We start from the raw sequence: 60,523 nt of genomic DNA on the forward strand, positions 1-60,523 counted from the left end.
CAGGGTGCTGGACCACAACCTTGCCCATCCTCAGTGTCACAGCCCCACGGCTGAGGCCGGAGGCAGGTGGCCACGGGGGCATTTGGGTGAAATCATTTACACGAGGAAGGGAAAATTGTTCCAGGACAATTTCAAAGTATTTGGGACACGTTTAGTAGCTCAGGAGAGGATGGACCGACGTGGCAGGGAGGAGCAGGGGAAGCAGCCGCGTTAACTCCCCTGCGGCACAGCGGGGAAAGGTGATGGAGAGGAGCGTAAGCACACGCGTGCACACACGTCTGGGGGCACAAGAGCACACGCAGGTGTGTAAGCAGACACACGGCAGCCCCGGGGATGCTTTCCTGACCGTGGGCAGCGTTTCGGCAACAGTGCAAGTGGGCAAGTGAGGCACACCTGGAGCTGGCCACGGGGAATGCTGAGCTCTGCCCTGGGTTGGTAACTCCAGTGATTAGCAAACGCCCAGGAGAGAAGCTGTTCACACTAACGACTTGGCCGGTTTCCTCGCCTCAATTAGCATGCAGGAGCTCACGACGCTCGGAGAGCCTCCTGGAAAGCCAGGGCAGAGCAGGCTTGGGAGTTTTAATATTAATAATGCTGAAAGCTGGCCAGAAAAATCCCAAGCCTTAAAAACAGACCGAGAGTGATGTTTAATTCAGCATATTATAGGTGCTAGAAGGAGCCACAGCCTGGTAGTGCCAATGCCCTTGGAGGTCACCCTGCAGCCAGCCCCATGCCCGGGAGGAACCCCAGGCTACAGCCCTGCCCTCATCCTGCTGCCTCCCAGGAAAGGGCACAGGGTCCCTCTGGGTGCCCCCCCGAGCCCCCCAGCCTGGGGTCTCCATGAACTCTGGGGCTCAGAGACCTTCCTCTTCCCCTGTCATACACATAGGAGAGACTCTGATGCCACTTCACAATAGGGAAACTGAGGCACAGGAGGATCGCAGCATGGCTCTGCCTGTCCAAGGATGGCTTTGCATCTCCTCCTGCCAGTGCCCTGCTCCAAATTCCTCTGTCTAGGGCCCTCCTTCCCCCTCCATCCCTGCAAGGACCCACATCAGCCCATATCTGCCATTTCAGCCATGGGCCAGCACCCTCCAGGGGCAACCTGCATCAGGATCAGGCCACCAGGAAGGGCATCTCCCCCAGCCCCAAGGCAACTTGGCTGCTCAGCCCTCCTCTGGGCCCGGGAGGGGACCTGCCTTGTCACCGTGCACTTATGGGGCTGGCCCCGTCCCACAGCTTCTCCGCCCCCATCCCTGGAGGTCTGTCCCTGGGGAGGCAGGGACACCACGTCCCTCTGAAGGCAGTGGGCCATGGCGCATTCAGTCACGAACAGCCGCGTTGCGCTGCCTAAATTGGAGGCGCCGGTGCCTCCATACCCTGCTTCAGCGGCTGGCGCAGGGACTGGGGGGCAGGCCTGGCAGCAGGGGGGCTTCAAGCCCCCCACACCACCACTGCTCCCTCTCCCTGGGTGCCCAGGGGTAGTGCCTTCCCTCAGGAAGGGGGGCTTTGATTCATCCACCGTGTGGGATGGGCTGCAAGCCCAGGACCCTCATGAAAGCGTTGCTGGAGGAGGGGGCCCTGCTTTGGGTACCCCCCCCCCCCAGCAGTTGTCCCCAGGAGCAGGCAGTGGGGGACTCTGTACCCCCATGGCTCTGCAGCCGTTCTGCCAGAGGTAGGGGTTGGCTCAGCTCCTGGCACTAGGGCGGCACTTTGACGCAGCAGAGAGGGAGAGCCGGGCTGGAGCTGGGAGGAGGCTGTGCTGTGCCCACCACAGGCGGGCCCCCTCCCCGCTCCCGCCTGGGACATCACCCCTCGTCAGGAGGATGCACTGGGAAGGGGATCAATGGGCTGGGAAGAAGCTGAGCTGCACAAATGCACTTTATCGACCCACCGAGCCCACCTGCTGGGAAACAAACCCCCCCATTTACAGCCCAGAGCAGCAAAGCACTTTGGTGCGTCGCCAGCCGGGACACACGGGGAGGTGGGGGAGGCTGGCAGAGGGGGGGGCCTGCCGCAGTGCACCAGGCCTGTCTCCCCCTACCATCATGCTGGGGGGAAACTGAGGCGGAGCTGGCACTCCCGGTGGCAGCCTTGGGTCGTTTTGACCCACCCAGCTTCCTCCATGGAGCCAAAGAGAGGATGCTGTACCCTGGGACTCAGCCCTGTGCCTGGCACAGCGACTTCGGCCCCTGGCTCCAGCTGCTCACAAGTCCGAAGGGGGGGGGGGGGGGGGGCTGCTCCCATCCTGCCTTGGACCCCCCCCGCTGCCGGGGCCGGACCCGCAGCGATGCTCGGGGAGCCTCGGCACAGCAACGACGGGGGTGTGACAGCCGGGACACGCCTGCCACCTGGTGGCACGGCCCGGACGGCACAGCCGGCCCGGCGACACCAGAAGCGACCCTGTCCGTCCCCTCCACGGTCCCCCCGGCGCCGGTCCCCAGCCTGCAGCAGTCCCGTACGCAGGGATGGAGGGTTTTTTGAGGTTCACCCCCGGACAGGCACCCCCCAAAATAAGGAAGCAGCCAACCCCTGCCACAGGAGCCAGGGCAGATCTGGCAGACATCAAGGCGGGATCCACCCCACCCCATGAAAGGCAGCCCCAAGGAACTGGCCCCCCAGCCAGAAGCATGGGCAGAGGTGAGGGCTGAGCCCTTCTCTGCTCATCGTAGCTCCTGGGGGACAGAAGGGCAAGACCCGACATTAGCACAGGCAGAGGAAAGATGGGACAGAAACTGAACAGATGCAGAAGGAAAGCCCTGGGAGAGGAGGTGGTTCACCATCACCCAGTCTCCAGCAGCTCCATGGCACTGTGGCCAGAGGCAAGCTCAAGTGGAACACAAAAATCCCGTGCCAGGCTCAGATGTCCCCCCCTGAGGTGCCACACAAGCTGGCCACCCTCCCCTTCAGCCCACCACCCAACCAGAGAAGCTGCTGGTAACACCCAGGGACCTGCAAGCTGCAGAAGACATTTCTGCTGGTTCTCTCCTGCTCCCCTAGCTATGGCAGGAAGATCTGGTCCTCCACCAGCCACTGTCCACGCTGAAGCCACAAGGAAGACAATGGCCCAAGGCAGAGTGTTAGGGATGTAAGGAAGCAAGCGAGTGGAGCACTGCGTGGAGCAGAGACTCCAGGATAAAGTCTCAACAAGGAAGAATCAGAACCACAGAAAGGACAAGTAGCGTTGGCAACTTACTCTTCATTCAACCCACCGAGAAACAGAAATAGGATCATTTTTTGGATGTATTTCTTTTGGAAATGAGCCAAACTGGCAACTAGAATCAAAGTCTTCAAAAAGTCTATACAAAGATGTATCATACAAAATGTACAGGAAAATTCTCCAAAAAAAAAAAAAAATAACAAACCCAAAAAACAAACCAGACAGACAATACAACAAAAGGAGAGCAAAGACGGTGTGAAGCCACGGCTAACAGGTCCTGTCCCTGCTCAGGAGGGCAGAAGCGGCATCTGGACAACACGCTCCAAACACAAAATACATTACACTATGTACAAGACCATATAAAGATCAGCATCCCCTTTGGTCTAACCAGGAGCTCTCCAGCATGAAGGTGGGGCAGTTCAAACCATCTGCTCATGGAAGTGTTACATGCCGAAGAGGGGAAAAAAGTCCAAGGGAATGAAATGGTCAACTCTAAACCATAACGAGATTACAGCCAGGCCACCGAGGCTACGGAGTTTAACAGTCAGTTCTGGCTAACAAGTGCTTTGCGGGCCAGAGCACATTACTCCATCTCCGTGAAGCGAGCGAACATGGCTTTCCGCACTGCGTCTTTGTACGAATCTGCAGTGGAGACGCCGTAGGAGCTGCCCTTGGCTCCCAAACCAGCTCCTCTCATTCGTACTTGGGCCTGCAAGGGAAGAGAGACACGCTTCAGCTCTGCAGCCAGACACTACACCACCATACAGGACATCACAGCAAAAACCAGTGTCTCAAGCTGCCCTGGGGACCCCAAGCAGCCATGAACACTGACACCGGGAGATCAGACTGCACACAACACCCCGTGCTTGCCGACTTCACACCGCTGATCCCACCCCACCACCGGCCGAAATGACACTGCAGAGAACACAGTCCTAACAGCGCAACCCCGAGCTTGGACAAACCCAGGGAAGCCAACAGGAGCAGAGTTCTGACAGAAGGAAGCACAGCCCTGCCTGTCTGAGGAGTCCCAGCTCTGCCCCAGCACCCAACAGGATAGACAAGAGCAGGAGTCAATGTCACCAGAGGCAGCTTTGCTGTGGATGGCACAGTTTCTACCACAAGACACCCTTAGCAGTGAGTGCTTCTGGATTAAATAAAAGGCACCAAACCTCATGGAGGAAATATCCATCTCTACTTACCTCAATGGGTGCTGTGATGCCCTGACATTTCCTTCCCAGGCCTGAACCTTCCCTCCAGCCCATGGCCTGCAGCATCTTGTTGCCGATATTACTGTTGTCAAGGCCATCTTTGGTGGGCTGCTCATAATTGCTGCGGGAAGAAGAGAGGGGTTAACCCAACTGCTCACTGTGTACTGAAGCAATCGCTGAGGAGCTTTCGGATACATACACTGTGCCAGCGTCGTAGACCTTCTTGCGCTTCGGCTCAGGGGGCTCTGGGATGCCATACTTCTCCCGCCTCTCAGCTGCTCTGTCTCTGTATTTCATCTGCATGAGGTAACCAGATTTAGTACTGATTTAAGGACAATTTTGTTCATCTTGGAGCTATGGCAATAAGCTATACGCCTACTATTATATAAAGATGTCCACTGCAGCCTGCCAAAACGTGTCTTGACTAACACCACAGAGAGGAGAACCTCAAATGCAAGTCCCTGTAGCACATCAGAAGCTGCACTGGAGTAGGAAAAGCCTGGCCCCAACCCCTGCTGGATTAGCTGTTGATTACCACTCAAAAGGATTCTGGTCCCAGTCTGGCAGCCCTGCACTGGAGATAGAAGAACCCTTCCCTGCTAAGTAGGAGCTGTGGGATTTGGGACACTTCTCTCCATGTAACAGGACAGCTCTGAACCCTGACCCAAGAAGGGGTTGGCTTACAAGGATTATCTCAAGTGATGTGTCAGGATAAGGAGAGCTCAACATATCACCTGTGCAGGTTTTCCACTAGCTACTCATCTGCTCATCTCAACACTGACCTCTCTCTCACGCAGCTCCAAGGCTTCAAGTTCTTGCTCTGAAAGCTTTGACCTCCTATAAATATCCATGTTTTGCTGAAACAAGAAGAGATTCACATTAACAACACTGAATGCACAACAGCTCTTTTTTTGTAAGTAGTCGACTTCTGGGAGAGCAACAATCGACCTGCAACTGTTTATGTTTGAAGAGGAACAGTTTTCCCAAACAGAACATGCATGACCGGTTTGGTTTACACACTGAATTACAGCAACCAAGCCCCTTCCTAAGAGCACAGGGCAAGTACCTTGTGCAAGTCAGACAGCTGTTGGTGCCGAATCAGGGCATCTTTGTTTGGGAACTGCCTTCTACACAGCAGACAAGCCATCTTCTTCCAGTCGGTCAGCTTCTCTTCCTCATTCTCCATTCTTTCCAGTAAGTCCTCATCGTTATCGCTATCACCACTGTAGGCAGCCACAAGGCCACGCTAGAAAGGAAGGACACCGTTAAGAATCCAACAGTGTCACCACAGTTCAGGAAGAGCCCAGAAAGGGAAGACAGAGGCTGTAGATTTGTTTGTTGCACAGGAGAGGCATCAATCTATCATTACTAAGGATGAAATCCCACTCCAAAGAACCACACACTACAGAGGCTGCAAGACTTTGTTTCCACTAGCCAAACAGTAATTTGACTACAGTGTTTTTAAGAACCTCCAAACCTCAACTGAGCTCTTGTGGCTGGAAGAATCACAGTTTTTCTCAGTGTATCTCAGTCACCCAGCCTACTGACTGCACTTGCACTGGACCACTATAACCACCATGATCTTTTACAGATGATGCTGTGGAAACCCAGGTGGGAAAGCAAGTATCTGCTAGACCTCCTCTGAAGTGCTTTACCAGCAGCCTTTGGGAATACCTCTGTCAGGTACCTCATACTCACCTTCAGCGGATTTTCATCGTCCCCATTTTTCAACACCTCTGGCAAGATCTGCTGTCTCTCAGACAGAGCTCCCTGGATGAGACAAGAACACCATGAGCACCAGGCTCTCTGCCATACCACCCCCCGCTGCACACTATCTCCAGCACCTTCACCTTTTTCTCAAAGAGGGCAAAGCCTGCATCTGCAGCTGCTGACTCTTTCCGCTCTTCCTCCCTGGTACTCAGTGGCTGGAAGCTATTCTTGAAGTTCTCTTTCTGTTTGTTCAAACTCTTTGCCCAGCGCTCCATGTCTTTAGCAATCTGAAATGCAGAGTGGTTTGTTCAGACAGCTCCCCTCACAGCTATCAATCTCTTCTGACACAGATTCAATCTTCCATACAGTTTCCAGAACAAGTCAACCCACTACCTTTTATTTTTAAATCACAGGCCACTGGATGTAGTGCAGCTGTTTCCCTGTATACAGTGTTCAAAGATACCGCAGCTTGCTTGTTTCACTGTATGAACCCTTCTTATCAATTTAATCCTCTAAGTGACAGCTCAGTTATACTCCCACTGGTCCTGGCATGATTCCATATGCGTTCCTCCTATGCAGAGCTTATTTCTGCACTGAAGCCTTGCCAACTCCACCTCTCCTCAGCCCTCTACAATGTCTGCAAATTGCAGGCATGCATTCCACTGAATAACCTAGGATTTCCTTTGTCATGAAAAAGGAGAACTATTATCCCATTCCACAGAAGACTTTAGCCCAGTTACAATCCCATTTTGTCTTTTACCTGTTGAGCTGTTTTACTTTTAGGCTTTTCTTTCTTTTCCTTCACTTCTTTGGTGGTGGTTGTGGTAGCTGTTTGTTGGTAGGTGACACCTTCTGCAGCAGGCATGTAGGTCTCCTTTTCGCCATCCCAGTAAAGGTACTGCTGGGTTAAGGCATTGTAGTAATACTGCCAGAGGAAAAGAGTCAGGTAAACACCTCATACAAGCCAAGGGTCCACGGGAGCACCTGAGCAAGCTGCCCAATTCAGACTAGTGTCAAAGGGGAAGGCGTTTTTTAAGAGTCCAAACAAGTCTTGCAGGCTCCACAAAGGAGTTGGAAGGCATGAAGTGGCTGGAGCATCTGTCCCCAAACCCAGGTGTTATGCTCAAGAGCACTATGGAGAACCTTTCAGCTCTCCCAAGAGATACCACCAGAGACAGGTGCGCCTTTTTGGGCACTCTGCAACGAAACAACGCAATTACAGTGTCTGTGACAAGTGCTAGTCCTATAGGGTGCAAACTGGGAAGAAAATTAAGGAAAGGAGAGAAAAAATGAAGGGCTATATAAGAGGGAAGTCAAAGCTCAGCCCTACACACACTGCTGAGAGTTATCTGATACATTCAGTATTTTGTGCACCTCAGAAAGTTAATTTCACTCTCATGAGACAGGAAACTAATAAAGGACCTTAACAGCTAAGACAGGTGGGAAGAGCTTGCGTTTACCTGGGAATTAGGATCATAGTAGAGCCCTGTTACAGGATCATAATAATATCCTGAAGATTCATCATATTGGTAGGTGGAAGTGTCAGGGACAGCTGTAAAAAAATTAAAGTGTGGGACATGGTCGTTCCAGTCAAATTCAGACAGGTATCTTTCCACATTTCAGGTAAAATTTTGAGATTATTAAGCAGCCATGGTGCCAGATGTGTCTGATAAGGACTTTTATTCACCCGTGCAGAACATGCTCTCCATGGACTGCTTCACCACTGACGTATGGTGATAGAGCCAAGTCTCTCTCTTGCTACACAGTGACAGATACCTGTCCCCAAGAGCACCTCCCCATTGCTTACCATACTTGGTTCCAGGGACCACACCAGTCGGGGGAGCTGTTTGTGCCTGAGTGCTAGTGGTAGCTGGCGCTGATTGTGTCTGAAAAAAAAAAAAAAACCAACCCAAACCACAAATCTCAATTAGCAAATCTGTCACCAAGGCGTGAGAAAACTAGGAGAGTGAGCCAAGGCACGAGCAGCCCACACCATGCATACAACAGGCAGCTCTTCACCAGTACACTTTGCACTCATCCTCAACAAAGAACAAAGCTATCGCAGAGAAGAAATGGCAGATGACTTATGACCACAAGCACTGTGACTAACCCGTGGCCGCTCAGCAGCTTTGCTGTACCACCCGCTTTAAAGAGCAAAGGCCACAGCTAAGCCAGATATCCCACATAACCCTGGCATTGAAAGCAAGGAGTAATTAGGGCTGTAATTACCGGAGAGTCAGGTGAGTTTGTCTGTTGATTATACAACTGAGGACTCTGGGACACAACTGCAGCTGTAGTGGTAGTGACTGGAGCTCCTGCCAACAGACAGCAATAATGCATAAGCCAACTAATTTGTAAAACAGTACTTCACCCTAGCGCTAAGATTACTTTGTTTACAATTTCAGCTCCGAATTCGAGCTCCAGTAGCCAAACAAGGCAATAAACGTTCAAAAGGAGACAGATACACAGTGGGTATTTTCTACCCAGACAAGGAATAGTTTCCTTTTCAGGAGGAAATATTCTGCTCCCTAAGTCGTGATTCCTGGCCTCAACAGCTGCTCATACTGAGGATCTGTCTAGAGCTGCTCACACAGTTCTCACAGCCTCGAGTTCAAGGCTGTTGTCAATAGTCTGAAACAAAACCTGCTCTCATCTCGCAGACTAGAGGTCCCCACTTGAATGAATTTGTTACGGTTCTCTAGTATCACGTACTCATTCAGACAGCCCGAGAGCGAAATCAGTCAAGTCTCCCTTTACACAGCAACATAGAGGCTAAGGTAAAATACCCCTACTGCAAAATTATCATTGCAAGCAATAGCACCTCCCACATGTCAGAATTACTACCTGATATCGTAGCTGAATCCGAGTCCAACACTCCTCCTTGGTTTTGGTAGTACTGCTGATAATCCTGGGAGTACTGTGAAGGGAAATTAATAACAATGCAAGATGAACAGATACCCAAATTACAACAACCTACAGGTTAAAGCTACTAACCACCGCTACTAACCTGAGCGTACTGTGTGTAGCCATCCTGTCCTGACTGGAGGTAGCTGTAGTCAAGGGTGCTGCCTTCTCCAGTCTGTGGCTGAAATTCGAGAAGGCAGTCTTTGTCAGGGACAGAGAAGTTACTGCATTTAAGAATTTCAGTACTGCTTAGGCTCCAGCCTAACTGTCAGAGCAGATCTCTCTCACAGCTTTGGTCAGTTCAACCAAGCAAGCGGCCAGCAGTGAAATTATATACTCTACTTTTTTTATTTTCAGAAAAGCAGGACTATGAGCAACAGCCTCCAAATCATACCTGAGTGGACGACCACTGAGCTGCAGCAATGGCTGTACTTGCCACTGAGAAGGCGCTGACTCTGTTACCATCTGGGAGAAGCAAGTCTCTGTAACCACAAAAACCACACATCTGAGTAAACGATGCTTCTTTTCTGAAGTGTCTCCCTATGCAAAGAGGCAGAGTCTGCCCATACGCATGCATTTGTTGGCATTGTTGGCAGTTATAAAACATTCTAATTGTAATGAATAAGCCAAAGCACTGCTTGGCAGATAAAGAAACTTCAGGTTCATTATTGTACAGTTAATAACAAGTCACTAGGTCTCCAAGGAAACAAGCGTGCTGTGTACACAAGCAGTTATGGTGTTATCTTCAGAGGACTGGAAACAGGGGTGGTAGAAAACACTGCTTTCACTCTCCTCACACACAGTGACGAGCAGGATGCATGCAACACAAAACGCTTAAGGGAAGCAAAACTTTGCAGTGACAGTCATCTTAATAAAAGCCTGGGTAACAACAACAAATATCTAATATAAACAGAAGGGGAGAGGGATTAAAAAAAAAAAAAAATCAACTGCTATCACAACTCACTTTCTGGCACTCTTTGCAAAGTCAACACCAATTGTTTTGCCATCAATTTTTAATGGTGGCTGAAGACTTTGTAAAATCTGCAGCAGTTGAGAAGCGTCCTACAACAAGAAATACTCATTATTACGAAAGGCAGGTTAGTGAGGATTCAGAAGTTCCCAAAGCTCCACCGTTTCACATACAGCCACTGAAAGCAGCTTTAAGCTGTAAGAACACCTCCATCTCCTCATAATATACACACGCAGAAGAGCGCAATGGGACCAATCACAGCCCATGTGACAATAGCGTGGCATTTCCCTGGGTCACTGAATATTAAACATGTTCTAAAATCTTAGCTTTATAAAGCAATGTTTGCCCCAAATTACTCCAAACTGGGAGGCCAGCAGAGACTGAGATCAAGCACTCGTTTTCATCCAACAAGAGACTGTTCAACTCTGCCTAAAACAGGTCCAAACAGATCCCGTTGCTGACTGAGTTTGGCATATAGAATCACGTAATCATTTGGGTTGGAAAAGATCCTGAAGATCAAGTCCAACCGTAAACCTAACACTGCCAAGTCCACCACTATACCAGGTCTCTAAGGAGCACCATATCTACACATCTACACAATACCTTCAGGAATGGTTATTCTACCATACCCAGGGACCCTGTGCCAGTATCTGACCTCCCTCACAGATAAGAGGTTTTGTCGTCACACCTCACTGTGATTTCCCATGTTTCAATTCATAGCTGTTGCCTATTGTCCTATATCTGTGTAGCCTCAACTAGAATGTCTCTGCTGTCCCTACACCCTCCCAACGGATGCTGCAAAAAGCAGCAAGATTTCTCTCCTCCTCCTTCTCAAGGTGGAAGAAACCCAATTCCGTGCACCTTCTCCCACATTATATGCCCCAGACCTTAATTTTTGTCATTGAATATGATCCCAGACCATTATTTTTGTGATCCAAGCATGAAGCTAGCCTTCATTGCTCTGCTATGAAAATAGCTTTCCAGTGGGCTCACAACATCCCACCACCTTCTTTCCAAACTGCAGCTGATTATGAAAGGCTTTGACACGCTGAGTGTCAATTAACCCTCTGTGAACTGGGGTGGTCCTTCAGACAGCCCAAAGGCTCTCAGTGCTTCAGCTACAGAAGGATGTTAACAAGCTGTTTCTCTCCAACACATCAGTAAGGCCCTCACCATGGCAGAAGACAGCTGCACAAACGCAAAGCCTCTATTTTGCTGAGTCTGCTTGTCTTTGATAAGACGAATATTATTGACTGCCAGAGATGCATATGGAGACAAGGCAGTCATGATGGATTCCACTACTGTGTGAGGAGCAATGTTTCGGAGAATGATGGCTGAGGAGAAAAGAAAGTATGGCATTAGCTGTGCACGTAACGGCTTTCCAGAGTACTTCAAGTTCTTCAGTGGGCAGTCTTGAGGTATAGGAAGGATCTTAGTACCCATGTTTAGATTTCACATTATACAATAAGTCAAAGATAACTTACTGTCACAGTAATAATCCACAGACTGAACGGCTTCTGCTGCTCCAGGTGGTACCTCCTGTTCTGAATCTTCATAAGAGGAGGAAAATATTTTAGTCACAATATGGCTCATTCACTCAATCTCAGCATTTCACAAGCCAGCCTAGGACCTACAGTGAATTCCTACACAGGACAGAAAGTTTCCCACAAAATCAAACACAGCCAAAGAGATCAATGTAACGTACCAAATTTGTCCGCTCCACAGCGGAAGCATTTTAGCCTCCTCCTGAAGTTGTAAAGGCAGCACTGTAAGGAAGAACAAAAGCCTATTAAGAACTCGGGGAATTTTTTTTAAATTTTTAACATTTGCCATACAGTAACAAAAACTAGACGTTCACAATAAGTTACATAATGAAGCTAAATCCACCAGAGCAATTGAGAACAGAAAAAACCACCCGTGTCTGGATCACAGCTGCATTTCAGAACATCCCAGATACCTTTTCCCTAGTCCTCCTGAATTATGTAGTTATTTAACTGTGTGGTCTTCAACTCATAATTCCAGGCAAAGTAACTACTTTAAAAAGCACAGTATTAAATGAAACACAGGCTGGAAAACAAGTTCTCTTTATGGGGAAAAAAGTGTAGTTAAAGCCTGACAAAACAGCCTGGTCTTCATCTCACTAAATCATCTCCACTTATGGGGGGGTCAAACAAGGAGTGCACAGCAGTACATAGCAGACCAGCAGCAATTCTACACTTGATTAGCCGTCACCTAACGATTTCATACTCTAGTACAGCTCACTGCTCAAACTCTGCATCTTCTGGGGCAACACCTCATCACTCCATCTACTTTGCCACTAGACCTACAAACCTTTTCATTCCTGCGTCTTAGCATTCCTATGATGTCACATGGACCAGCAGTACAAGCAGGTCTGAATCACGTATGGCTTTGTGCAAACCACTAAGCTGGTGAAGACCACTGAAGCTTAGACAAACTTCAACAAAAACACACACTGTACCTTGTTGCAAAGCCAGTCCTCAAATTTAGGCCTGGGGTTGCTGTAGTGCATCGCAATCTGCTTCCCTTGAATCACCAGCTTTTTCTGCAAAAAAAGTAGTTTCAATCATTCCTGTATCAAGGTACACATGTCCATTTTCCCATGGCAGAGCACCCTTCGGAGGAATCAGTGCTCCTGAATTAAATGGACAACATATGGGGAGGATGTGGAGGACAACCACCGCCACCTACACCCTGCCCATCCAATCCTGCAGAGAGGAGGACGAGGGCAGTAAGAGAATGGGATGTGGAGCAAAGATAAACGGAATCAGGGAGTGTTGAAAAAGCTGCCAAACACTAAACGCTGACATGGAACCAGGAAGTGTCTCGAAGGAGACAAAGTCCTAACTGCTGCATTCAGGATTAACACATTTTTAGGAGTCTCTTTGCCCCCACATATCTATTCGCTTCTGGTATAGCACTGAGCAACTTTTAAAACATGTCCTTAGGTGACTGCTTCACTTCTTCCCCTAATCCAAATACCCCAGACTTTTAACAACCACATTTGGATTACTTTTGCAAGCACTTTCTTCAGGAGTGTCCCTTTGAAAATACAGTAATTCCTCCCAAAGGGACCCTGCTTAGACTTCTTGGAGGCTGGATGACAAGTGCCATCAACTGAAACGTAACACAGAGTGGTTTCCTTTGACTAATGCATCAGTTCAATTGGAAGCCTGCACGAGAGGTTTGTGTTCTTCATTCAGGCAGGAGCTCTCCAAAATGAGGAACTGGACTGCAAGTGAAGCTTCTCCAGAGGTAGGAAAAGTTCATAATGCTTTCAGCACGTCCCCTCTCTCTGACTTTAGAGGAGTTAGGAATTTGCATCTTTTTAAGAAGCCTTGATTCTCAGCCTCACACTTTGCCAAGTGCGGGTACGCAGAATGCCCTTTCAAAACATGGCCATCAACATACTTTAGTCAAACAGGTGGAAGTATGTCTGAGGAAGTGCGTGTTACAGGCCAAACCCCAGACATTTTAGTAGAAGAACTAATTTTATAGCAGGTTGGCTTACTGCATAGGTACCACAGAAGTGCCAGGACCGCTGGCTTTTCTGATAACAGGGTCTGACACAGATCTAGCACGTAGCATGAATAAGGCTCTCACATTCTGCACAACTAAATAGGGCAAAGCCATTTCTCCTACCGGCAGGAGGGAGGGTTGGAGGGCCCAGCACTCACTGGAAATGCACACATAGAAACAAAGCTGCTCGCATAGTTGCAATACATCATTCTTTCATCTAACAGGCAGCAACAGGGCTGCTGGGGAGATTCTACGTTTTCCCTACTACTAGGGTGGCTGGTTACTGGAGTGAATTTGAATGTTTCAATAAATTATGCATCAGTACAGCTTTGTATATATTAAAATTATCTCATCTCTGAAAATAGGCTCAGCATTAATTTCTTGACATAAATCTTTCTGCTGCATCCACCAACCCTACCGAGCAGCACGTCAGGAAAACAGAATTTTAATGCTGCTCTCTGGCTGGGGAAACTACCCATGGTATGGGACAGGTGAAACCCTATTCCAGTATAAGGCACACAGTAACTTCCATCTGCTGGAACTAAGTGCCTATGAATCCCATTACGGTGCCATTTCTTTATGCACTAACACCAGTAGAGCAGAACAGCATTCCTCATGCTGTGCAGGGACCTTCACAGCAAATACTTGGTTGTGAAATAAAAAATGGCTTGATATACTTTGCTCACTTTGAGAGCATTTTTATGAAGTTCTGTTCTTAAAACAGATTATGAATATTCAAAAAGGAGCAAAAGCAAGTGAAACTCAAGTGCAAGAGGAAAATCTCACTGGCAAAGGAACTAGGGGACTTAATGCATTTTGGCTCCTTATCAAGTCATCATACTCCCCAAAAGACAAAGTACACAGAGTAACATACACAAGAACTCTCTACCACATTTAGGTGGAATAAACATGCTTTTCCTCTAGAAGAGCCAGTTCTCCCCCCTTTAACTGAGGGAATGCACTACTACCATGAAGTGGTACTTCTCTTTCAAGGTTGGTATCAATGTAATACAGAGAGCTGGTGCTTTCTCTGCCAACAGAGAAAAAACCACCATGGCGAAGTTAAGATTTTTTTTTAAGAACTATTTGTTAAACCTTCATGAGCCAATTAGATCAAAACCAAGTAATTTAAAACAATGGCACATTTCACCAGAAGTGCTCAACCGATTATCTCTCCTAATTTTACCTGGTATTTTGTCCTACTGTTACGTATTTTAATATATACAAAGCTTTTATTCTTTTAAATCACTGTTATGGAACAAACCACTCCTTCCACCTTTATTTTTTTCTTTTTTTTTTTTTTTTTTAACTGTACAGACTTGTTCCATTTTCAGGAATATCTAGACTTGGTGAGTGAAGCAACCTGATTGGCTTCCATCCAGCTGGTAGCATCTTGAAAGTGATAAAACTCCACGAAGGCGAAACCACGGCTTACACCTAGAGACAGCATTCAGATATAGACGGGATACTTGTGTTAGTCAGTTCCTTTAAAACAGGTGAATCTCTCTCCAACTGCTTCATTACTTCATGACAAAGCAGCTTTACAAATGCGACGTCAACTGCTGGGATCTGCTCGGTATTTTGCCATGGCAAGGAACCAAGCTCCCTTAACTGGCTACATTTCACTTGATTTGAATCCATGTTTAAAGGTAACCATGCAACAGACTACATACTATTAAATGGGTTTATACTATTATTACTTACCAATACCTGTTAACAAAAACCCCTGCGGACAGACTCCTTTTAACATGTTGACCAGCTATCTAAAAGTCTTCGAAAAAGCCACATTCCTTAGCCATGGCAAACCTTTTTTTTATTTTTTTTCTTTTTTTATTGCATGTGCTTGCAGTTTGGGGACAATTCTGGATACTCTTTTGGGCTGGGGAAGAGGAAGGTGATGTCAAAAACTGGATTAAGAGCTCTCACCTGTCTTTCTTTTCATCAGCCTCACGTCTGCAGGCTGAGGACCTTCAAAGGACTCAATAAGCTCCCGAATCTGCATGAGATTGAATCAGACAGTTAAATTTTCACATCTTGGCAAACAGCTACGAGACTCACAGAAGCAACCTACCTTACAGTACATGCAAGAGGTACCTAGAAGCATAGTATTCTCAACAGTCTCTCAGAAGAAAAGAAAACTTTTAGGGAGAACCTAACAGGAGACCGATGAGCATCAGAGAACCCACATAGTCCTACACTACACTAAGACAACTCTTGTCTTCACTTAGACCACGGAATCCTCCACAATCTGGATCACCACATTCTTGTGTTCCAAGGTTATCTATGCAAGATTTGGCAAATACTGTGCTTGCAGTTATCTAAATACCCCTGGCTCCTAGCAAAGGAAAACAAGAATGGTATACTGCAAGGCTCCATGATGTATGTATTCTTAAACCTCACGCTACAGTCCTCATCCTCTAACAGTTCCCCTTCTGTTTTTCAGGGGATAAAGCAGATCTGTGAAGAATGTATTGTCAAAGAACCAGCTGAAGAGATGTCAGTTCTTCAGCCATAACAAAGCTGCTTAAGTTGTGACACAGGCTACATAAATTGCTACTGCAGAAAGGGATACAGCAAAAAGAAATGTTAATGATTTTTTTAATGTCAGAGCAGTATACAAAAGGTGGGTTTTAGCAGCTCTTACAGAACTCAAACTACACTGCACACAACAGGACTGCTCGACAGACTCAAAACTGATCTAAAGCTGCTCATTTACATGCTGACTGAAACTGACATCTTCAGTGCAAGTCCCCTTTTTCAGGAAAAAAGTGGAGAAAGCTGAAAAATATGTACAAAATAAGTGCCCAGGTAATGTTAACTTAAAAAAACAATCAGTAGTTCCAAGATGCATCATCTACACTCTAGAGGTGAGTCCAGAATTTAACTTTCCCGTAAATTATGCTACAGTTATTTGCACAACTGTAGAGCTACAACATTAACACCCCAGAAACAAAAACTGGTTTGAAATTCTCTGTGTAATGTCTGACTGGGTTGTCTCATTTGGATGACAGAGCCTACACTTTACCAAGCACTTATGAAAATATTAGACCAGCACACAGTATTAGGAGTGAATAATCAAGAAAAAAAACCAAAACAAAACCCATTGCAGAAATAGCGCAAAAGGATTCTCCACGTTAAGCAATCAACACAAAAATACCTCAAGAGGCAGAAGTGGAGTCTGCCTGAAAACAAACTGGAATAGCTTGGCTTCTAAAGGGTTCCCCCTCGCCCCTCAATTAACAGTTGCAGACTTGCATCTTAGTAATCAAAATAATCCAACAAGGAAGACAAAAAGTTAAAAAATAGTAAGAAAAGAAAGCTCAAAGCTGATGACGTTCAATATCGTTTTATCAAAAGAAGTTAAGATAGCCACGTACTAAGCTCATTGGTACTTGCTCTCTCAGCTCCACAGCAGCCATTTTATGACTTGCACAGCTGTACCCACACAAAGTAGCTTTGTGCAGGGCTGCACTCAGCTGAGGAGCTCGGAGGCTGTGTGCAACCCTACCAGTCACAACTTCTGGCCTCAATAAAGACCCGGAAAAATTCAAGTAAGTACCTCCTCTCTGTTTCTCTCCCCTTCCCCTTCCACGAGGCAGGGGGAGGGGGGAGAGAAGGAAAAAAATCTGCCTCTTCCCTCCTATACGGAAAAGCAGAGAAGAGCAGGTAATTTAAAATCCACTCTTAAGGAAAGCATCCAAACATGCATGAAAAAAAATACTGTTCACACTGTTCCCTTTGAAAGAACCTGGTTAACATTCAACTGACCTCTGTTACTTAACAGTGACAGTTTAAACCCTTTTAGGATTCAAAATGGCAGCGCGAACCCTAGAGAGGGGGCCACCATGATGCAGCTTTCAACAAAATGGCAGCAGCGACTACCACACAGAGCAGCCGACACAAAGCCGCAGGCTTCCCGACGTGCAAGAAAAGCAAAGCCCCTTTCTGGCTACTTACATCGTTCTCTGTAACCGTGATGGGAAGGCCACGCAACATGATCGTTTTGCTTTCTTTCTCATCGTTAATGTCGTTCCTGTAGTCGTGCTCTCCATAGTCGCCATCGGAATGGTATCCATCTTCTGATTTGTCACTGTTCCTGCGCTCCCGCTCCCTCTGAGAGGCCAGCGCCCACAATTAACCACTGCAATTTCTACCAACGAGCCCCCGCAATGCCATAAAAACGAAACACAACAAAAAACTCCCACTCCCCATGCGACCATCTTTCCCAGGTTTGCTCCTGACAATCTCAGGCACAACAGCCAAGCTCAAACCGACACCCCCACCACCACCACCACCTTCGCCCCAGCAAAGCCCCGGGATGCCAACCCCGCCCCTCCCCGGCCCCAGGAGGGCTCGTAGCGGGACCCCAGGGCTCCGGGGACCCCTACAGGGCCGGCCCCGACCCCCTCCCGCCCCCCGGGGCTGCAGCGACCACGGCCCGGTTCGCCCGCCCCACTCACCTCAGGGCTATCGTAATCGCGGCTATCGTAGTCTCTGTCATAGTCTCGGCTGTCGTAGTCTCGACTGTCGCGACTGTCGTAGTCTCGGCAATCCCGGCTGTCGTAGTCCCGGCAATCGTAGTCTCGGCTGTCCCGGCTGTCGTAGTCACGGCAATCGCGGCTATCGTAGTCCCGGCAGTCCCGGCTGTCGCGACTATCGTAGTCTCGGCAGTCTCGGCTGTCGCGACTATCGTAGTCCCGGCTGTCGTAGTCCCGGCAGTCTCGGCTATCGCGGCTGTCGTAGTCCCGGCTGTCGTAGTCCCGGCTATCGTAGTCGCGGTAGTCATCGTAGCGGTCACCGCGGCGCTCCTCGCTGGACCTCTTGTAGTCAGAGTCCCTGCGCCGGCTGCGGGACTCCCGCTCATCACGGTCCTCCCTCTCTACGATGGAGCCGTAGCGGCCGCTCCGCTCCGTCCTGCTCACGCTGCGGGGCACACCAGGCCGAGCTCAGGGCGAGAAGAGCCCGCAGCGACCCCCACCATCGCCCACCCCCTCCCCACTTCCCATCCCTCCCTCCCCTCTCTCCCACCCACGCTCACCGCTTGTCCGAGCCCATGCCGCCGTCCACGATCCGCCAGCACACAGCGCAGCGCTAACCGCCACCCACGGGGCGCCGAACACACGCGCACAACCCCTTAGTCCCTCGCCACAAAATGGCGCCGAGGCGACTGCCCGTCTTCTACCCAGCAGGCAGCGCGCCCCAGGCCTGGAAGTTTCCAGGCGCCGCGCAGGCGCAGAGGCCGCCGGCCGCCGCGGGGCGCGCCGGGAGTTGTAGTGCGGGGCGGGGCCTCGGTCTCCTTCCCTCTGTCTTCCTATGCATGGCGGGGTGGTTTGGTTTGGAAGGGACCTTCAAAGGTCACCCAGTCCAGCCACACCTTCCACTAGACCAGGTTGCTCAAAGCCCCATCCAACCCGACCTTGAGCACCTTCAGGGATGGGGAATCCACAGCTTCTCTGGGCAACCCGGTCTCACAACCCCCATCACAAAACATTTCTCCCTTATGTCCAGTCTAAACCTGCCCTCTTTCTGATTAAAATCATTGCACCTTCTCCTGTCACTACATGCCCTGGTAAAAGGTCTCCATCTTCCTTTATATACTGAAAGGCCACAGTAAGGTGTCCCTGGAGCCTCCTCTTCTGGAGGCTGAACAACCCCAACTCCTCCAGATTGTCAAGGTCCCTCTGGATGGCATCCCTTCCTTCAAGCCGTTGAACTGCATCACACGGCTTGGAGCCACCCACAGAATCGCTGAGGGGACACTCCGTCCCACTGTCTGTGTTCTTGAAGACTAAATAGGTCCCAGCACAGACCCTTGAGGGACACCACTCCTTATTGGTTTCCACTTGGACATTGAGCCACGGGAACCTCTGGAGAGGGTGGTGGGCCCATGGAAGGGCCCTTTTACCTACAGATCCAGCCGTGTGGAAGCAAAGAAGACATAAAGAAAAGGGAGTCCTCGGGGAAGCACCTTTCCTTCCCCAGGCTGGACACCAGCCACCACCTCCCTCCTGTTCTCCCTTCTCCGTGTTCTCTCCACCCCACATCCAGTCCTTCTCCGTCCCTTTGCTGAGACAGTGGGTGGCATGCAGGGCAGGAGCCTCTGCTCTCCTCCTGCCACTCCTTGCTTCTTACTCATCTCGCCCGCCCCGGCGTGGGCTCCTCCGTGGGCTGCAGTCCCCTTGGGGGAGAACCTGCCTCCATACAGCTAAATCACCGTTTCTGCCCCCAACACGGGGCTGTACCCTCGCCTGCGCTGCCTCTGGCTGACATGGCCAAGCTCAGGAGCTACAAAGCCACCGATGCCCTGGCTCCAGCAGCATCGTCCCCTCCACGTCCCCAGCAGCAAGGGCAGCTCTGCCTCCTCTCCGTGCCACCCGTCCCCACCGGCCCTGCAACCGCTCCTGCTCAGGGACAAGTCCCTCTTACAGCAGGGCAGTTTGCAGGCAGGAGAAGGCAGCAATTGCTGCGAATCCTTCGAGCCAGAGTCCGGTCCTCCGCCCTGCCTGATCTTCAGCCCTGCCTGCTTGGCAGGGAACCAAGAAATGAGACTGAACATGCAAAATCACGCAGGCTTTAACCCTTGCAAGACTGTTTTCTCCATCCCAGAGCATGGTGGAGGGGGGCTGGCTGGAGGGGCTGCCGGCAGCAGGGTCACCCCTTGTCCGGGGACAGGCAGGCAGGCAGGCAGGCCTGTCACAGGGTGCATGCGCTGCCCGGGCATGTGACAGCTGTCCCTGCTGTCATCCCTGGCTGCTGCCGGCTCTTCTCTAGGGAAAAAGTTTCGCTTCCAGGCAGGCTGCCCAACCTGCCCCAAGGCTCCTCCGCAGGGAGCGGCCGTGCCTGGTGCCCCCGGGCAGTGGGAGCAGGTAGGACCTGGCTGCTCCCCGCTCTGCTATCCCCTTTGCTGCCCCCCAGCACTCCCTGCTTGGCTGGAACCAGGAGGACATAGGAGATGAGGGGCTGCCCGAGCCCCCCTCACGCCCAACTCAAAGCACCATGCCCTCTCCCTGCAGGGTGCTGCACCCCTTCGCTGGGCTTGGGGGACGGATTTTGGGGAAGGGGGGGGCATTGCATGCTTTCCTCTCCTACATGCCTCTGGGAGCACAGGGCAGGGGGGAGCCTTGGGGACACACTCTTGTGGGTTGGGGGTCCCTGGTGAGGGGTGGGGGGGGCTAGGCAGGGCTCTTCTGGCTCCCCCTGCCCTTCCAGCAGACCTTTGTCCACTTCCAGCTCTTCTGGCCCGAGTTTGCTGCGCAAGCAGCCGTTCCCTCATCGCACTTCCCCGTGGCTCCACGTCACTGGGCTGTGTCTCCCCTTTGGGCTCCCCCTGAGGGCTGGAGGGTGCCGAGGGACTCTGTCCCCACCCCGAGTGGAGGGGCAAGGATGAGACATTTTGGAGGGAGAGGTCCCATCCCCTCCTCCAGCCGGTCTGTGGTCTGGAGGCGTAGAGAAAGCAAGGCACAGCCCAGCCAGACTTTCCCGGAAGGGCAGCTCAGCATCTCTCACCTCCTGCTCTGCTCTCCCCAAGGATTTTGCTGCGGGATTAAGGCTGTGCTGTTCCCTCAGAGGTGGCTCAACCATGGCCTCCAAGCGCCACGCGTCCCCCCCAAAGCAGTCAGATGGCAAGGGCAAGAAAGCAAAGGGGAAAGAGGAGGATGATGCCTGGAGCTCCACCTTGGCAGCCCTGAAAACTGCCCCAAAGGAGAAGCCCCCTGCCACCATCGATGGGTTGTGCCCCCTGAGCACGGCACCAGGTGCCCGGGTGAGAGCAGGGCTGGGGTACCCAGAGGGGCTGGAACAAGGGGATGTGGGCAGGAGGAACTTGGGGAGTCCCAGGGCAGCCCCTGCCTTGCTGACACAGGGGCAGCCCCAGTTTTCCTCACAGACCCCCCTGCATCCCCACTGGGACAGTTCTGCCCTCCTCCCCCCACCCTCAAACGCTGCCCAGGTGCCATCTCGGGCTGTGCTGCTCACTGTAGGTCTACGAGGACTATGACTGCACCCTGAACCAGACCAACATCAGCGCCAACAACAACAAGTTCTACATCATCCAGCTCCTTGAGAATGATGGTGCCTATAGTGTCTGGAGCCGCTGGGGCCGCGTGGTGAGTCCACCCCAGCACCGCTTGTTCCCCCCACCCCAGCTGTCCTCACCCTGCCTTGGGACCCCCAAAGGTCAGGGATGAACCTGGTGGTCACCATCCCTTGTTCCCGGTCCAAAAGCAAGCAACCAAGTGGCCCTGCTGTAGCCCCTCGCTGGGGGGACTTCAAGGACTAGCCCCCACACAATGCAGCGGGGGGGGAATGGTACCTGTCACTGTGGTGACAAGTGAGCATGACACCCCAGCAAGTAGTCCCAAGCTGGAGGGACACCCAGACTCGGTGCTAGTGGCTCAGGCCTTCCTGCTCACTGTGCTGCAGCCCCCTTGCTCCTGGGCTGCTCCCCTCAGCATAGGGCTGGTGGAGCTGGGATGGAGGGGTGGTCCTGACCACTGCTGTCCACTGCCAGGGGGAGGTGGGCCAGTCCAAGCTCATGCCCTCCGCCTCCCTGGAGGCTGCCAAGAAGGACTTTGAGAAGAAGTTTCGGGAGAAGACCAAGAACAGTTGGGCGGAGAGGGAGAACTTCGTTGCCCAGCCGGGGAAGTACACGCTCATCGAGGTGCAGCCAGGGGCTGGGCAGGAGGTGGAGGTTGCCCTCAGGGTGAGTGTGCCGGGCAGCCTGGGTGTCACCATAGTGGGGTGGTCCTCACATCCCACCCCTTGCCCATTGAGCACCAGGACATCCAAGTGGGTCTGCAGGATGGGGTGGGTTTTGGGAGGGATCTGGGTGCGAGCTGAAACAGCCTGTGGGCAGAGATGTGGGGGTAATGGGTTGAGATGGAGTGGAGAGCATCCCAAGCAAGAACCACAGACATCTGGGTGGCATCAGTCATGGAAAGCGGAGGCAGTGCCTGCCCGTCGCTCTGCTGCTCAGGGGGCACAGTCTCCCCACTGAGACAGGCAGCCCCAGTGCTGTGCCCCTGCAGCCTCCCGTGGGCTCGCAGGTGGCACAGTGATGTTGGGGGTCTGCAGGTGGATGGCGTGGATGGGGACAAGGCCTGCAAGCAGCGGGTGCGGCCCTGCACCTTGGACAAAGCCACGCAGGACCTGGTGTCCCTCATCTTCAGCAGCGACATGTTCCGGGATGCCATGCAGACCATGAATATTGGTAGGAGGTGATGGCTGGCATTGGGCGGGTCTGGGGGCAGCAGCCGGAGGGTGCAGGGGGGGAGGTGAACAAGGCAGAGGTGCTGGTGGATTTTAGAGCATCCCCACTGACAGCCCGGCACCTGGTGGGACTGTGGGTCCCTCACGCTGGGTGCCCGCATATGCCCATGGTGATGCTGGAGGTTATTGGAAGTAGCTGTGGAGTGGGTTCACCTGTGCCCTCCCTTGTATCCCTGGTCAGATGTGAAGAAGATGCCACTGGGGAAGCTGAGCAAGCAGCAGATTGCGAGGGGCTTTGAGGCGCTGGAGGAGCTGGAGGCAGCGCTGCAGGAGCAGCCCCCCCAGGCCGCCCGCCTGGAGGACCTCTCCTCCCGCTTCTACACCATCGTCCCCCATAACTTTGGGCGGGCACGGCCACCCCCCATCAACTCCCCTGAACTGCTGCGTGCTAAGAAGGACATGCTGTTGGTGAGATGCTGGGACACCCAGTGGGTGGCATCCCTCCCCACGAAGGGCTCCTGCTTGTGGGTCAGGGAGGTGCTGGCAGGAGGTTGCCCTGGTCCCCCCGGCATGGTGCCTGGCACTGGCAGTGAGGATGTCCCTGGTCTGTGCCTGCCAGGTGCTGGCTGACATCGAGGTGGCACAGAGCCTGCAGGCACAGAAGGTGAAGGAAGAGGAGGAAGAGGAAGTTGTCCATCCACTGGATCAGGATTATGCCCTGCTTTGCTGCCAGCTCTCCCTGCTGGACCCGGCTTCCCGGGAATACCAGGTGCTGTTTGTGCCATGGTGCCCCATGACTGGAGCAACTGAGACCAGTCTGCGGGCACCCCAAAGGTTCCCACTGCCCCATGGGGACTCTGGGCATTGCTGGGATGGCTGCCTGTGGTGACACCGCTTTCCTGTTTCCCTCCCTGGCAGCTGATCCAAAACTATGTGTCACAGACCGGACGCAAACTCCGCATCCTCAACATCTGGCAGGTGGCCCGAGACGGTGAGGTGAGAAGAAGGAGTTGCTTATCCCTGTCCTGCAGTGGGAAAACCCTGGCTGCATCCCAGGGTGGAGCTTTGTCTGCATCAGGGCTCCAGGCATCTCCACCCAGGGTGGCTTGAACCTAGCTGGCCAGGGGCAAACAAGCACCCACTCCCCTGCCCCCCCAGCCTGGCACTGGGGTTGGGCTGGGGGCATCCTCCACTGCCGGGCACCCACATCTCCCTCCATGGACAGCCCTTAGCTCTGCCTCTCTCCAGGGCGAGCGCTTCAAAGCCCACAACCTCCTGGAGCACCGGCGCCTGCTCTGGCACGGCACCAACGTGGCGGTGATTGCGGCCATCCTGAAGAGCGGGCTGCGCATCATGCCCCACTCGGGCGGGCGCGTGGGCAAGGGCATCTACTTCGCCTCTGAGAACAGCAAGTCAGCCTGCTACGGTGAGGGTCCTGGGCCCACAGAGTCTGTGGGAGCCCAGCTGCCTTTGCATACCCCCTGCCAGGCAGCTGCTCTGAATGCCAAGCCCCTTCCCTGTGTGCCGGGGTGGCCTGGGCACAACCAAGTGGGAATGCCAGGGCTGGTGCCATCATCCCCATCCCCTTCTCCCATGGCAGTGGGCTGCACATCCAAGAAGGTTGGCATCATGTTCCTGACGGAGGTGGCCCTGGGCAAGCCCTACCGCATCACCTGTGATGACCCCACGCTGTGTCAGCCACCCGCCGGCTATGACAGTGTCCTGGCCTGTGGCCGGACAGAGCCCGGTGAGCCAGGGGCAGGAGAGGGTGTGGGGGTCTGTGCAGCTGGGGTGAGCATGGGGCAGGGGGGTAGAGAGGACAGATCTTGGGCTTGACGTGGTGTTGGTGGGGTGTCTTCTCACCCAGACCCTGCGCAGGATGAGGAGATGCTGCTGGATGGCAAGAAAGTTCTGGTGTGCCAGGGCAAGCCCATCCCCATGGCCACCTACAAGGACTCCTCTTTCAGCCAGAGTGAGTACCTCATCTACCAGGAAAGCCAGTGCCGCATCCGCTACCTTGTCCAGCTCCAGTTCTGAGGGTGCCTGGACACCCTGTGGCCCCATCCCAGCACCAGCTGGTGATGCCCATCAGCACAGTGATCTTGACTTCCCGGCCACCCCACCTGGGGCTTGGTAAGGAAGAGGCTGGCATTGGGGACAGAACCTGCTTTTACCATGAATAAAAACACCGTGCCTTGTACCAAGTGATGCTGTCACTTTCCTGCCCAGCCAGGTGGGAGCGGAGCAGGGAAGGGTGGTGGTGGGTCCCTGCAGGGATGGTGGTGGGTGGCTCTGGAGGGGCTACAGCCTGTTGTGGCTGTCTGGTGCTGGCAGCCTTCAGGTGAAAGCTGGTGGCTTTGCGAGTCAGGTGCTCTCATCACCTTTGCAAGGCATGCGGCTTGTCCCTGTCGCCGTGGTGTCAGAGCTACAGAGGATGAGCAAGATGGGCTGCCCTGCCTGGGCATGGAGGACCTCATCCATGGCCAAGCAGGAGGTGCGTCTCCCTCCCTCTGGTGCCATGCTTGGTGCCATGCCTGCTGCTGTGCCCCAGCCTGGTGCCCATGACAAGCCCCTCTCCATGCTCTCATGTGCCCCCCAAGCATGTGTCCAGGTCCCCAGGGTGGAAGGGAAAGGAAACTCCTGTCTGCGTTATCCCAGTAGCCCATGGATGCCCCGGAGCATCCATGGGCTGGCAGGGAGGAAACACCTCAGACCTGCCTGTAGGTCTGTCCTCCGAGCCCCGGGGACCTTGGGGCTGAGCTGTCCTTGCAGACGGACCAGGCCTGGCATGGCGTGTGGCCATGCTGGGGGGGCACAGGGCTGGAGGACCTTGATCCCCCCTTCCTGAGCCCCCGCCGGCTGCTAGGACCCAGCAGCTGTCCCCGTGGGACCGCCACGAGTGCAGGCAGCGCAGGCAGCGCCCGGGAGTGACAGCTGGTGCCATCCGCAGCTGGCGGGCTGCAGGCAAACAGGATGACGAGCGGGTGACGGGGCGCGGGGAAGGGGGGAGCGTGGCCTGGTGCGGGGGCCGGCAGCCCCCGTTCTGCTGCAGGAGCGACGCCGGCGAGAAGCGTCCCCGGCGAGGAGGGGAGCATCACCCACTTTCCGAGGAGCAAAGGTGCGCTGGGTCCCCCTGCCCCCACACCCCCTGGGGTCCCCTGTGGATGGAGCAAGGAGCAGGGATGGGGCAGGCGGGTTTGTGCTGTCCCTCCTTGGGGTGAGGTGCTGCGGCTGGGGCGGGGGGACCGGGCGTCAGCCTGGCACGGGTGCCTGCAGGTCCCTGCAGTGCCAACCCTGGCCAGGCTGGAGACAGACCGGGCGCCAGCCCTGGGCTAGGCACGGTGCCATGACCTCGCTGGGCACCTCTCCCTGCTCCAGCATCTCGGGGGGGTTCAGGTCGTCTCCAGGTTTCTCTGTGGCTCTTCCTCATTTTGGTCCTTCTCCTTCATGCCCTGCTCCCCTCCCCAACAGGCAAGAAGAAGACAGCAGCCATGGCTCTAGTGGGGTTTCCCCCTAAGGGATGCGGGAGAAGAGCCCTTGCTGCCTGGGCACTGGAGCTACTGGCTTAGCCCTCCACGGGGATAGCAAGCCGAATGGGGCTGAACACCACGGACAGCCTAGAGCCACTCTCTGTCCCCGAGCAGTCCATTGCCCAGGAGGTGATGGGCCTCCTCTGTATGGTCCTCCTCACCCTCACTGCTCTGGTGGCCAACACTGTGGTGATGCTTGTCATTCTCAAAACTCCCCTTCTCAGGAAGTTCATCTTTGTCTGCCACCTCTGTGTGGTTGACCTCCTCTCTGCCATTTTCCTCATGCCCCTGGGGATCATCTCCAGCTCCTCCTGCTTCAACAGGGTGATCTACAGCATTGCTGAGTGCCAGGCCTTGATATTCCTGAATATCTGCTTCATCAGTGCCTCCATCCTCACCATCTCCATCATCAGTGTGGAGCGGTACTACTACATCGTCCACCCCATGAGGTATGAGGTCAAGATGACCATCAGGCTGGCAGTGGCTGGAGTGATCTTCATTTGGGTCAAGTCTGTTCTCATCACTGTCTTGGCACTGGTGGGCTGGCCTCAAGGCAACGGGGCCACCAGTGCTAGCCGCTGCACAGTCTACTGGAGCCCTGGGGCCCACAAGAAGGCTTTTGTGATCATCTTCAGCATCGTTTGCTTTGTCCTGCCCACCATCATCATCTTCACTGTCTACTGCAGTGTCTACCGCGTGGCCCGGATGGCATCCCAACAACATGCGTCTGTGCCAGCACAGGCAGCAGCTGCGCCGAGACAGCGATCCAACTCCATTGCCAGCCAAGTGACTATCATCACCACCAGGAACCTGCCACTGCCCAGGCTGATGCCAGAGCGCTTTTTTTTGGGAAGCAACAAGGCCATCCTCACCTTGGTCCTCATTGTAGGACAGTTCTTGTGCTGCTGGCTGCCCTTCTTCGCTTTCCACTTGCACTCCTCTGTCACCACTGGCACGGTGGGTGGTGGGCACGGGGAGATGGTGGTCACATGGATTGCCTACTCCTCCTTTGCCATCAATCCCTTCTTCTATGGGCTGCTGAACCGCCAGATCCGGGAGGAGCTGGCCCGGCTCCGGCGCAGCTGTCTCAACCGGCCGCTGGGCCAGGAGCTCTGTCTTTCCGTCTCGGAGGCCTCTGTCCAGGAAAACTTCTTGCAGTTCCTCCAGAGAGCAACCTCCACACTGGAGACCCACACCAGCTGCATCAGCCCCAGCCCCAGGAACAGGCTGGACCAGACCAAGATGGCCTTCCCCATCCCAGGTCAAGTTCCTGAAGAGAGCAGCTGAAGAGCATGGGGCCCTGTCCCACCATGCGGGGCAGAAGGGTGGGCAGGGGACCTGCCAGGGACCCATTGGACCTGCTTGGACACAGCCTCTTGGATTTGGAAGGGTCCTTGTTCAGGTTTTGCCTCTTCTCTGAGCTTGTGGTGGAAGACATTTTCTCCACCTGGAGAAGACAGTAGATCTGGGGAAGCCTCATCTCCTTTCTGCAGGCTGGGACTGTCTCTGGCTCCACCAGCACAACCCAGTTGGATGGACGCGCTCTCCTTGGGACATGGGAAGCCAAAGGGCTCCTATGCAGGGCCAGAGGAGGGAGTACCTCCATTTCCGTCACCTCATTGGGACCACTTGTGGCCAGTGGGGAAGAGCAGAGGTCCCTTACACTCCACCCATGAGCAGTGGTCCAGCTAACACCACTAACACCCATAACACCAGGGCCCTGGGCACCCCGCTGAGCCTGGATGGCAACGTGGAGCCCTCCATCCTTGGCTGTTTAACCCAAAACTAACGTCTGGGCAGAGGATTTCCTGTCACCCATAGTCCTTATAAGAGGGACGGCACCCTTGGGGCTGGCTCTGGCTGTGTCTGTTTTTCCTGCTGGTGTGGCAGCATGCGCTGCCTGTGGCCGTGCCCAGCCGTGCCCTCTGTCCGCCCCAAGCTGGCAGGGGATGCCTCTCCAGGGGAGGTTGCAGGCTGGGGGTCCATGCCAGGCTGTTTATGGACACAGCTGCCCAGCTGAAGCCCAGCCAGTGGTGCCACGTGCCAGCCAAACTGGGCTGCTGGCCAGGGGTGTGCTGGGGTGGACGTGGTGGCACAGGGTGGCATGAGGGGGCTGTGTGGGGTGCCCCTGGCCAGCAGCAACTGAAGGGGACCGGAAGCCGCTGTCCCCCTTTGGTCCTATTGCTTCTGCAGGGCTTGGGTACCCTCACATGAGACCCCCAGTGCAAGCACGGGGACTGATCCCTGCTGGGGGGACACTGGAGGGGTGTCACCCCCAGCCCACCCCCAAAGGTCCCAGGCCACCCCAAAGGTGCTGGCACAGTGGGTTGGAGAGCCCCCTGCCCCAGTAATAACTGAGGGGCTGGAGGAGAACTGACCCTTGGCCTCTCAAACTGCCCCATGGCGGGGAGGGGGCTCCGGGGAGGTCCCCAGAGAGACTGGGGCTGAGGGCCAGCACCTTCCTGGTCACAGGGACACCCCTCTGGCCACCGCCACCACCCCCTGTCCCCAGGAGCTGCGGCTACCCCTGGTGTGTGTGGGGTGTCTGCACCCAGGGTGGGGGATATTATTATTTTTTTCTTATAATTTTTATCTTTTTATTAAACCATTGATAAGTTACAAAGGAGGAAAAAATATAGACTTATATATACAGCATTTCCAAGCCAGCGGGGACCGGCTCTCAGATGGGGTTGCTGGGAGGTGATTGCCCTGGGGTGGCCCGGGGAGGACCCCCCCACCAGAGCCAGGGAACAGGGGATCCACGGAGAGGCCAGGCAGCCCCTCATCTGTTGGGACCTGCATTTTGGGTGCCAGCCAGAGAGGGTGGGCAGGAGTGGGACGGCAGGGTAGGCAGGGCGAGGGGCAGGAGGTGGAGGTCCCACTCCAGCACAGGGCATTGGGAAAAGGGACCCCAGGCTGGCAGGGACAGCCACCTATCCCCCCATACCAGGGCACGCGGTCCCCGTGCAGAAAAATCAGGGAGGGGGGCACAGTGCTGCTGGGACGTGCAGCAGGCAGCGCAGCAGCCCTTTCCTCCAGTGGGCATGGCCAACGGGAAGACCCTTCCCTTCCCTGGGGTGGGGGACAAGGGGATCCACCCCAGGCATGGGGCACCTGGCAGGGGCTGGGGAACAGGGTGGGCAGCAGAGAGGTGTCCGTGGCATGGGGTGGCACCCCAGACCCCCTTGCCCACCCACTGGGAGGGCTCAATAGGGCGAGAACTTCTGCCGGTCGGCTTTCTTGGCGCCATTGGCTGCCGAGATCTTGGTCGTGTAGGTGGCAGTGCCGCCATTGGGACCCCCCATGGAGGATGGGGAGAGCGCCAGGAAGGACACCGGCTTCAGGCCGATGAAGTTGGAGAGGGAGATGGTGTAGGGGGTGCCCAGCAGGGCTGGGGGGGCTGGGGCGACGGCGGGCAGTGCTGCGCCAGAGCCTGGGGTGAGGGGCTGCGAGAAGCCCACGCCGAGGTCCATAGAGCCAGGGCCCGGTGGCGCTTGGGAGGTAGATTTGGCCGTCTCTAAGCTGGGGAAGTAAGCAAGAAGGATGGGGTGGTGAGCACCACAGTGACAGAGCAGGTCCCCAGCCCCAACCTGCCCATCTTAGTGTGCAGGGACTGCGTGCCCCATCCCTTCCCACACAGGTCTCCATGGGCATCCTGCTGGGTGGGGCTGAAGAGCTGGGGCTCAAGCCCTGTGGGGTCTCGAGTCCTGCACCCACCATCTCAAGACCTCATAGCACCACCCAGCTCATCCTTCCTGAGGATGCTGGAGTGGGGGTATCCCCCAAAATCTGTGTTGGCGGGGTAGCTGGGGAGGTGCCACCCCTTGCTAGCAGCCAGTGTGTGTCCCCCCGAGGCTGGCACCTACCAGGCTGTGATGAGGTACTGAGCCAGGGTGATGCTGACGGGGGACCCCGTGATGGTCACGTGCCGCTCGTTGGAGCCCTCGGTCTGGTTCCCAATCTTGATATGGGCGCCCGACATCTGCCGGATCTCGCTGATCTTGCTACCGTGCCGGCCGATGATGCAGCCGATGAGCTGGAGGGGCAGGGACTGAGGTGAGCTGGGAGCAGCTGGAGGGGTCACGCTGAGCAGGGAGGTCCCAGGGGGCTCACCTGACCACCCCCTACCCCTGGGAGGGTTGGGGAAACTGAGGCAGGCACCAGGAGGGCAGGGTGCTGCTTTCTTCAGGCAGACCCTGCTTTTTGGTCTCACTCAAGCCCCCCCTGGCTAGCATCACTGGGCTGCCACATCCCAAGGCTCTTCCTTGGCATTGACCAAGCCATTTCCCCCTCCTGTGCCTCAGTTTCCCTTTTCTTGCAGCTCCTTCTGCCCCAGCAGCCCCTCCTGCTCCTGAGCTCTGGCAGCTGAGGCAAAGCTTCCCCTCTGTGGGGCAGTGGGTGCTGGCCCCTGCAAAATGGCTGTGGGGCTGTGCCCCCCCCACATGGGTGGGGGCAAGCTGTGGTCCCCATTGCCATCCCCAGGACCCACACGTACGTCATTGGGCACCAGGAACTCCTGGGAGCTGCTCTGGGAGCTGGTGTCCAGGCCTGGAGAGAGAGACAGTGATGTTAGTGGTGGGGCGGTGGGTCTCCAGCACCTCTGTGCCCCCACCCCAGGCCCATGCTGGGACAGTCAGCGGCCCTGGGGACAAACCTGAAGTATCACTGGGGAGAGGCAGGGAGGATGGGACATAGGCACAGTCATAATTTGGTGCCAGTGCTCCCCCATTGCAGGGTTGGGGGACTCTGGTGGGTGCAGGGACACCAGGAAATCAAGGACAGGGTCATTCTGGAGGGCAGGTAGCTGTTCCAGGGAGGCTGGGACCAGAGAGGGTGCAGGGGATGGGGATGCCCTCATCAGGGCCAGGTGGCTGGGTGGGTCAGGAGGGGCACCCCACAGCCCCAGCCCTGGGGGGTGCATAGGAGATGCTCACCTGGCATCATGGAGGGTGCGTGGCCCAGGGAGGCGAAGGGAAGCGAGTGCCCTGACAGCTGCTGCAGCTTCGTCATCTGCCCGGGCAGCAGGAGGAGGAGGAAGGAGGCATTAGGGGCGACAGCAGAGGGTCCCCTGTCCCCTCCCGGGGCTGGATGCTGGCACCCAGTGCCTACCAGGACAGGCATCCCCAGCAGCGCCCGTCCCGGCGGGCACAGACCCGGTACCCACGGGAACAGAGATGGGCTGCCACAGGGACAGACTCACCTCCGCAGGAGAGACCCCACTGTACTGGCCCTGCATGGAGAAGCCCTGGGGGGGAAGGAAGGGGTATCAGTGGGGGGGCCAGGCAGGGACCCCTGCCTCAGGTCACCCCCCCAGGGCAGGGAGGCCATCCCAAGCCCACCGGAGCTGCCCCTCACCAGCAGACACTGGGCCCCCTGGCCACCCCATGCCCCTGGGGGGCTGCAGCCCCTTACCTGGTTGGCAGAGAGCAGGATGGTGCCCAGGGAGAGGCCAGGGTGGTAGGGGATGGTGGCCCCCTTCGGAGGCGACTGGAGAGGGAGGGAAGGAGGTGGAGGGGATGAGAGACTAGGTTGAATGGCTCCACAGCCCCCTGGACCTCCTTTGCCTCCTCCCCCCCACCCCCAACAAGCTGGGCATGGCCCCCAGCACCACTGAGGCAGGGTGCTTATGGGCTTCCACGCAGAAGGACCCTGGTGCCCGGATCCAGGTGGGCACGGGAAGTCCCTGGGAGGGAGTGCAGGCAGCATGTGCCCCCCTGGACGGGGCATGGGGCTTGGCGGGTACCTCCAAGATGACGGCGCAGATCTGCCTCACGCACTGGATGATGGTGTCTGGCACCCCCGAGACGGTGACAGCCCGTTCTGTGGAGTTGGGCAGCAGGTCACCGGCCACCTGCACCTGCGCCCCTGTGCTCTGGGGGGAAAGGGAGATACTGGGGTGCCTCAGCCATACCCCACCCCGGGGCTTAGCACCTCACACCTCCCCTGTTCTCTCCTTGGCCCCTGGAGACCTTTTCAGGATCCACAGGGGGATGCTCCACTCCTGCATCCCCTCACCCAGCCCCTGCAGGACTGTGGCAGACCCTGTGCCAAAGGCTTTGTATCCCCTGGGGAAAATAGGGAGCCTGCACCCAGGGGACCCTCAGTCTCACCTCCCGGATCTCCCGGATCTTAGTTCCTGCCTTGCCGATGAGCGAGCCGCACTGGCTGGCAGGGATGACGAGGCGCAGCGTCACTGGTGCTCTGCCTGGGACTGCCCCATCACTCCCGGATCCCAGGTCCTGCGAGGGAGGGGGGATGCAGTGTTGAAGCCCCAGGAGCCTGCAGGCATGGGGACACTCAGCGGGCATGTGTGGGGGCTGCCTACCTCCTCCAGCTTGAAGGCGATCATAGAGACAGCGCGGAAGACAGCGTCAGTGGAGCCAGTGATGGTGGTGATGCGCTCAGGGCAGGACCCCTCCGAGATGGTGATGCGCGCGCTGCTCTGAGGACGGTGTCACACCCCATCAGGGACATCAGGGGCCTTGAGCTCAATGTCCTCCCCCCCAAGGGAAGGGCTCTCTGGGGGTGGCCTTGATGCCTGCAGACCTGGACTTTCCCCCTCCCGCCTGCCCCAGGCAGCTTTCCCAGGGTGCAGCCATGTCTCCCCTGGGTCCGCTTGGGGATGGGGTGGGCCAGGGCTGGACACAGGGGAGCCACCAGGTGCAGGCAGGACAGGCAGCAGGACCCGGCAGCCCCCCAGCACACTCTTACCTGCTCTCGTATCCTCTTAACAGTCTCTCCTTTCTGCAGGGAGAGGAACAGGGCGGGTGGTCAGGTCCAGGGGAGCCCAGGGCTGGCGATGCCTTGGACCCCAAATCTTACCTTGCCGATGATGCTGCCGATCTCCTGCAAAGGCAGAGATGAGGGTGGCCCCGTAAGCAGGTAGCTCCCTGCCTGCCACATCCCTCCTTTGCCCACAGCCCAGTAGATGGGCAATGGGCAGGCCCGGTCTCGCAGCCACTGGGACACTGGGTGGCTTGCTGGTGACACTGGGGCATGGGAACAGGCCCCTCCCTGGCTTAGGATGGGGGAAGAAATCCTTCTGGGAATGCTGTTCCTGGGGGGAGTTGGGAGCAGGGAGGAAAGCAATGTATGGCAAGGAGCTGGTGCTCAAGCATGGCCCCCCACCTCAGGCATTGCTGAAACCCCCCGCGCAGTGCCGAGCCCCCCCAGCCTTTACCTTGCCGTGCATGAGCATGCGGAGGGTGAGGGTGATGCTGAGCTCTGTCTCCTCGGGGCTGCCACCCACGCCGCTGGCTCCGTCTGGCGATGCCATGGCGGGAGGGAGAGCTGAGCCTGCGGGACATGGTGGACTTCAGAACGGGGGGAAGCCCCAACTAATTCCTCCCCCCCCAAATCTGCAGCCGGTAAAGTACCTATGGCTGGGAAGAGGGGAAACTGAGGCAGGGGCAGCACTGTGCCCTCCTCCAGCAGGAGAGGCTTCCACAGCCCCATGGTAGACCACTGGCATCCTGCACCCCTTCTGGGAGCTCCCCAAAGGGACTTGCTGCCACATGGCTGCCCGGGCCTGCGGGTACCTGCCTTCAATCCAGCCTGTGCATGGCCCTTGGCCAGAGCTGGCACCGCACCTTCTCGGAGCCAGGAGCTGGATGGACATCGGGGGAGAAGGGGAAAAGCATGGGGAACGTGGCTATGGGATGGAGTTTGGTTTGCAGGCACTTGCTGGGACGGTGGCATGTGGGGTGGGGGGGGCTGAGGGTGGCCTGGGTGGTCTTGTAGGCTGTATGAGCCTTCCTCTTCCTCCTCCTCCTCCTCCCTGCCCATGCACAAAGCCCCAGGGGAAACTGAGGCAACCTCCCTGATGGGGACCGCCAGCCCGACATGAACCATGGCATGATGCCCAGTGCAGGATGCTGCTGCACCCTGCCCCCCCACTAAGCACCCCAGGACACCCCCCCAGACCCTGTGCCTGGGGGATGGGGGTGGCCAGGACCCTGTGGTGCCAGTAGGAGGAGGACAATCGCCGTGTGTCTGGGCACGGGTGGGCGGCTGCAGCACCGCTGGCTCCCGGCGAGCTGGGCGATGCCAAGCGGCTTTGAAACAAAGCACCCGTGTTGGGGCTGGGGCCCATGTCTGCGGGCATGGCGGGGGGGGGCAGTTATTTTAGGTGTTGGCAGGACTTGCCACCGTTACGGCACATCTCCTGCATCAGGGTAACAGGGGGGTGGGGGAGGTGGGGGGGCAGGTTGGTCTCCTCTGCACCCACTGAGTGCTACAGCTTGCACCCCTGGGATGGTTTGGATCCTCCATCTTCCACCGGGGGCTGGAAAAAGGGGGAAAGGCTGGGGAAGGGGGAATATTCCTGTTCCTGATTGAGGGGAGCCTGAAATCGGGGAGGCGGGGGGGGGGGATGGGGATGTACCCCCCTGTAACCCTCCTCCCCACAGCATCCGGAGCCGTGCGTGATGCCGGCAGGGGTGGGCAGCCTGCCCGGGTGCCCCCATCGCCCCGGGGATGAACGGCAGCAGGGATCTGCCGGGAACAAAAGATCCCACCAGGAGAGAGAACAACGAGGCTGGCGGTGGGGCAGCGGGGAGGCGGCAGGGCCAGGGGTGTCCCCTCACTGCCACAGGCAACGTGGGGGGTCCGCGGGCAGGGGGATGCTCTCCCCCAGGTGAGCCAGGCCGGCAGGGACGCCAAAGGCCCCGGTGATGGGCACAGGCCACCTGCCTTTTCCCATCCCACGGCTGGCATCGGGACAGCCACGAAGCTGGGCACCGCCCGTCCTTCGGGGCACCTTCGGGTGACAAGGGGTGGTGACGGGGGGGGGGGGGGGGCAGGAGGAAGCCCCCACCCCGTCCCTGGGGGAACCTCTCTCCGCTCACCCTCCCGGCCCCCCCCGAGCCCCCCGGCCCCCCCGGCAGCAGGCCTGGCGGGTACCTTTCCGTGCGCCTCGTCCCTCCGCCGCCGGCCACCCCGCTCAGTGCCACATTGTCCCCGGCGGCGCCCAGTGACACCCGGGGCAGGAACAATGAGCCGCTTGACAGGCCAGGGCCAGGCTGGCAGCCCCGGCCCCCACCCCGGTCCACGCCGGGGCCCCCCTCGCTCTTCCCCTCTCCCACATCCCTCCCTCCGGGATCCTATTACAGCGGATAAGAGACACTAAAAGGAACAATGCACCCTGGGTAAGGCCATCTGCCACCGCTGGGGACATTCCTGTCCCCCCCGCCCCCCCCCCTTTGGCTCACACATCACCCCTCTTTGTAATTGCGGGTGTTTTTTTTTTTTTTTTTTTTTTTTCCTGGAAGCCGATCAGCTGGCAGGGACCGAGGGCTCAAGGACACCGGAGCGGGCAGGGACAGGGCGCCTGGCACCCCAGGGCCCGCTGGCACCCGGGGGTGCTACGAGGGGCGAGTGCCTGGAGGGCTGGGGAGGGGGTGGGGGGAGGCACCCCTGTATGGAGGGTGCCTACCTCGGGGCTGCAACAGGGGAGCTAAAATGGGGGGGGGGGGGGGGCAAGGGATGCTCCAGACAGGGGTCCTGCCTCGCTGCCAGGGCAGAGACCGGCTCCTACACCCCTGGCACTGCCCTGTGCCCCCCCCCCCCGCGCCCTGTGCCCACAGACAAGTGCCCCCCCCTCTGCCGCTACCTCCCCCACTAAATCCTCCTGGGCCCTGGCGTAAGCGGCTAAAGCCCAGGCAGGCTTGGGGAAGGGGGGCACTGGGGGGGGCACCCGCTGCCAGCTCCATCTGTGCCCCCAAGTGCCCGGCGAAGCAGCACTGAAGTGGGGGAGGGGGGTGCAGGTGGCAGGCAGGGGGCTTGTCCCCCCGTCTGTCCACCCAGACGTCTGTCAGACCTCCCTGCCCGCCCCCCCCCCCCTCATCTGTTCATGGCAGCCACTCATTCGGTAAATCCCCCCCCTGCCCCGCCTCCCCAGGGCCCTGGGCTGCTGCTGCCGGGGCAGGAGCTTGCCACGGCTGGCAGGTCCCTTTTAAGCCCCTGTGGATTACCTTGGGCTTGGGTGTGTGCCAGGAGGGGTGGGAGGAGGAAGAAGAGGATGAAGAGGCAGCCGGCAGTCTGGGGACATGGGTGTCACCACCCTGGGGGACCTACCTGTTCCCGGACACAACCCTGAGGCTCCCGGGGGTCGTGCCAGAAGGGGTGGGTGGGCTCCACCAGCCTCACAGCTGACACTCGCCCACCCACAGGGCAACGCTCCCCAAATGTCCCATGCCTTGGTGGCTGCACCTCCCCTGCTGTCATCCCCCAAACGTGTACAGGATAGTGGCCACGGAGGAGGCGGGGATCAGGGAAGGAGTTGGGAAGGGTGGAAAGAAGTGGGAGGAAGGTGACAGGAAAGTGGTAGCAGAGCTTGGCGTTTTATTTGGTCCCGAGGGAGGCTGGGTGGGGATGCCAGGCGAGCAGCTGGGTTGGCACAAGGATGTGTGGGCAAGTGCAGGGGTGGGTGGGCTGGCCATGTCCCCCAGCCCTATGGGCCACTCCACGCAGCCCATCCTGCTCACTCCAGCTGCTGCAGGAAGGCCAGGAGCCCACGGTGCCACTCATTGGGCTTGTCCAGGTAGCAGGCGTGTCCGGCGCCCTGCAGCACCAGCACCCGGTGCTCGGGGAGGTGCCGCAGGTTGTTCAGGCTGGTCTGCCCCAGCTCCACGTCCTGGTCCCCGTACACGATCAGTGTGGGCGTCTGCAGAGGGGGAATGCACCCTGAGCCTGCCAATGGCACCCAGGCACCCGCTCCTCCTGGCCACAGACACCCTGGGACCAGTATATGGAGGGGAGACACCTGCCCTTCCCCCCTGCCCCCCACAAGAGGAAAGAAGCTCAGACTCCTGGGTCTCCAAATGTCCCCTCTTCCCCTCCTGCTATCCTATGGTCACGTTCCTTCACCATCACATTCCCTTCTTCCAGCGGCAATGGGGTTTCTGGCCTGTTTGGTCTTTCCCCTGCCCAACCCTGGTGCAAGGGCCCCTCCCTCACCACCCCCTCCGAGTCCCCCAACCTCCCTCAGTCTCCCTCCAGGCCGTACTTTGATCTGGGCATACTGCTCCGCTGTGAATTTCTCGGTGCAGATGGGTGCCACAGGCACATATGCCTTGAGCAGGTGGTTGTGCTGGAGGAGGAAGGGCAGGGAGTACATGCCGCTGAGCGATGGGCTGATCACCACAGCTGGACCCAGGCACAGAGCCTCCGAAACCGCTTTCAGGAAAGTCCCCGGTGCGGGCTGGCCCACGGGTGCTGGAGCCATAGCATCCTTCGAGCGGCCCAGCCCTGAGCCACAGGAGACAGAAGTTGCCCTGTCACACTCTCCGCTGCCTTGCGACAGGGAAAAGCTGGCACATCAGGACGCCAGCATTGCCATCCCAGCACCACAAATGCAAGGGGCTTATCGGCTCCCCCCGGCCCCCACCTCATTCCGGGGGACCATGCTCTCCAACCGTGCCTTACCCGGCAGGTCGATAGCCACAGCTCGGTAGCCGTTTTCAGCCAGCATGGCAAGCGTCTGCAGCTGAAGCCAAGTATCGGAGGAGAAGCGAATGCCGTGCAGCAGCAGCACGGCCAGCTTCGGCGCCTGCTGGGCCGGCTGGGCTTGGCGGTAGAAGAGGGTTTGGCCTTCCACAGTGATGGTACTCTCAGTGAGCTGTGGGGCAGCCATGCCTGGGGGGGGGTTGGGAGAGCTGTTTAAGGGAGGTCGAGAGGTGGAAACGGGCCTGGTGCGGCCTAGCGGGACGGGTGAGGGGCCTTGTCGCAGCGTCGAGGCCCAGCGGTGGCAGGAAGGCAGTCGGGCTGTGGTGCTGACACTGGGGAGGGGGAGTTTACACTGGCATCACCCTCTTTTTGGGGGACACCGCCGGGGGGCCGGCCGCAGGGGGCGCGCTCGGGGCCGCTCGCTCATGCCAGGGGAGCTCACGGGCCCTCCCCTGCGTCAGTTTCCCTGCCCCAGCGCTGCCAGCGGCCCTTACCTGCTCCTCACCCCCCAGCGCCGGCCGCCGCTCGCCTCCCGTTCCCCGCGGGGCTAGGGGTGCTGCGCCCCGGGTCCAAAGGCCGGCGGGGCGGGGAGGGGAAGGGGGACAGCGGCAGCACCGCCTCACCGAGCGGAACGCCCGGGGCGGCCCTGGGCATGGCCACCGCCCCGCTAGGCCGAGCTCTGCCGAGCCGAGCCGAGGTTAGCCGAACTTTGCCGAGCCGAGCCGAGCGTAGCCGAGCTGAGCCGAGCACCGCCGAGTCGTGCCGAGCGCCAGCCGAACTCTACCGGAGCTCTGCCGAACCCCTCCGAGCCCCAGCCGAGGCCCGCCGGGCCGAGGCTCCTCTACCCGCACCGGCCGTTCTCTCCCGAGACCTCGGTCCCGGCCCGGGGGGGCGCTGCCGGGGTCTCGGTGCGGCGGGCAGGCCCCCGGCTGACGGGTCTTGGGGCCTGCAGCGCCGTGGCCTTCCGCCAGGCGGAGCCGGGGGCCGCGGGCGCGGCGCCGTCAGGGCCGGGGCCGTGGGGAGCCCCGCATGTCCCGGCTGAAGGCGAGGGGCGGCGGGGCCGGAGACCGGGGCCAGCGGGAGCTCGGGAGACCGGGGCCGAGCGGGGCTGGCAGCGGGGGGCGCAGGCCAGGCCTGAGCTGAGGAGAGCGACGTGATCTGGGGCCAGTCCCCACCCCCCGCCGGCTCCTCAGCAGCGGGGGTTCCAGCCCCTCGCTGCCATTTTCCTTCCCCAGGGGAGCGGAGATGCTGCCCGCCCGCAGCCGCCTGGGGCTCCTGCTCCTCGGGGCGCTCCTCACTCTCGTCCTCTACGTCCTGCTCCCGGCCACCCAGCACGGGCAGCACTCGGCGGGTGCCCGGCCTGAGGAGCGGAAGCGGGGCTGGTGGGCAGCCAACGCCACTGTGAGAAGAGGGATGGCTGCAGGGGAGCCCCCCGTCTTCTACCGGGAGGTTTCTTCAGGGCCTCGGGCCAGCAGCACCGCCAGCCCCGGGAGGTGGGTCACCACCGGCTCCTGTGGCGGAGGAAGGTGGGAGGTAACAGGCCCTGGGATGGGTGCCAGACAGCCCTCTGGACACCCACGGGTGTGGCATCTTCCCTGACCCCCTTCCCGCCTGTCTTCCCCACCGCAGGCCCGATGTCCTGTTCCTGCATGGCCAGGCGTTCACCTCCAAGACATGGGAGGCGTTGGGCACGCTGGCACTGCTCGCCAGAGAAGGCCACCGTGCGGTCGCAATAGATCTGCCTGGTAGGACCGTGGCGCTGTGCTTAAGTTGATCCCTCTGGGCAGCTCCAGTCCCTCACCTCAGCCACCACTGGGCTCTGGACCTCTTCAGGCAGCTAGCGGGGGTCCCTGGGGCAGTATGCCTGGGATTTGGCTTTCCTCTGGGACGTTGATGTCCATGGCTGCCACCCAAACCCTTTGGCTGTGGCTGGCACATGGCTGTGGTTGTACAACCCTCGGGCTTGATTGGGTGTCTGGTTTTTGCCAAGCCAGCTGAGCCTTGGGGGGGGAGACCATTGGAGGCTGCAGAATTCCCCCTGCTCTGTGCCCACTCCGTGCCCTCTGCCCCATGCCAGGCTATGGGGATTCACCCCCAGCAGAGATGGTGGCCTCAGCGCAGGGTCGGGTGGCCTTCCTGGACCGTGTCCTGCAGGAGCTGGGCATGCAGAGGCCCGTTCTCATCAGCCCATCCATGAGTGGCCGCTTTGCCCTGCCATTCCTCCTGGCGCAGGGGGACCGGCTGGCTGGCTTTGTGCCCATTGCACCTGTGGGCACCAAGGACTACGCTGCTGACCAGTACCAGCAGGTCCAGGTGAGGTGGGTTATTGGGCTCCTGGGAGGGTCCCTGGGTGCTGGCGAGCCCCATGGGCCAGCTGGCTGGAGGGTGGCATGTAGAGTGGCCCTATTTTGGGGGGGCTGTGTCTCCCCCAGCTCATGGAGGGGCTGGCACCTGCCTTCACTTGGCTTTGCAGCCACCCGTGGTGATGAGTGGAGCTGGGCACTGCCCAGGGGAAGCTCGGTGGCCATTGCCCCCTCTGACAACTACTCTGTTTTTCTCTCTGCCCATACCCAAGACGCCCACCCTGATCCTGTATGGTGACCGTGACACACGCCTGGGTCCCCAGGCCCTGCAGAACCTCCAGCACCTCCCCAGGCACCGGGTGGCCGTGGTGCCCGACGCTGGCCATGCCTGCTACCTGGACAAGCCAGAGGACTTCCACCGGGCCCTGCTGGGCTTCCTGCGCCAGCTGAAGTGAGCGCCGCCTCGTCCCCTGCCGAGTAGAGGATGAGGGACCGGGGCGTCCCGAGGGACTGGGAGGCACGGGTGGCTGGCGTGAGGGGTGCCGTTCTCTTTTGGGGTGTCCCCAGGGTGGCAGGAGTAGGACACCGAGGGTGTCCCTTGTCTGTCACGAGGCCAATAAACTGATGCTGCTCTGGTTTCTGCCTGTGTCCCCAAGCGCTTCGGGGCTCCCCGGGCCCCAGTTTCATCTCTCTGCCTCTAGCGTAGGGCAGGAGGGTCCCTCGCCAGCCCCCTGCCCACCTTCCCCTCTGCCTTCAGCCCACCCTGTGCCCCCGGCTCCTCCCCTTCCCGCCCGCTGCCGGCTGCGGGGCGGTCCGGGGCGGAGCGGAGCGGGGCCGAGCGGGCGGAGCGGGAGCGGGGCCGGGCCTGTCAGGTGCCGGCGGCGGGGAGCAGTGCGGAGGTAGGGCCGGGGCGGGTGGGGGTCCGGGAGCGGGGGGCTGCCTCGGTGCCTTCGTCGTCACCTCCAAGCCCGCCCCCCTCGCCACGGTACTCTGCACCCCCCTCGCACCCCCAACCACGGTATCCTTGCATCCCCCCCCCCGTGCTCCCTACACCCCTCTGCCCTCCTGCCCCTGCACCCCCATAATGCTGCTGCTCACCCCAAACCCGTGCAGTCCCCTGCACCACTAACCACGGTATCCTGCACCCCCCTCGCACCCCTCACCATGTTATGCTTGCACCCCCTCGTCCCCCTTGCACCCCCAGCCATGCTACCCTGCACCCCTCTGCCCTCCTGCACCTGCTGCCCCTGCCCCCCAATAATGCGACTGCTGCACCCCAAACCCATGCAGTCCCCTGCACCCCTAACCATGGTATCCTGCCCCCCCCTTCCACCCTCTGCACCCCTAACCACAGTACCCCTGCACCAATACCTATGGTACCCTGCACTCCCCACAACCCTAACCAGGGTGCCCCTGCACCCCCTCTGCACCCCAACTGCAGTACCCCTGCACCCCAGTCACGGTACCCCTATACCCCACCTCTGCCTCTTTGCACCCCTCGCCGCTGCATCCCTGAACCCCCCTGCAGCCCTAACCTCTGTCCCCCCCCCATAGCCCCTCTGCACCCCCTACTCCCATACCCCCTCAGTGTTCCCCTTCACCCCTCCTGCACCCCCCATGTAGCCCTAAGCACCCCGCATCGCCCTGCTTCCCCTGGTCTGCACCCTTTTCCTTACCTGCACCCCCTGAGACCAGCTTCTTGCCTTCCCTGTGCTCCCCCACATCCCCCTGGACCCCCAACCATTGGCTAACCTTGACCATGTTGTTCACCTGCCCCATACACCCTTCTTCCCCTCATAACCACCTTCCCCACCTTGTTGCCCCCCTTTCCTCCTTACTAGGCCCCTAAACCCCAGCTACCCCTACCCCACGGCTCACCCCTTGCCCCATGCCTGGGCATCACAGCTTGCCCTGGCACCCCATTTGGGTCAGGAACATGCACTTTGCGGGGACAATGAAATGATGGCATGGGGGGCACACCCCATCCTGCCCCCGTACCCAAGTGGGGGGGGGACTTTTCCCATGATGGCAGTGTCCCAGGACTCACACTGGGGAGACCTTTGCCCCATCCTGCTTCGGTTTCTGTGACGACCGAGCTTGTTGGCGGACTTTGGAGGGGCCGGTGGGTGATTAACCATATCCCCGCTCTTCTTCCAGACCTTTTCAGCCCCGGTCCCCAGCCTGACATGGCACCTGGGAAGCCTGGGAAGAGCGCGGGGGCCTCAGAGGACCCCTCGGTTACACTTTTCCGGGAGTACCTGAAGATCGACACCGTCCACCCCAAACCTGACTATGGTGAGGATGGGGGCATGGGATGGGGAGTCGTGTGGGGACCCGGCAATGTGGCTTTGCAGCTCCAGTCTTTGACCTGGGTGCGCAAGTCCTCAGCCGGGACTGTTTTGATTGTGGTGTTAAGGAGCGGACACTTTTGTTCCTTATCTCTGCTGGCACCTTCGGTTGGGGCAGGGACATCTTGAGTGCATCCAGAGCTGCTGTTTGCTTTCTCCAGCCCTGTGCCCCAGGGCCCCCCCCTTTCCACGCTGCCCTGGCTCTGGGACAGATGCTGGTGGTAACCTTGTGTAGATCTCCTTCTGTTAATGTTTCCATCCTCCTACTGAAGCACATCGAGATTATTTATTGGTGAGGAGCTCCCAAAACTCCTGCAGAGCACTGTCCCCCCTGAACTCACCCCTTTCCACTTTTATTTTTTCACATTACCCTAGTCCTTGCCCCAAACGGACCTATTGTGCACAGGACCTCCACCACCTGCCCTTTCTGGTCACCTCTTTCCTTGGCCTGGCAGCCCCAGAGAGCCTTGGGGTGCCCGGGGGGTTGTGGCGAGAGGGGAGGGAGATCCCAACATAACTCCAGGCATTCCCACTCCTCCCCAGATGCGGCCATCCGGTTTCTGGAGCGTGTTGGCACCGACCTGGGCTTGGCTTGCCAGAAAGTGGAGGTGAGCAAGGCGAGGAGCAGCCCCTGGTCTGTTCATCCATCCATCCATCCAACCATCCCCAGGTCCTCAGTGACCGGGCTGTTCCTCTGCCCCAGAGACGGGCAGGAGTGAATCCCCTCTGCCTGTAATCCTCTGCTGACCTCAACCCTTCCTTAAGCCTGTGTTCGGGCTGCTCCCCGCTGACCTTTGCAGCCGCCTGTGCTATGATTAGCCAGGGACCTGGCAGGGTCACGTTGGCTGGGGACGTCCCTCCGGCTGGGCACTGTCTGTCCCAGGGGACTCCCAGGCACCAGGGGAAGACGCTGGGTTCGTCTCCCCTCCTCTATCTGAATTGCAGCCAGGAGCTCGCACCCGCACCTGGGCCAGGTCTGGCGCCGGGGGGGTGCAGCCATGCCTGCTCCTGCTGCCTGCCCTCTCCCAGTGGAGAAAGGGGTGACCTGCCAGGTGGCATCACAAAACTTTTCCCAGGCTGATGCTTTTTGACTCCAGCTTGCCGGTCCCAGCTCCTCTATCCCCTGCTGGCACGTTGGTGACATCCTGCCATTGCCCCACAGGTGTGCCAAGGCTGCGTGGTGCTGGTCCTGACCTGGCAGGGGACGAACCCCCGCCTGCGTTCCATCCTCCTCAACTCCCACACCGATGTCGTGCCTGTCTTTGAGGTGCCGGGACAGGGCGAGGGGTGGGACGGGCACGGTGGGGAGGACTGGGGGTGGCAGTGAACAGGAGCCGGTGCCCACCGCGCTCCTCTGCCATCACGGCTACTGTTCCTCGCAGGAGCACTGGACTTACCCACCCTTCGAGGCTGTTAAGGACTCGCAAGGCAACATCTATGCCCGGGGTGCCCAGGACATGAAGTGTGTCTCCATCCAGTGAGTGGAGGGCTCTGTGCCCACTGGGCAGGCATGGCATGGGGATGCCTCTGAGTGATGCAGAACAGGATGCCACCACCCCCAGAGCCTCTGGGGATGAGGGTGCCACCACTTGGCCTCCCCTGGGGTGGCTCAGAGCACACCAGCCCCTCTCCTCCATGATGCCCAGGCCACCACTTTCTCCTCACAGGTACCTTGAGGCCATCCGGAGGCTGAAGGCGGAGGGAAAGTGTTTTCCCCGCACTATCCACCTCACCTTTGTGCCTGGTGAGTCCCCAGAGTGATCCCTCTCCATGGGACAGGAGGGGCTGGCAGCTGGGTGATGCTCTGGACTTCACCATGGCATGACAGCCGGGCATCCATCTGCCAGCCTTTCCGGACTTTGAGCTCCCCTAGCTTGGGGCTGGAAGGGTTTCCATGTCTGAGGACATCAGGTGCACCGGTAGCACCCAGGTGGGCGTGGAAGAAGGACCAGGGGGTGGTGGGCCAGGGAATGTCCCCGTTCCTCCCTCCATGCCAGGCTCTCCCCTGCAGATGAGGAGATGGGCGGACACAAGGGCATGGAGTTGTTCGTGCAGCGCCCCGAGTTCCGAGCGCTCAACGTGGGCTTTGCCCTGGATGAGGGTGAGTGGTGGCAGGGCTGGTATGGGGACATGTCTCCTCTTGGCATGCACCCCTCTGCCTGTTGGCATCACCTCCCAGGCACTGGCACCCGGCATGGCTTCCAGGGACCCCCTTGGAGATCTCCTTCCCCTGGGCAGTGACCTACGTGGTGCCAGCCTGGAGGGGAAATGCTTCCAGGACAGAGCAGACAGGGCCATGTTATGGCATCCCTATGACCCGCTGACCCCCTCTCTGTGCCCACCACAGGCCTGGCCAGCCCGTCCGACACCTTCAGCGTCTTCTATGGCGAAAAGAGCCCGTGGTGTGAGTAACTGCATGCCCACCACCCGGTTCCTGGCTGTGCTGGGTGCTGGGGCATCAGTGCCACCCTGGGCTTTCTGCTCAATGCCTCCCTCTCCCTCTTCTGCCCCAGGGGTGAAGGTGAAGTGCATGGGCAGCCCCGGGCATGGGTCCCGCTTCATCAGCAACACGGCAGCTGAGAAGTTGGTAAGAGAGGGGGTACACCCTGTGCATCCCCCCTGCCTGCCCTGGGGCAGCCAGATGCCCCCCTGCAGGGCTGGTCCTCACCCCCCTGCCCTTTCCTCCTCAGCACAAAGTCATCAACTCCTTCCTGACCTTCAGGGAGAGTGAGAAGCAGAGGTAGGAGATGCACAGCAGGATGGTGGTGGCTTCAATTTGGTCCATGGAGGGGGTCCTTGGGATCCCAAACCAGGCTCTGATCCAGCACCACCACCCTGTGCCTCAGTTTCCCCATTTGGGGGTGGCGGCAGGGTGGGGGAGCGTTTCTCCTCCTCCCCGAGTGGCGGAGGGTGACTCTCCCTTGCATCCTCCGAGGCTCAAGTCCGACTCAAGCCTGACCCTAGGGGATGTCACCTCGCTCAACCTGACCATGCTGGAGGGGGGCGTCTCCTTCAACGTGGTGCCCTCTGAGATGGCGGCTGGCTTCGACATCCGCATCCCACCCACTGTGGACCTGAAGGTGGGCGCCCTGCCAGCCCCACCTGGGAGGGGAGCGGGCTGGGGGGTACCCTGCTCACACCCCTCCTCTGGCCTCTGCTGCAGGCCTTCGAGGAGCAGGTGGCCGCATGGTGCCGAGGTGCCGGGGACGGCGTCACCTATGAGTTTATCCAGGTGAGGGGGTCTCAGCCTCCTGGGTTCATTGTGCCCATCCCTCCCCTGCCATGTGCCCACCCCCCTGCCCCTCACCTGCCCTCTCCCCCTGTCAGAAATGCATGGACCAACACATCAGCTCCACTGAGGAGTCAGACCCGTGGTGGAAAGCCTTCAGCGGGGTCTGCAGGGACATGTGAGTAGTGTCCCCAGGAAGGTTAGGACTATGGCGGGGACATCCTCTGGTGGGAAGTGAGGGGTTCCTGGGAGTCTCTGGGGTCATGGCAGGGGTTGGGAGGAAATACTCCATGCCATGCCAGGGCATCTCCCCGTGCCCCCTCAAAATGGACAAGACTGAGTGTTCTGCAGGGCTCAGGGACCTTCCTGGCATGGTGTCTTTGCCTGTGGGGTGGCAGGGGGACAGGGGACCTGGCTGCCCCTGTGCCCATGCTGACACAGGGTCTCACTTGTCAGGAAGCTGCAGATCAAGCTCGAGATCTTCCCGGCTGCCACCGACAGCCGCTACATCCGAGCGGTGAGTGCAATGCCAGCCCACCCATGGGTCCCCCACCTGGGGTGAGACCTGCAGTCCCAAGCAGGATCCATGCCCAGATGGAGGGGGGCACACGGTGCCCATTCCAGCCCTGACCTCACCCATTTTCTCCCCCCACATCCCCAGGCAGGACACCCTGCTATTGGCTTCTCGCCCATGAACCGCACCCCGGTGCTGCTTCACGACCACAACGAGTTCCTCAACGAGCAAGTCTTCCTGCGGGGCATCGACATCTACGCCCGCCTCCTGTCTGCCCTGGCATCGGTACCCCCGCTGCCCGCTGAGGCCTGAGCACGGGGGCGAGGGGCAGAACAGGGGTTGCCGAGCAGTGGGATGCAGGGCTTTAAAAAGGGGGCAGGGGGTGGGCACAGCAAATGCCTGCCAGTGCGCCGGGGACCCGGCTGGCATCATGCCATGTTGGCTGTGCTCAGGGCTGGCTCGACGGTGACGCCTATGCCAAGTGTCCTGGCTTTGCCCTCGAATTTTGGGTCCTAGCCACCCCCCTGGGGGGTTTGTCCCCCTTGCCTGGGTGCCTCCTGCCTTTCCCGGTGTCATCAATGCCTCCCCCTGTCCCCATGCCACCTCCAGCTGCCCTGGCTGTGGGGTAAGGGGCTGGCCAGTGCCCCGCTCTGCCTGCCCGGGCCTCGTCCTGCCTCCCTGCCTGCTTGCGGGGGGAGCTGGGACCAGTCCCCCCCGTTCCTCCCCGTGCAAGTCAATAAATCTCCTTAGTAAGCACGGCCAGGAGCGGGGGGGTATGTCTGTTCGTGGGGTCTCGGGGAGCAGAGGCACCATGGATTTCCTCGGCATGGTGGGGTCTGCTGGAGCACTCCCCGCTCCCCTGGGTTCCTCGGGCTTGGGGATGGTGCTAAGGGCAGGATCCTGCCCGGTCAGGCTGTGGGGCTGTTCCTTGGGATGCTCTGCTCCAGATCAGTCTCGGGGTGCCTGGGTGGAGCAGGAGCAGCCAGCAGGGCTGGGGTTCATCCTGCTCCCTCCCACCCATCAGCTCCTGCTGCTGTGCCGCTCCCCCAAGCCCTGGGGTCGGGGCAGGCAGCGTGCGGGTCTGGGCAGGCAGCCTCTGCTTATCTCCGGAGCTGCCGCCGGCTGTGTCTCATCCTTGCTCTTGCCCCACTCTGACCTGCTCCCCAGCACCCGGGGCTGCTGGATCTGTCCCAGAGACACGCCGTGCCACCTGCCCTGATGGTCTTCCCTGGGGAAACGAGGGCCACGGGCCAGCCGAGGGCTCGCTGAGCCCAACTGGGGTGGTTTTGTCCCAGTCAAGGGATTGGTGGAGCTGCTGCATAACAAAAGGTTGGGGGTGAGCTGGACACCCCCCCCCTTCTTCTTCCCTCGCTTTCAGTTGAAGCTGAAAGGGGATGCGGGGAGGGGGGCTGGGGCTAATGAGGCTTCCCCCCGTGCTGGGCTGGGAGAGGGGATGGGGCCAGTGACGATGGAGCACTGCAGGAGAAGCCACCAGCTCCTCAGCTCCTTCCCCTCTATCCAGTGCTGGGGGGAAATCCAAGGCTTTTGTGGGCGGAATGTGCCTGCCTGTGCACCCAGGCTCCCAGGGGAAGCCTGTGTGGATTCTCTGATGTCTCATAGGGCCATGTCCCCTGACCCTGCAGCACTGGGGGAGGATGGCATGGGAGTGGTGTGGGTGCCATCGGGTCCTGCTTGGCTGGCTGGTGTCCCCACTCAGGGTGCAGGTGAGTGGGCACCTTTGCAGGCAGGCAGCAGGGCATCCCTGCTGCCCTGTCCCCTGCCTTGTGGGTGCACCAAGGCTGGGTGCAGCACCCTGTGCCCCCCTCAGCCCCCCTACCCACTCAGCCTGGCCCCTGTCTTGTCCTGTCCCCAGCTTGCCTGGCCACTGAGAAGGGACCTGAGAGCCAGGTGCTTGCTAGAGCTTGGAGGTCACCCCATGCTGAGCATCCTTCTTGGGGGACAAGCCTGTGTGCCCTCTCCCACCTCTCCGGGAGAGCAAGGCTGGGGGACCCCAGCTCCCCATCCCCAGGGATGAGCCAGAGGGGGTGGTGGGGGCTCGGGGGCTGTGGCTGGGCTGGCATTGCTTCTTGGGGGTGGGGTGGGGGGGTGTATGTGTGCAGCAAAGCCTAACCCGCTGGTGGCAGGCGACAATTTGGGGGTGTGCGGAGCTCTCGGCTCCCCCCCACCCCCCCGGGGGATATGTCCGTCCCGCCTCGCACGACACCCCACCGGGGATGGCGCGGGGGGGAATGGCGGGGCCGGGCCGGGGCGGGTCGGGGCGGGCCGGGGGCGGTCGGATGGGGGCCCCATAAAAACTCGGTGCCACCGGCAGCCCCGGGAGCGGCGGCGGGATGCGGGCGGCGGTGTCGTTGTGCTGGCTGGGGGCTGCGCTGCTGGCGGCGGGGCGCAGCCTGCCCCGGCTCCGCCTGCCCTACCGCGGTGAGACGGGCCGGGGGCACCTGCTGAGGGCAGAGAGGGGGCGTGGGGTGGGGGTGCCTGTCCACATCGGGGTGTCCTCCGTTCCCCCCGCCCCGGGGTCGAATGGGGCCTTGGGGAGCCTCAGCTGCGCCCAAAGTGCGGGTTTATGGTGGGTTTTTTTTGGGGGGGAGGTGGGCACCTTGCGCTGGAGGCTCGGTTTGGGCTGGGGTTTTGGTGGGTGGGTGCTCGGCACTCTCCCGTTCCCCACGCGGGAGGTGGGGGGACCGCCCGAGGTGGAGGAAGGTGGGGAGCCGGGTGATGGGGCCAGGGGGATGCGCCGCCGGGCTCCCATGCGGGATCGTCTCCCACGTGGAGTTGGGGGAAACTGAGGCACGGCCCTGTTCTGGCATCGGCATGTGGGTTGGGTGGGTGCTGCGGTGCGTGGGTGCTCCCCGGGGGTGCTCACCATCTCGCCCGGCTGCTGGGTGGGAGCCAGGCAATCCCCCCCTCAACTGCCCGGCAGGTCCCCTGGGTGCTGCTCAGCCCAGGCACCCTCTGAGCCCCACTGCACTGGGGTGGTGGGTGCTGGGGTGCCAGGGGGGCCCTCGGGGTGCTGCTGTGCTGGAGTGCTTGGTTTTAATTAAAACTCTCCCTCTGATCCTGCTCTGGCTTGCTGCACCCCCCTCTCTGCCAGCTTAATCCATGGGCTGCTTCCAGCCAAACTTGCCAGAGGAGTCCGGAGCGCCCCAATCTCCTACTTCTTGCCTAAAAGCAATGAACCTGCTCTTAAAAAAAATAAAATAAATTGCATAACGCATATCTTCTCCCCTTCCCAAAGAGGGAAAAAGCATAGGATAGCCAAGTTCTTGGAGAGCCCCAGGAGCTGCAAAGCACTTCCCTGTGCCCAAGAAAAGCTGCCGGCTCCCCTTGTGCTGCCTGGGTTGGGGCTCCCCCAGCCCTGGGACATAGGGTGGCTGCACCCCTGGTTCTGTCCTGGGCAGAGTGGGCGGCCTCAGGGGCTCCCTCCTTATTGAACTGGGGAAACTGAGGCACACAGTGGCTCCACATACCCTGGGAGGCAGCAGGCACCCAGGATGGCTCCCGGCTCTGCCCTGTGGTGGGATCGGTGTCCTCAGGTTGGGCTTGGCAGCAGGACTAGGAGGTTTGGGGTCCCGTCAGAGCCCGGTTATGGGGCTCGGGTCTGGCTCAGTATCTGATCCACTCCAGCCCAAAGTCCGTCTGTGCTGTTCCCCAGGTGCGAGGGGCTCCCTGGGGCTGGGCGGGTTCCTTGGCCTCCCACAGGGAGTGAGCAACCTTTTGAAGCTTTTTTTTTTTTTTCTTTTTAAGCTGATTATTCTGTTCCTCTTCCAAATTGGAAGCAGAAACTGAAATTTCCCATGAAACAAATTCTGCCACCGCCTTCTCCCTGGGGGGAAGAAAAAGAAAATGAAAATTTCAATTAAAACCATTAGAAGCCTCTGAAATTAAAACTGGGGTGAAATGAAGCTGCTTGCGCTTAGCTTGTTGGCTTGGGCTGTGTGTGGCTGGTGGCTCTGGCTGCGGGGTTGACATCTTTGGGGGGGCAGAGGGGAGGGTGTCATGCTGTGGGTGCTGGGGTGGCCGTGTCCCCAACTCCCCCTTTCACTTCAAGCTGCTCTTTTCCTTCCGCTTTGACTTCCAGCAGTGGCTTGTGCAAGAGGGGAAAGAGCACTTTGCTGGTGTGTGCACCAGGAGCATCGCAGCACAGTCCGGTGCCCACTGCTGTCTCCCCCAAGGGACCCTTATCCTGCTGCAGTGGCGCCTGAGGGGGTGGCTTCTATGGGCCCCCCACCCTGGGGGGTAAAGGAGTGCTGGGGATGGATGGAGCATGGCAGGGTGCTGCTGCTCCCTGGGGAGAGGAAGCCAGGGAAGGGGAAGGTGCCCCAAGCCAGTGTAACCCGAGGCGCAGGAGGAATTTGTCGGGGCTGGGGGAGAGGGGGAAGCCTTGCCTGAAACAATAAAAGGAGCCCGATGACTTTGCCAATGTTATTCCGAGCTGGGAAAATATTATTGCAGGGCAAGAATAGAAGGAGACGACAGAGTTTTCCTGGGCTGGGCCTGGTGATACGGGAGGACTGGAGATTCTGGTGGTGGGGGGGGGCATGAGGAGGAGGTACCACCCTGGGGAGATGGGGCTAGAGGGGCCCCTGGTGCCAGCTCTGCTTGCAGGCACTGGGGTCTTCCCGGTAAGGATGGAGCTCCTGGGGCTGTATCTCTCCATGTCACCAGCATCACCAGTTAGGGCACTGGGACTGCCCTGGAGAGACTTTGCAGGGATGAGAGCTGTGTGTGGTGGGGTGGAAGTGGCCATCCTCCCCCCTGGAATGGACCCCCTCTCCCTTGCAGGTCCCAGAAGAGACATTTCCCACCAGGATGGGGGCATTGTGCTGCTGGCCACCTCCTTGCTGGAGGTGACAAATGTGCCTCCAGCAAGAGCAGGGCTTGGTGCCCCAGTGTCCTGGACTGCTGGCAGCTGGTGCCAGCACCACCTCCTCTCTGATGGGGACGTGTGTGTGGGATGCTCGGGTTGGGGGTTTCCCTGGGGTCAGCAGTGATGGCTGGCAGCCTTCCTCGGCAGAGGGTGTCTGGGGACATGACTGTGCTTATCAATGGCGCTTTGTCTTCCTCCTCCTCCACCCAGTGGTTGCAGTGGCCTGTCCCCGGGTCGGGGTGGTGGCTGGGACGGCATTTCGGGGACTGGTGAAACTGAGCTGCTCCCTCTTGCCCTCTCCCTCTGCGGCAGCTGGGTGGGCGCCACCGTGCCGGGGTTTTCGACTCGCTGACCCTGAAAGTAATTTCCCACCAGGAGCCAGTCATGCCACTGCCCCCGCAGCGGCATCACCATGAAGGTCCCCTCAGTGTCCCATGGAATTCAGGCTTGGACTTGCTTTGGGAGTGTCAACCATTAGAGCCTGTTGCTTTGGGATGTGATACCCATCCCAGCGATCCAGCGTCCCTGTACCAGTGCCTTTCCCCAAGCGCTGTTCCGTGTGATGGTGGGGAGGAACCAGACCTCACTTCCCGACAGCGAGGTCTGGTGGCAGTGGCAGCGGCGGGCTTTGTGTGCTGGTTTCCCCATGGCACTGGCTGGGTGCCTGCTATTGTGTCCCCGGCTGGCACCCGGGGCAGGCAGGACCTGCTTTCTGCCCACCCCATGTCCTCTCTTGCCACCCCCCCCGGGCTCTGTATGAACCCAACTTGGGGCTGATGGCAGGAACGGGCTTTGCCAGGCTCTTGCCCACCCCAACTCGCTGTGGCACAGCCATGGTAGGAGCCGGGGGTGGTTCAGCCAAAGCTTGCTGGGGGCAAACTTGCTCGGGACCCCGCTGCCCCTCTGCTGCAGCATCCTCTGATGGCTGGACCCCGGGTGGGGGGACTCCCAGGGGTGTGAGAGGGCACTCGGCTGTGGGACATAATCCATTGTTTTTCCTTCCTGTCCTCATGTTGGCTGACAGCTCAGGGCCACGGGGCAGCGCTGTCCCGGCGGGGTGGGCTGTGGGCTGGCGTCTGGGGGACCCCAGTGTGAGCAGCACATGAAAGGTGGGGGCTGCTGTGGAGCAGGACATCCCCAGGCTCAAGGCAAGCACTTGTGTCCATGGCCAGGAGGGGACATTTGGGGCAAGAGGTACTTATGACACCCCATGAGTCTTAGAGGCTGGGATGGCTCCTCCTGACGCTTCCCTTCCTCCCTGGCAGAGCTTCTGGGCACCAATCGCTCTGTCCTCTTCTTCGGCCACCGAGGCTTCCTGGGCTTCCGCTCCCTCTACCTGGACGAGTACCGTGACCGGCTCTTCATCGGGGGGAAGGATGTGCTCTACTCTCTGCTCCTGGATGGGCCCAGTGCAGATGCCAAGGAGGTGAGCAGGGTCCTGCTGAGCACCCTGGGGTCTCCATCCCCACCCTGGCCCCGCGGGCACCCCTCGCCCCTCCGAGCAGATGGTGCCCGACCAAGCCAGGTGAAGCCACCCTGAAGCAAGACCTGCCCTGGGGATGTCCCTGGCCCAAGCGCCCTGAAATGCATGTGAAAGCTTGTGCTGGCTGGCAAGGGAGGTCTGGCCATGGGGGCAGCAGGGCAATTAGCCAGCAATTAGTTGTGGCTGGCAGCAGCCAGTGGCACAGCCCACCCGTGAGCCCTGGGTGCTGAGCGGGATCTCAGACCCTACTCTCCTAAAAAGCTGCCATCAGGAGAGCAAGTGCTCCCCATCCCCACCCAGGCATCCCCTTCATGAGCCAAATATCCAGCTGAGTGCCTGCAGAGACAAGGAGGTAAATGCATCCATCATTGCAGTGAGCTGTGCCAGGGCTCAGCTGGCAAAGCCCACAGACCTCTCCTGGCTCCTTGGTGGGAGAGGCAATGGATCAGAGTGATGGTGCTGAGCAGTGGTTCCCCTCCTCCTTCATCCCCCTCCTCTTCAACTTCTTGTTTTTTTTAAACATGGCTCTGGGCCGTTTGTAGCTGAAGAAAGTGGAGAAGGAAATGAAGTGCCCCTTGGTGTGTTGGGTCACTGCAATGGGGTCAAGGGCTTGTGTACCCAAGCTGCCCTTGGTCCAAGAGCCGCCGAAGGCTGTGGGGCACTCGAGTTCTATTGCTCCCTGCCATCCCCAAGTAACCTTTCCCCAGGCCACCCACAAGTCCACCCCCTTACAGGCTATGCCCAGTGAGACCCCCCCAAATCCAGCCCGACTGTGGGCTGTGACTACCGGGGTGCATCTCCCCAGGAGGAAGGGTCCTATCCGGGGTGGCAGGGTGGGAGTCCTGGGCTGGGTGGGCTCTGGGGAGCTGGAGGTCTCTCTCTTGGTCCCTGTCTCCATCACCATGCCACTGGCAGCCTGGGGACATGTATTTGCAAGGCTGGGTCCCTGCTGTCCCCCCTCCCTCCAACAGGTCTTTTGTGTTTCAGATCTACTGGCCGCCCCTCCTGGGGCAGACTGAGGAGTGTTTTCAGAAGGGGAAGGACCCAGGGGTGAGTCTCTCCCCACGCATGGTCTGCCCTGAGCCAGGGGGAGGTCCCCTTGTGCCCTGGGACCAGCTGGCTCCCCCCGTGCCAGGGCTGTGCTGTGTCATCCTGCTGGGGGTGGCTCTGTGGGGTGCACAGGACAGTTAATGCTGGGGCAGAGCAAGGGACCATCCTGGTGCATGAGGGAAACTGAGGCAGGGAGTTGGTGACCAAGCCTGGCCACATGAGATGCTTGCACTGGGCTCTGGAAATCTCATCTCCAGGGCTCTGCTCAGCCCCATGGCCACAGAGTGGTGGCCAGTGTGTCCCCAAAGGTGGCTGCACCAAGTGGGCAGCGATAGCCGGGCTCGGAGACCTGAGCTGGGAGGAACCGAAAGCTCTGTGCTGTGCTCCAGACCCCAGCGATGTGGCCTGGCCCATCCTGGCCATCCCCAATGGTGGGAAATCTGTAGCTCACTCAGGTTTGGTGACCTCGCTCCCCAAACCTTACCCCTCTTTGCATCCCCCCAGCCCTGATATGGAACAGGACTATGGCGGGGAGAAAGTCCCCGAGGCTCCCCTGGCCAGACGAATTGCTCCCGGGAGCCCCTGCCCCGCTCTGCCTGTTTATTTTACAAGCTCTCACCGACAGATCCAAGCTGGGGCAGGCTCGATTTCTTATTTTTCTTGAACATATATATTTTTTTTAACTTGCTATTTTAGAGGCTCTTTGCAAAGGGAAAATAAACAGCGGGGAGGCTGGGAACCCCCGGGGCAGCTCAGTGGCGGTGTTCCCAGCAGACGAGGGGCCTCACGTCCCGCCGTGGGGGGGGACGCCGGGGGGCAGGCAGGGCTGGCGCTGGCTGGGGGGAGCTGCTGAGCTAACGGTGGTGGTGCCCAAGTGGGAGAAGGGTGGGAGTCCTTTTCCAGTGGGAACTTCCAGGAGAGACCGCGCAAGGTCAGAGGTGGTAAGTCTCCAGCCCCGGGGGTGTCGTCACTACTGGCTTCTGGTAGAAGGGGACAATCCCAGACAGTAGCAATCAGGGCTGTCCTGGAGGCAGCTGAGAATGCCTGTAGGTATCCGTCTCCATCTCCCGTGTTTCCTCCCTTTGTTTCATTCCCGGTGCGAGCAGCAACACGATGGGGAAGGATGTCCCTGCATCTGGTTGTGTCCTGGGTGCCAGGAAGATGAGCCTCCTGTCCTCAGGGGCTTGGGGCTGGGTGTGGGAGCTGCTGCCGGGTGCTTGCTGGGTGGGTGACCTTCCTCCCCTGGCCAGCGTGGGCTGTGATGGGGTGAGCACACAGGTTCCCTCGGGGATGCTCTCAGCAGCAGGAGGACCAGTAAAAAGCCCCATCCTTTTGCAATGGGCTGGGGTCCACCTAGATCAAGTCCATGCCAGCCCTGCGGGTGGGTGCAAGCTGCCATCGTGCACCCCTGGCACCAGGGTGAAGGCAGAGAGCCTGGGTGCAGCCTTGGGAGCCAGGGCTGGGGCTCACCGATCGTCACAGGGCACCAGGCAGAGGCAGGGAGCTGGGGCTGGACCCCCCCCTGACCCTTCCCCTCCCCTCCTGTCCCCCCAGACCGACTGTGCCAACTACATCCGCGTCCTGCACCCCTACAACCGGACACACTTGCTGGTCTGTGGGACGGGTGCCTTCCACCCTGTCTGCACCTTCGTCTACGTGGGGCACCGGGGCGAGGTAGGGCAGCACCGTGGTGGGGTGCCCATCCTGAGCACCCCTGGTGGGACACCCCTGGGAGGTAGATCCCGATCTTCCGCCTCCTTCCTGGGGGACTTCAGGATGGCGTGGGGATGCTGGATGTGTTGTTTGCCCCATGCTGAAAACTGGGGGGGCAGGAACCAGCTCCCTGTTGCCCCTTTGCCCTTCTGCTGTCCCCTCCCTGGCTCCCCCACCTTTCTGGCCTGACATTGCCTTTCCAGACGTGTCCCCTGAGGCTGGTGTCCTGCCAGGGGCTGTCATGGGTGTTGTTCCCTCCTCTCCCTGTCTGCTGCTCATAAATCAGGTTGGCTGAGGTGGAAAGGCAGGGCCCCCGTTCCCCGCTCTCAGCCTGGCGCCGTGCAGGCTGTGGGAGCTCTGCCCATGCCTTGATGCCTCTGGCCAGGCTGATGGGTGAGTGGTGGGGCTGGTGGGTCCCTCTGGCCCCTGTGCATCCTCATAGCATCAGGCTTACCTCAAAAAGCACGGATCTTGCTTCCAGAAAGTCCCTCTGGGAGCACTGGGACTGTGAATGCTTGCAGGAAGATGCCTGTGAGCTGGGCAGGGACCAGCGCCAGCCCCTGCATGCCCGGGCACAGCCCCGCTGCCCAGGGCACGGCTGGGGGTCACCTGCCTGCTCCCCCTCACCCAGCACACCTTCAGCCTGGACCCCACCAGCGTGGAGACTGGCCGGGGCAGGTGCCCGCACGAGCCCAGCCGCACTTTTGCCAGCACCGTCATCGGTAGGTCGTCTTCCTCAGGGACCTGAGAGCCTTTGGGGTGCCAGGACCAGGGACGGTCCCTGTGCCAGCCAGGGCTGGCTCTTAGCCCCGCGATGGGATGTTTTTGCCAGGCGGGGAGCTGTATGCTGGCCTCACCGCAGATTTCTTGGGCCGCGATCCTGGCATCTTCCGCAGCATGGGGACCCGCTCTGCCTTGCGCACGGAGGTGGACCAGCGCCTGCTCAACGGTAACGGCTCTCCTCTACCCCTCCATCCCCCCAGCTGGGCTAATGCTGGGGACTGTGAGCCTTGTGGTGGCCAGGACACCCACTGGCCACAGTGTGGCATCCCCCATGCCAGGTATGAGCAGGGAAAGGCACCAGGGCAGCAGGATCTGGGGGTCCTCCTGGCTGGCATCCAGCCCCAGTATGGTGTGGGGGTTCAGAGGTGGTGGCCGTGCCCTCTCACCCCACCTGACATGGCCAGCTCTCACTCGTAGATCCCAAATTTGTGGCAGCCCACTTGATCCCAGACAACGATGACCGGGACAATGACAAAGCCTATTTCTTCTTCACGGAGAAGGTGGTGGAGGCAGACAGCAAGGAGCATGCCATCGTGAGCCGGGTGGCACGGGTCTGCGTGGTAAGAAGCTGGTGGGGACTGCAGGGGACGGGGATGCGCCAAATCACAGTGGTGGCCCTGATGCTCCCTGTCCCTGCAGAATGATGCTGGTGGTCAGAGGGTGCTGGTCAACAAGTGGAGTACCTTCAACAAAGCCCGGCTAGTGTGTTCTGTTCCTGGCCCTGGTGGCATTGACACCCACTTCGATGAGCTGGGTAAGGGGTGCGTGGAGCTGGGGACCTCACCAGGGCTGGTCCTTTGGTTGGTGGCTTTGGGAAGCTCCCGGGCTTCCAGGAGAAACCCCATGGCTTTGGCTTCTCATCCCCAGAGGATGTCTTCTTGCTGAGGACAAAGGATGGAAAGAGCCCAGAGATCTATGCCCTCTTCAGCACCATCAGGTGGGTAGTCCAGCCCCAGCCTCTGGGGACATCCAGCTGCAGCCACCCATGACCTGCCCTGTCACTGTCACCATGTGGCTGCTGGCTGTTCCCCAACCTCTGCCAGCTCTGCCCTGGTCCATACAGAGATGTTAGTGCTCCCATTATCCCCACTAAAGCTGCCAGCGCTGAGCATGGCTCTGCTCACCCCATTCACTGTCCCCTTTCAGCCACATCTTCCAGGGTTCTGCTGTCTGCGTGTACCGCATGGCTGACATCTGGGAGGTCTTCAATGGGCCCTTCGCCCACCGAGAGAGCCCCCACCACCAGTGGGGCCCCTACGAGGGCAGGGTGCCCTACCCCCGGCCAGGCGTGGTGAGTGACTCCCTGGACCTCTGGGTCCCCTTTGTTCCTCCGATTGCTCTTCCAGGGGGGTGATGGGGCTGATCCTCCATCTTCTCACCTGATGGAATGGGCTCCTGTGAGATCCACCCTGGGATGGCTGGGGACCAAGGCCTGGCAAAGGGGTGGAGAAGATGGATCCCAAATTGGAATGCGGGGAGGGACCCAAACCGGCTCTGCGGGGCAGTGGAGGGGGAAGGAGGGATGGGTGCTGGCGTGGCTGGCTGAGATGGTCCCCTCTCATCCCTGCAGTGTCCCAGCAAGACCACCAACCAGCCCCGACGGCAGTATGGTACCACCAAGGACTTTCCCGACGAGGTGCTGCACTTTGCCCGTGCTCACCCCCTCATGCACAAGCCCGTGTACCCCCGGCACCGCCGGCCCCTCCTAGTGAAGACCGACCTGCCCCACCGCCTGCGCCAGCTTGTGGTGGACCGGGTGGAGGCCGAGGATGGGCACCATGATGTCCTCTTCTTCGGAACAGGTGAGCAGCAGGAGCTGCATGCAGGAAGGAGCCCCGGTGCTGGGGCTGCCAGTGGGCACGCCACTGGGTGTGTGATGGCAGGGTGCTTACACCTCCATCCTCCTCCTCCCTGCAGATGCTGGCTCGGTGCTGAAGGTGGTGGTCCTGCAGAAGACAAGCTTGGCCATGACTGAGGAAGTTGTCCTGGAGGAGCTGCAGGTTTTTAAGGTGCCATTTGCTGCCCTGCATGCAAGGGAGGGGGGCAGTGAGGTGGGCTCGGGTTGGGGACACACATGGGGATGGAGGCTCAGGGCTTTCACTGCACTGTTGGGCACTGGGAAGTCTCTTACACCTCCCAATGAGCCAGGCTCTCCATGGTGAGGTTTTGACCAGCCTCACACCCGCTCGCCTCCCTTGCAGGCACCTGTGCCCATCATCCAGATGGAGATCTCAGTCAAGCGTGTGAGTATGGACACAGCTCCGCCACAGGGCTGGGGACAGGGCAGGTGACTAGGAGGGACTGAGCTGTTGTCACCAGCCTCTCAAAGTCCCCATGGTCTTTGCCCTGGGGATCCTGGCTGGGGACTCCGGGCACCATGCCCGCGGGGGCTGCCAGCATCACCATCTTGGTGCTGTTCCCCCAGCAAACGCTCTATGTGGGCTCCAGCCTGGGGGTGGCCCAGGTACGGCTGCACCGGTGTGAGACCTACGGCACGGCTTGTGCCGAGTGCTGCCTGGCCAGGGATCCCTACTGTGCCTGGGATGGCACTGCCTGCACCCGCTACCAGCCCTCTGGCAAGCGCCGCTACCGCCGCCAGGATGTCCACCATGGCAACCCTGTGCACCAGTGTCTGGACCAGAACCTGACCGGTGAGGGACTGGGTAGAATCCATGGGGCTGGGGGCTTGTCCAAGTGCCCTGAGATGTCCCAGCATCCACAGCCCTTGGCACACAGAGGGGATTGCGACCATCCCAGGTGGGCTGGGGCACCCGGGCACCTCATCTCCCCATCCTGTAGACCAAGGGGTGCCCCAAGAGAAGGTGGGTGCTGCTGGGGCTGGGGTCTGTCCCAGGGGAGAGGGGGAGAAGGGGACTGAAGCCACTTGGTGGCCCGGGGGAGGCTGACACCCAGGTGTATGGGAGCCTGGCTCTGCCCTCCCTGTGAGCCTGTGTCTGTCTCTGCCCCAGTGGATGATTTTGAGAGCGTTGAGGAGAAGGTGCTTTATGGGGCGGAGGACAACAGCACCTTCCTGGAGTGCACACCCCGGTCCCCGCAGGCCAGTGTGCAGTGGTTCGTCCAGAGACCCCCTGACGAGCAGCGGGATGAGGTGAGGCTCCCCCTGTGCCTGCCTTTCTCCCCTTGCGAGGGCACGGGAGGGACGTGGGACCAGACCTGGACCTCCCCATCCTTGTGGTGGCCCACAGGTGAAGACGGATGAGCGGATCCTGCAGACAGAGCAAGGGCTGCTCTTCCGCAAGCTGCACCGCCACGACACCGGCGTCTACTACTGCAAGACGCTGGAGCACGGCTTCACCCAGACGGTGGCCAAGACAGCCTTGGAGGTGATCACCAGCGAGCAGCTGGCACACACCTTCCCCCGGGATCGGGGGGATGAGCCCCCACGACCACCTTGCCCCGAGCCCCGGCTGGCGCCACAGGCTCCAAAAACCTGGTTCAAGGACATCATGCACCTCATCAGCTCCCAAAACCTGCGGCGGGTGGAGGAGTACTGCACCCGCCTCTGGTGCGGCACCAGCCGTCCCCACCACCGCAAGAGCAAGCTGGCCCACACCAAGCACGCCCTGGCCGGCATGGACGTGGGCAAGAAGGGACGGGTGGCCAAATCCCACGGCGAGAGGAACCGCGTGCCCCGGCAAGCGGCAACCACTTAGAGAGGGCAGGGTAATGGACATGGGGTGGCCGTGGGTGAGGACCAGCTCCCCACACTGCTGGTGGCCCCAGGGGACTCCTGCCCTAGAGGGTGGCTTCCAGTGGTGCCAGCTCAGTCCCTCCATTTCCCCAGCTGTGGTGGACGGGATTCCGGGGCTGGGTCCTGGGCAGGTCCTTGTCACTCTTGGTGGCTGCAGGGCCACCTCTGAAATGGTTGGGGTGCTGGGATGCATTGGCCCCACAGCTGGGTGCTGTGGTGGGTGTGGGGCCATGGTCACCAGGGTGGGCTGGGGCTCGGCACCCGCGGTGCCACCACTGTGCCACCACCCCAGGGAGCTTGCTGGCTGGCTTTCTCTGCAAATAAAGAGGCCGAGTGTGGCGCCGCGGGGAGCGGCTGATGGCTCCAGGCTCTTTCCACGCCAGCACGGGGCCTGGGAAAGATGATGCCCACTCTCACAGAGGGGAAAACTGACCATCACCCCAAAAAGCCTCCGTGCCCAGGATGAGCCTTGTCTGCTGTGCCTGAGGAGCCAGAGCCGTACTGCGCTGCCCCACCTGGGGGACAGGGCTTTCTCCAACCTTCCCTATGGCACCAGGACACGCTCAGCGGTGCCAGCCCATGTCTGGGTGCAGCTCCCCCCTTCCCATCCATCCCCCCCAGCCACAGACTGTTTTAGGGCTGGGCAGGGTCAGGGAGGAAAGCAAACGGCTGCCAGCAGGTTAGACCCGTTCCTGGGTAAACATGGGAGAGGCACTGATGCCACCACCATCATTGTGCCCAGGCGGGAGCGGGGACATGTAGAAGGTGGCACCAGCAGTCTGGGGGGGCTACACCCCAGCCCAGGTGTGTTTTTGGTGGTTGATGGCCC

The 60,523-nt window shown here is 59.0% G+C and overlaps 8 protein-coding genes across 11 annotated transcripts; 5 read left to right on the plus strand and 3 right to left on the minus strand.

Annotated features, from left to right (window-relative positions):
- Positions 1-3,173: 3,173 nt before the first annotated feature.
- Positions 3,174-18,680, minus strand: RBM5 (RNA binding motif protein 5). Of its 2 annotated transcripts, none has more exons than XM_074151757.1 (24): positions 18,528-18,680; positions 17,950-18,412; positions 17,447-17,602; positions 15,416-15,485; positions 14,853-14,926; positions 12,432-12,515; positions 11,658-11,718; positions 11,437-11,502; positions 11,126-11,286; positions 9,947-10,044; positions 9,377-9,464; positions 9,086-9,163; positions 8,923-8,995; positions 8,308-8,393; positions 7,886-7,964; positions 7,539-7,630; positions 6,839-7,003; positions 6,219-6,365; positions 6,067-6,138; positions 5,435-5,614; positions 5,151-5,225; positions 4,568-4,665; positions 4,360-4,489; positions 3,174-3,869 (listed from the first exon to the last, which is right to left on the minus strand). In XM_074151757.1, exons 1-24 carry the CDS (start codon positions 18,542-18,544, stop codon positions 3,744-3,746), a joined length of 2,739 nt encoding a protein of 912 aa, XP_074007858.1. In that variant the 5' UTR covers positions 18,545-18,680; the 3' UTR covers positions 3,174-3,743. The 2 variants fall into 2 exon arrangements, with proteins under 2 accessions (XP_074007858.1, XP_074007859.1); XM_074151758.1 differs by having other exon boundaries at positions 3,181-3,869; positions 8,308-8,390; positions 8,920-8,995; ... (1 more) ...; positions 18,252-18,412; positions 18,528-18,544.
- A 1,520-nt stretch (positions 18,681-20,200) lies between these two features.
- Positions 20,201-24,903, plus strand: PARP3 (poly(ADP-ribose) polymerase family member 3). 2 transcript variants are annotated; one of them, XM_074151703.1, is made up of 11 exons: positions 20,201-20,355; positions 21,018-21,251; positions 21,469-21,594; positions 21,999-22,190; positions 22,562-22,697; positions 22,938-23,164; positions 23,316-23,465; positions 23,615-23,692; positions 23,945-24,122; positions 24,297-24,443; positions 24,564-24,898. In XM_074151703.1, the coding sequence occupies exons 2-11, from the start codon at positions 21,069-21,071 to the stop codon at positions 24,731-24,733; spliced, it is 1,587 nt and encodes a 528-aa protein (XP_074007804.1). In that variant the 5' UTR covers positions 20,201-20,355; positions 21,018-21,068; the 3' UTR covers positions 24,734-24,898. The 2 variants fall into 2 exon arrangements, with proteins under 2 accessions (XP_074007804.1, XP_074007805.1); XM_074151704.1 differs by having other exon boundaries at positions 20,242-20,355; positions 21,056-21,251; positions 24,564-24,903.
- Positions 24,904-26,216: 1,313 nt separating this feature from the next.
- Positions 26,217-27,513, plus strand: LOC141467907 (probable G-protein coupled receptor). Its single transcript, XM_074152611.1, is given in 2 exon segments — positions 26,217-26,267; positions 26,269-27,513. Coding segments are annotated over 2 exon segments (1,296 nt in total).
- Positions 27,514-28,828: 1,315 nt separating this feature from the next.
- Positions 28,829-35,285, minus strand: PCBP4 (poly(rC) binding protein 4). The gene is made up of 13 exons (XM_074151311.1): positions 35,128-35,285; positions 33,407-33,522; positions 33,049-33,072; positions 32,938-32,970; positions 32,552-32,668; positions 32,337-32,465; positions 31,970-32,098; positions 31,639-31,713; positions 31,427-31,471; positions 31,161-31,236; positions 30,722-30,774; positions 30,093-30,262; positions 28,829-29,748 (listed from the first exon to the last, which is right to left on the minus strand). Exons 2-13 carry the CDS (start codon positions 33,500-33,502, stop codon positions 29,433-29,435), a joined length of 1,263 nt encoding a protein of 420 aa, XP_074007412.1. The 5' UTR covers positions 33,503-33,522; positions 35,128-35,285; the 3' UTR covers positions 28,829-29,432.
- Positions 35,286-36,544: 1,259 nt separating this feature from the next.
- LOC141467436 (putative protein-lysine deacylase ABHD14B) lies at positions 36,545-38,347 on the minus strand. Its single transcript, XM_074151975.1, has 4 exons — positions 38,166-38,347; positions 37,651-37,860; positions 37,232-37,473; positions 36,545-36,889 (listed from the first exon to the last, which is right to left on the minus strand). Exons 2-4 carry the CDS (start codon positions 37,856-37,858, stop codon positions 36,707-36,709), a joined length of 633 nt encoding a protein of 210 aa, XP_074008076.1. The 5' UTR covers positions 37,859-37,860; positions 38,166-38,347; the 3' UTR covers positions 36,545-36,706.
- A 480-nt stretch (positions 38,348-38,827) lies between these two features.
- LOC141467504 (protein ABHD14A-like) lies at positions 38,828-40,609 on the plus strand. The gene is made up of 4 exons (XM_074152077.1): positions 38,828-39,164; positions 39,301-39,416; positions 39,749-39,984; positions 40,247-40,609. Exons 1-4 carry the CDS (start codon positions 38,917-38,919, stop codon positions 40,427-40,429), a joined length of 783 nt encoding a protein of 260 aa, XP_074008178.1. The 5' UTR covers positions 38,828-38,916; the 3' UTR covers positions 40,430-40,609.
- A 201-nt stretch (positions 40,610-40,810) lies between these two features.
- On the plus strand, positions 40,811-46,829 carry ACY1 (aminoacylase 1). The gene is made up of 15 exons (XM_074151394.1): positions 40,811-40,873; positions 42,132-42,269; positions 42,866-42,930; positions 43,485-43,589; positions 43,705-43,799; positions 43,990-44,066; positions 44,334-44,423; positions 44,670-44,726; positions 44,836-44,909; positions 45,013-45,062; positions 45,258-45,402; positions 45,486-45,554; positions 45,650-45,729; positions 46,008-46,068; positions 46,213-46,829. The coding sequence occupies exons 2-15, from the start codon at positions 42,161-42,163 to the stop codon at positions 46,375-46,377; spliced, it is 1,242 nt and encodes a 413-aa protein (XP_074007495.1). The 5' UTR covers positions 40,811-40,873; positions 42,132-42,160; the 3' UTR covers positions 46,378-46,829.
- A 1,587-nt stretch (positions 46,830-48,416) lies between these two features.
- On the plus strand, positions 48,417-60,043 carry SEMA3G (semaphorin 3G). 2 transcript variants are annotated; one of them, XM_074152501.1, is made up of 16 exons: positions 48,417-48,504; positions 52,219-52,379; positions 53,424-53,486; positions 55,041-55,160; positions 55,825-55,921; positions 56,032-56,148; positions 56,400-56,542; positions 56,622-56,736; positions 56,850-56,919; positions 57,129-57,273; positions 57,553-57,784; positions 57,900-57,991; positions 58,184-58,225; positions 58,408-58,633; positions 58,952-59,091; positions 59,189-60,043. In XM_074152501.1, the coding sequence occupies exons 1-16, from the start codon at positions 48,417-48,419 to the stop codon at positions 59,654-59,656; spliced, it is 2,319 nt and encodes a 772-aa protein (XP_074008602.1). In that variant the 3' UTR covers positions 59,657-60,043. The 2 variants fall into 2 exon arrangements, with proteins under 2 accessions (XP_074008602.1, XP_074008603.1); XM_074152502.1 differs by having other exon boundaries at positions 55,831-55,921.
- The last annotated feature ends 480 nt before the right edge of the window (positions 60,044-60,523 follow it).

Source organism: Numenius arquata, chromosome 8 (assembly GCF_964106895.1).
Source record: "Numenius arquata chromosome 8, bNumArq3.hap1.1, whole genome shotgun sequence".
In the NCBI taxonomy this organism is placed as follows: Eukaryota; Metazoa; Chordata; class Aves; order Charadriiformes; family Scolopacidae; genus Numenius; species Numenius arquata.

Coding starts and splice junctions, on each gene's coding strand:
- SEMA3G (XM_074152501.1), top strand. CDS start 48,417: ATGCGGGCGGCGGTGTCGTTGTGCTGGCTGGGGGCTGCGCTGCTGGCG. Junction 56,543..56,621: donor GGGTGGCACGGGTCTGCGTG/GTAAGAAGCTGG, acceptor CTGTCCCTGCAG/AATGATGCTGGTGGTCAGAG. Junction 57,992..58,183: donor AGGAGCTGCAGGTTTTTAAG/GTGCCATTTGCT, acceptor CCTCCCTTGCAG/GCACCTGTGCCCATCATCCA.
- LOC141467504 (XM_074152077.1), top strand. CDS start 38,917: ATGCTGCCCGCCCGCAGCCGCCTGGGGCTCCTGCTCCTCGGGGCGCTC. Junction 39,165..39,300: donor AGCACCGCCAGCCCCGGGAG/GTGGGTCACCAC, acceptor TCCCCACCGCAG/GCCCGATGTCCTGTTCCTGC. Junction 39,985..40,246: donor ACCAGTACCAGCAGGTCCAG/GTGAGGTGGGTT, acceptor CCCATACCCAAG/ACGCCCACCCTGATCCTGTA.
- PARP3 (XM_074151703.1), top strand. CDS start 21,069: ATGGCCTCCAAGCGCCACGCGTCCCCCCCAAAGCAGTCAGATGGCAAG. Junction 22,191..22,561: donor AGGTGGAGGTTGCCCTCAGG/GTGAGTGTGCCG, acceptor GGGGGTCTGCAG/GTGGATGGCGTGGATGGGGA. Junction 23,466..23,614: donor CGGCTTCCCGGGAATACCAG/GTGCTGTTTGTG, acceptor CCTCCCTGGCAG/CTGATCCAAAACTATGTGTC.
- ACY1 (XM_074151394.1), top strand. CDS start 42,161: ATGGCACCTGGGAAGCCTGGGAAGAGCGCGGGGGCCTCAGAGGACCCC. Junction 45,730..46,007: donor AGCGGGGTCTGCAGGGACAT/GTGAGTAGTGTC, acceptor CTCACTTGTCAG/GAAGCTGCAGATCAAGCTCG. Junction 46,069..46,212: donor ACAGCCGCTACATCCGAGCG/GTGAGTGCAATG, acceptor CCACATCCCCAG/GCAGGACACCCTGCTATTGG.
- RBM5 (XM_074151757.1), bottom strand. Junction 5,615..6,066: donor ACGATGAAAATCCGCTGAAG/GTGAGTATGAGG, acceptor CTTCCTTTCTAG/CGTGGCCTTGTGGCTGCCTA. Junction 4,490..4,567: donor GTCTACGACGCTGGCACAGT/GTATGTATCCGA, acceptor TTCTTCCCGCAG/CAATTATGAGCAGCCCACCA.
- LOC141467436 (XM_074151975.1), bottom strand. CDS start 37,858: ATGGCTGCCCCACAGCTCACTGAGAGTACCATCACTGTGGAAGGCCAA. Junction 37,474..37,650: donor TGTGGCTATCGACCTGCCGG/GTAAGGCACGGT, acceptor CCTGTGGCTCAG/GGCTGGGCCGCTCGAAGGAT. Junction 36,890..37,231: donor AGCAGTATGCCCAGATCAAA/GTACGGCCTGGA, acceptor CCCCCTCTGCAG/ACGCCCACACTGATCGTGTA.
- PCBP4 (XM_074151311.1), bottom strand. CDS start 33,502: ATGGCATCGCCAGACGGAGCCAGCGGCGTGGGTGGCAGCCCCGAGGAG. Junction 33,073..33,406: donor GCATGCTCATGCACGGCAAG/GTAAAGGCTGGG, acceptor CTGCCTTTGCAG/GAGATCGGCAGCATCATCGG. Junction 32,971..33,048: donor TCGGCAGCATCATCGGCAAG/GTAAGATTTGGG, acceptor CTCTCCCTGCAG/AAAGGAGAGACTGTTAAGAG.